The sequence below is a fragment of the Sciurus vulgaris genome (genome assembly GCF_902686455.1).
Source record: "Sciurus vulgaris genome assembly, contig: HiC_scaffold_182_arrow_ctg1, whole genome shotgun sequence".
In the NCBI taxonomy this organism is placed as follows: Eukaryota; Metazoa; Chordata; class Mammalia; order Rodentia; family Sciuridae; genus Sciurus; species Sciurus vulgaris.
Genome location: NW_027632871.1, coordinates 353803 through 425891, shown reverse-complemented (window position 1 = coordinate 425891; position 72089 = coordinate 353803). Strand labels below are relative to the sequence as shown.

General features: G+C 39.2%; 1 protein-coding gene and 1 pseudogene across 2 annotated transcripts; one reads left to right on the top strand and one right to left on the bottom strand.

Annotated features, from left to right (window-relative positions):
• Positions 1 to 28912: 28912 nt before the first annotated feature.
• Positions 28913 to 30290, top strand: LOC306652414 (upstream stimulatory factor 2-like; annotated as a pseudogene). The gene has a single exon. The product of its transcript is annotated as an upstream stimulatory factor 2-like (transcript).
• A 549-nt stretch (positions 30291 to 30839) lies between these two features.
• Positions 30840 to 31377, bottom strand: LOC306652395 (noelin-like; the record flags this gene model as incomplete). The annotated part of the gene is made up of 1 exon (XM_079125312.1): positions 30840 to 31377. The coding sequence occupies one exon, from the start codon at positions 31375 to 31377 to the stop codon at positions 30922 to 30924; it is 456 nt and encodes a 151-aa protein (XP_078981438.1). The 3' UTR covers positions 30840 to 30921.
• Positions 31378 to 72089: the final 40712 nt, after the last annotated feature.

Genomic DNA, 72089 nt, shown 5'->3' with positions numbered 1-72089 from the left:
ATTACCACCAAAATAAATAAATTAATTAATTAAATAAGATGAATTTTAATTGTAACAAGCAATAATAGCTTGTGTTATCATTTCATTAAAATAAATGAAGACAATCCAATTGTACTATTCTATACTTCCACCAATAATACATGAAAGTTCTTGTAGCTGTTGCTCCTCAGAAGAACTTGAATTTTCATTTTATTTTTATTTTTAGCTATTCAAAGAGTGTGGGCTGCTACTTATGGTTATAATTTGCATTTTTCTAATCACTAACAATATTGTGTATCTTTTCAAGTGCTTGTTTCTGTCCACATTTTCTTTGAAGTGTCTGTTCATTTCATTTGTTTGTAAACTGAACTGTTTGTTTTCTTATTATTGAATGGTGAGCATTTTATTTATTCTGGACAAGAGATCTTTGTCAGATACGTATTTTGTAAGACAAATGAGAACACATGTCTAAACAAAGGCCTCTACAGAATGTTTATAGCAGCTTCTGGCATAATCACCAAAATTTTTGAAAAATGTCTATCAACCAGGTGGTGGATAAACCAACTGCAGTGCTTAACACAACCTAACACTAGTCTGCAACAATAAGAATGAACTAGTAGTACATGCAACAGTATGCATGGTTCCCACAACACTACACACGTGAATAAAAAATGCACTACACAAAATATTCTCCTTTATAATTTGTATAACTCTCTGATTCTAAGTAATATTCTGGAAAAGGCAAACTGTTAACAATGAAAATCATAGCAGTGATTGACAGACTGAGATGAGGAAGAAATTTGATCATAAGGGGGCACAGGAAATAGTTGGGGCTTTTGAGTGTCTGGCAATATTCATTATCTTGATCATGGGCATGTAAATGACTATATATGTATATATTTGTTAAACTCTTAGCATTGGACATCTAAAAGTACATTTTCTCTGCATATTAAGTATATTTCAGTAATTGTAGTATACAAAAGTAATAATACAAAATATGGGAATGATAAAGTTTCTAGCAAGTAGAAAATATGCTTTTATATATGTAATTTATGCAGAAATATAATGTATATTAGAAAGTAATAAGTCATGAATATATAAATATATATATATACTCTCATATAAATGATAACAAATTTAAAAGTTTTTTTTAAGATGTAGAAGAATATAAATGAGAAAAATTAATTAATATCCAAATAAAAATATCCTTGCTCATGGGTTGGAAAACACAACATCATAAAATATACATTCTCTCCAAGTGATCTACAGTCAGCAACATTCCAATAATAATTCTCAGCAGGCTTTTTGTAGAAACTGATATGATTCTAAAAAAAAAATCAGAAATGCAAAAGATCAAGAATGAACCAAGAAATGCTAAGGAAAAAATATGGAGTTCTTACACATACAGCAAATAGACCTAAATATGAACAGTAAAACAATAAAGTTTCTAGAAGCTAAAAGGAACTCATCTTTACTACCTAAGAATAGGCAAAGAAATCTTTTTCTATGTGTATCTTATATTTTAGTAATAACAAATTTTCCAGAAAAGAAAATAATATGATTTTCTGGAAGACAAACTGTTGTAGTGTGGAGAAGCACCATCAGTCAAACCAGTTTACTAATGGGACACAATTAGGGTACTTGTTAAATCAATTAGGGTACAAATAGGGTACTTAATAAATCAACATTTCTTCCAAGGCAAATACTTTCCCCTACACAGGTGTAGCAACCTCAGAAGCTATCTGCTCACACCTAATGAGGAACTTTAATGAATATAACAACTTCACACAGTATTATTTCATGAAAGGACTAACAAATTTAAGAGGTATTTATTTCATTGGTGGAATTCCCAGCAGTAGACTACTGGTTTCATGGTAGTTCCTGAGGCCTATGTCACACATTTTCAAACCTGTCTCTTTTTCTCATTACACAATCCTTCCTATTTTACTAGAATTCCCTCCCAGGACTGTGTGCAAATGACAGAAAGATTTTCCCCTTCTCTTATTCAGCCTTTTTTTTTTTTTTTTTTTTTTTTTGAATGTGAAAATTTGGGGAATTAAAATTTTGCATTCAGAAATTGAATCACCTCCATTTTCCTGTGATGGGTGTCTGGATTGCCTGCCACCATACAGCACCATTGAAAAGTCTGCCACTATGAGACACAGAAGCCTCACCAATATGGCCACTTTCCCCCATCTGCCAGATGCCATCCTTTAGCAGGCAAGTGCATCATTCTAGAATACGTTCATCAACAGATAAATCCATCAATCATCAAGCCTTGTTTCACATGCATTTAATTCCAAAGCCAAAGGGAGATACAAGCTTCAAAACTTCCAGAATTTATCACTACTTCCAATTTTACAAAATTTCTAACTCCCTTTTCCTTTTTTAAAAGGAAAAAGCACAGGTTTTTTCTGCCTGTTGCACATTTGCCAGAATCATGAAATCATAAATACACACACACACACACACACACAACTTGGGGTAGGCCGGCTAATACACATAACACAAGATTATTGCCAGATACTTTCTGATGTGTTTCAACTAGGAAGAATAAAAATATACAGGTGATATTGGGTCCATTCGAAAGACAAGTAGAGGGATGAAAAAGCTAAGAAGAAATTTGTTTAGCAAGATCTTGGCAAGAAAACTTTATGTACTAAAGGGATGAACTCTATTGTAAGAAATTGGAACAGAGAAAGCTCAGCTATCCATCATCTTGGATATAAAGGGCTCTTACCCCCAACAAATGTTTATTAAGTATTATTCACCCATCCTAAGTGGACTGGAAAGCAAACACAGAGTATATAAATAACCAGAACCTATTTGAATCAACTAATGGAATCTATTTGAAACTTGTATGTCAGCACCTTACAAAACCTTAACAAAGCCCCAACAGCTTTGAGGTTGATACATTTGCTGGGTCACCAATGGTTTTTCTGGATTGTCATGTACATAACTTCTCTGCAGAGATTCCATGATTGCAGGTTAATGCAGGTATAAGTCACTCTTCATCAGTTGTAGTAGTTTCAGGCAGACCTGAGACTTAAAGATTAGGTAGATAAAACTCAGTCCTCCTTGAACTTTGGCATCCCCTTAGGTGAGTTAGAAGTAACGTTGAACAGCCCTACAAGGCTATTGAAAATTAAAGGTGATTAAGTGTGTATAACAATGAGCCCAGTGCCTGTAACACAGTAAGATTGGGTCCAGGTCTGTTAGTGTTGTTATTAATATCTCAAGTTAAGGCACAGGGCCAGGAGAGCAGGGGACAGGAGTGGAGAGGTAACCAATGCCTGATGGTGGGACCACTACAAAGCAAGTTGGCTGGACCTTACTTACCCCTTTTCTAACAATGGTTATGTACAAAAAGAACACATGGGAAGTTTTTGCCTAAGAGTTCTAATTAGTTGCAATATCAAAAGGGTCTCATTAGAAGGATTCTGTCCTAAGATACAGCTCTAGGGGTACTAATGAGACAAGACTCCAGGATCATCCTACCCCTCTGAGAATGATTTTCTTGTTTTCTTCAGGGTTCACTCTGTGGATCCTGCACACAGGTAAGACTCAATTGTTTGTCCAGCATTTGAGAAGAAAAAGGCAAACACTTAAGACTGAAGAAGAGGAGAATCCATTCTTTGCTTTAACATCAATTTATTTTTAACCAATACATTCAAAACATAAAAATTATGCATACTTAATCGGTTGCCTTGCAATGTTTCTGTACACATTTACACTGTGCAAGGTTTGAATCAAGTTGAACATATCTATGACCCCAGGCATTTATCATTACTTTGTGTTGAGAACTTTCAAAATCATTTCTTCTAGCTTTTTTGGAGTGTACGTTATTCCTACCTACTGTCACCCTGCTGTGCACTTGCACACCAGAACTTCCTGCCCTTGTCTAACCACAACTTAGTACTCATTAATCAACCTTTCCCTACCCGTCCCTACTCCCCACTCTCCCCAGTCCCTGGCAACCACCATTCTACTCTCAACTTTTATGGCACTGAACTTTTTGTATTTGTGATTTGTGCAAAATCACATGGAATATGAAATCATGAGTGAGATCATGTGGGACTCGTCTTTCTGTGCCTGAATCCCCATAATGTTTTCCATGATGGCTATGCTAATTTGCATTCCCACGTACAGTGTGCAAGGGCTTCCTCTTCTGTACATTATCACCAGCATTTGTTAATCTCTTGCCTTTTTTGATGAGAGTCATTCTTACTGGAGTGAGGTGAGATCTTACTGTGGTTTTCATTCTCATTTCCCTGATGGTTAGTGATGTTGAGCATTTTTTTTCCCACTTATCTATTGGCAATCTGTATGTCTTCATTTGAGAGAAGTCTGTCTAGATCTATTGCTTTTTTTATATTAACTTGAACTCTTTTTTCTGCTATTACATTTTGGGTTCCTTATATTTTAGGCATGTTAACTCATTATCAGAAATATGGCTTGCAAATATTTTTTCCCATTTCCGTAGGCTGTCTCTTCACTCTTTGATGCTTCCTTAGCTGTGCAGAAGCTTTTCAGTTTGGTGTTATCCTATTTTTCTGGTTTTGATTTTGTTTTCTATGCTTTTGGGGTCTTGTCCCCCAAAAGCCTTGTGCAAAGTCATGAAGCATCTTCCCTAGGTTTCCCTCTAGTAGTTTCATAGTTTTAGGTCTTAAATTTAAGTCCCCAATCAATTCAATTTTGATTTAATTTTTGTAACTGATTAGAGGTGGGGGTCTAACTCATTCTTTTTTTTTTTTCCTTAGCCTAAATTTAGGTCTTTATTAGATTGGTGATAAATTATAATATCTTCATTACAAAAGTAAATGCTTAATCTAAAAAACAACTTTGTACAAAAGCATATGAAATAAATGATGCCCTATGCTTTCCCCCAGAAGTAATCACAAGTAATGTTTTTCCACGGATTCTTCCAGATCTTTTTTCCTGTTTTTATTCAATATAATGTACACCAGTGATTATTTTGTATTTTACAAAATATGGGACTAAACATTTTGTGGGGGTTCTATAGTATATTATAGACATCCATCCAGGTTATGTCAATACATACAAGTCTGCCTCTCTTTTTAAAAACTACATAACATTCCAAAGCGTAGAGGCATCAAAACTTATGGATATTTTTCCTCATTATAAATGATGCTGCAATAGACTTCATTCATATTATCTCATCTACTCCTACAAGAATATCATGGATTCCCTGCAAGTGTTGTCCATTTATTTAGATTAACCTTCAAATCATTTAAGTAAGATTTTAATGTTCTTCATAAAGTTTTAGTTCATTCATGCTTTGTTCTTAAATATCTTCTAGTTTTGTGGCTATTAAGAATAGAATCATAAGAGAAATGCAGATCAAAACTACCCTAAGATTCCATCACCCCAATTAGAATGGCGATTGTCAAGAGACAAGCAACAATAGGTGATGGCGAGGATGTGGGGAGAAAGGTACACTCATACATTGCTGGTGGGGTTGCAAATTAGTGCAGCCACTCTGGAAAGCAGTGTGAAGATTCCTTAGGAAGCTTGGAATGGAACCACCATTTGACCCAGCTATCCCACTCCTTGGCCTATACCCAAAGGACTTAAAATCAGCATACTACCGAGATACAGCCACATCAATGTTCATAGCTGCTCAATTCACCATAGCCAGATTGTGGAACTAAACTAGATGCCCTTCAGTTGATGAATGGATAAAGAAACTGTGGCATATATATACAATCGAATATTACTCAGCCATGAAGAATGATAAAATTATGGCATTTGCAGGCAAATGGATGAAATTGGAGGATATCATGCTAAGTGAGATAAGCCAATCTCAAAAAACTAAAGGACGAATGATCTCGCTGATAAGCGTATGAGGACATATAATGGGGGGTACAGGGGTTAGCGTTAGGGTTAGGGTTAGGTTTAGGGTTAGGGATAAGGAGGGTGGTAAGAATGGAGGAAGGAAGGACTGTATAGAGGGAAAAGAGGGGTGGCAGGGGTGGGGGGGAAGGGAAAAAATAACAGAATGAATCAAACAACATTGCCCTATGTAAATTTATGATTTTTAATAAAAAGAAAAAAAAACAAAAGAATAGAATCTAGGGCTGGGGAGATAGCTCAGTTGGTAGAGTGCTTGCCTCACAAGCACAAGGCCCTGGGTTCAATCCCCAGCACCGCAAAAAAAAAAAAAAAAAAAGTAGAATCCAGCTCTTCTGAACAGTAATTACCAATTATTTGATAATTAGTGCAATGTTATAAGAGTTTACATATTAAAGATATCATTTGTTCATTGTCACAAGTACTTTTTGTCACAAGTAATTTTGTGATATGACTTTCAGATATAAGGTTTTGTTTCCCTTTTCTTCTTAAGTTTTACTTTTTTATGTAGTGGGATACAATGATTTTCTTTTGGGTTTTTTTTTTTTTGGTTATTATTTTCTCCACTGCTTCCAATAGACTTTAGGAACCAACTAATAACAGATCTGAGTGACCTGTAGTACAAGGACCTTTATTCCTTACTCTCATGACATCTGTAAAGTAGGGATTTGTTTCCTTATTTAAGTTTCCAGTTGTACAACTGACCACAATGTCTGTGCTCAGCATGCAGATCTCCTCTTTCCAAATGTTTGATATTGACTTCCATTTTCTTTAGATTTGGGGGGTGCCGCATTCTAACACATGACTCATCATGTGTTGTATTTCCATATAAAATAGTTTATTTCTGGGGTGAACAGTTTCCAGCAACCTGTATAAAATCAGGATGACCTTGATGTGGTGAATGTGGCCCTGTGATGTTTAAGTACATCTGTCCCACCTCAGTACTCATAATTATTGTCAAGTTCACCCCAAAAGAGCCATCTCCATGATATTTAAATATCACCTCCAGGAATGTGGCTCTTTTTAGGTCATAGACATACCTTCAGGTCATTCAGGATATTTTACCTCTGCCTCTGGGTTTGGCATTTGCCTCGATGGACTGTTTCTACACTGCCTACAAGTTTTATGTTTCTGCTGTAATATGGTCAGAGTCCGTTTTCTATTTCTTTTGTTTTATTCTCTGTTGGGTTATTTTTGATACTCAGCTATGAATTTTATACATGCACTGCATACCCAGGCATGTTTCCCTAGTCAACAGCATCTACAAATATTTCTCCTTTACATTTTAGATCTTCACTTCACTCTGGTGTTATGGCTTTGTCAAAACTTACTAAAAAAAACATGTTAATGTCCTCATTTTTAACTTCTTTCTGATAGTTTTCTATTCAAGTGTGGACAACTGATTTAATGCTAATGTGTACTTTTCCAGTACATTTAAAAAGCACCTGTTTATTCCTACATTTACTTAGTGCTATCTTTTTAAAATAATAAATGAGAATTTTTTATTTTTAACCAAACATCTATTTTGACTTTACCACAGGAGGTAGTGTGACTTCACTGTGGGGTCCAAGGAATAGGACCCAGCTTCACTAGACGGTCCTGCGAGGCAAGCAGTCTGCATATTCTTCCCACTTCCACTCTCCCCCCCACCACCCCACATTCTGCATGTGGTAACTGGAGTGGTTGTTTAAAAATGCAAATCTGATTATGTCACTCCCCTGCTTAAAACCCAACCTTTCTAATGGTTTCTCATTACATTCCAGATAAAACAGAACATCCCTAACCTGTCCTACAAGACCCTACATGATCTGGCCCCATGCCTAGCCTCTCTTCCCCCTCACTGACTAGAATCTATCCACAGTCGTTCCTTCAGTTCCTGGAATGGGCAAAGCTTTTTCCCCCTCTGGGCCTTCCCACATGCTGTTCCTCTGCCTGGAAAATTATCCCCTACTTCACTTGACACTAACCGCCTACTCGCCCTTCAAATCTCAACTTCATTTTATTTTTGCAGAAGTCTTTCCTGGACCCCCTCTCCAACCTAAAATGTGGTCCCCATTTTCATTGTCTTTCACAGCTGGTACTACTTAATTTTCCCAGAAGATACCAGTTTGCGACTAGAAGTGCCCTACCTTGATCATAAGCTCCAAAAGGACAGGTACTCATATATATCTGAACGAAAGGAAAATATCTACAAAGCCATTAATTGTGTAGCTATCACATCATTTCATCAAAATTTAAACTGGTAAAACTCTCTCTGATATGCTTACAAACTGATTCAGTAAGAATCCATTTCCCCGAAGAAGCACAAAAGCTAATCTGAATCTGCTGCTGCCCTAGGAAAATGTGTATAATCTAAATCACCAAAAAATGTTCTGTTTTAAATATCACATCAGGAGATTTATCTAGCATTTAAATAGCTAATACATTGATTCAGTCAACTAGTTGACATGCCTTATTTTTTAAGGCATGTAAAAGCACTAGGATAAATGTGATGTGTCAACTATTATTTAGGAAGTCTTCAGTATCACCAGTATTTAACAAAAATTAGTTATAGCAAAATCAGAAATTAAAAATCAATCAAAGTTGTCATCTCTAGTATTGAGACAAACATCTGACTAAAAAAAAAAAAACATATTGCAATTTGACAATTTTTGGATTGCAAAAGCTAATAAAACCAATCTTTGTTTACCACTTCAGGGTCTACCAAGCACTTTCCCTTGGTATCACTGAACTCTGTGGAGCAGAGGGGGCAGTATTAATAAGGTTTATAGATAACTGAGCCTTGGAGTGAGTGGCCTCCCCAAGGTCACAGGACCTGTAAGTAGTACAGCCTGACTATCACAGGGAGGGCTGGAGGCTCCTCATGTAAATTTTTAATCCAGGAACTTCCATCATAAACGCCTATTCTCTGTAACTAGCACAGATTTGTGATCCCTTCACTGAAACTGCATCTCACTAGAGAACCACTGCCACCAAATAAAGCTATTTTCAAGCTAAAATTTATAATCTGCCAAAATCTGGGAAATGGCTGAATAAACTATGGTGTACTCAAACTATAGAACATGATGCAGCAGTTCTTAAAAATAAGTTGAAATATATAATACTGAAGTTGAAAGAATGTTAGCTAGCCAGTACTTATTCAAACAGTCAAAGATGACTCCAAGTATTTTTACAAAGCTAGAAGGACACACAGCACGAATACCTAGTCCTTAGCTGGAAAGGCTGGGGTGATAGTCAAAAGTCCTGCCATCTTTGAGATGCATTCGTGTTTACAAAGCAAATACACTACTAATCCAAAATTAATTTTTATATTTTAAATTAACACGTAGGTTGAACAAGGTCATCTTCCTGCTCTGAAAAGCTTTGCGTCTTTTTAAAAAAGGAATCTGGGATCCCCCTCTAAAAGAGAAGACAAAATGCATAAAAACGGTTCAATCCCCTTAAAAACAATAAACCGTTTTAAGTATCACACAACGTTCCTTTGGAAAGCGATGGCTTGGGAATTTTTTTTCCCAACATCTGGCCTCCTTTGTTGCAATAAAACAGCCAATTAGCAAACTAGCAACTCGCCCGTGCGAGCGGGCTCCTCCCGGAAAGGTCCGATTTAGTTGGTGGAGTTGGGCACCGAGGGTCTCACAAAGGGGCCGAGTTCTCAGCGGGCGAGAGGTGACCCCGCCGGGAGGCACGGGCAGACGGATCTGGAAGGGAGACGTCCTGAGGCGCCCGGCGGGTGCCCGGGGGCAGGGGCAGGCGGGGCTGCGGCGGGTCCCGCGGGGAGGCCGGCCTGCAGGCCGCGAGCAGGGGCTGTGGCGGCCGCTCACCTGGGCAGGGCTGGCATGGCGCGGTCAAACAATGGAGGCGTCAGGTGGCGGCTGGCTTTGGCGCCCGGCGCGCTAAGCGCGCCGCATCACCAGGGAGCCATGCTCCGCGGCCTCCGCGTCCAAGTGCGGGCTGTGAGCGCCCCAGGCCGCGGGCTCCGCGCGCCCACCCGCCGCTCCTCCTGGAACACCTCACAGGTGCGCCTCTAATTCATTCTCATACAAGAAACAAGCAGAAGGTGGAGGGGCTTTCTCTGAGAGATTTTGGTTTTCATTCATGAACATTGTTTTTGGTTTCAAGATCATTTATTTTTCCTTTTGTAGTAGATGTCAGTCTTACTAATAATAGCCCATGCCGATGTTTTTAATAGAAGAGACTTGATAAGCACCTAATTCTCCTCCTATTAAGAAATAAAACAAGCATTATAATTCTTCCATGTGGAATGGGAGAATTGTATTCTGCCTTTTCCTGCTCACCTTTGTGCTTCAAGAAATCAACAGTGGCTGAGCTTAAATGCCTGACTCTAGTGGCCTCCCCAGAGGCCAATTTCACTTCTGGTCGCTCAATGCTCCAGTGGTATTCCAGATGAGGAAACAAACTCTCTAACTTTCTGCAGATTGGGCTACAAAATTTCACTTCACATATAAGCAAAAGACATCTTGCTTCCTACCTTGAGATTGAGGCTCAAGTCACTTCAAACAACCTGTTTACAAATGTGATTCCTTCCTTGAAAAGTACCTCAGCATGTTCTCCATCCAGGCTGTTTGGGTTCATTTCCAGGGCAAGGCCCAGGAAGTGGACTCTCACCGAGTCCCTGCAAGCACAGCAAAGAAGCTGATTTTTCTAGGAGCTGGCATCCTGCAATACCTGCACAATGGCATCCCCAGATGCCCAGTCCCAGCTCTGCTGGAGCAAAGCACCCATCCAGATCAATAGGCAGCAAAACAATGTCACATTTCCAACCCCAATGAGCTACTGTCATCAGTTGTCATCAACCTTCCTTGGTTACAAGCCACTTCTTGGCTTGTAAAAACGTATTAGGTTGTCCTCACCTTTAAAAAAAATGAGTTTCTTGATAAATTTTAAAACTTTTAAATTTCACCTATATTCTGCAAGTCCCACAAGCTACACCTACATGCTCTTCCTCCTTTCTTTGAAAAAACAATTATCTATCTGCAAAGAACTATACTTTGAATTTCAGGAAACTGCCAATATTCAACTAGTTTTGATCAGAAAATTGTTCACATGTGTCAACCTAATACCCCAATATATTAACAGAGTTTATTTAGAAGGAATGACCATTGGGATGGAGAGATCTTCAGGGGTCATTATATTCTATTTAAAATAACATTCTTCTACTTTTCCAAATTTTTTCAGGAAGCTTACATTCATTTTGAAATGATAATTTTTTAAAAACAAGTAGTTGAATTCTCCATCTTCATTTCTTTGAGACTCAAGAATTTCTTTGAGACTCAAGTCTGTTGCCATCAGCTCTTTGCACCTGCTCATCTTACTTACTGCCCTCACCAAACCAGTAAAGTTGCCCACTGGCCAAGGTCAGTCAATGCCCCAGAGGAATCTACTATGACCTTCAGCACTTTTGCATTTTTATGGACCCCAGGTTTTCCTAGTTCTCAGGCCTTCTGTTCACTCTCTCTCAGTCTCTTCTTCTGATTCTGTCACCAGAAGATGTTTACTGCCTGGAAACCCTGGGATCTAACAAAATTGCAATGAAAACAATAGTTTTTGTCTCTGCCTACCCCTAAGATATTGGCCTTCTCCCCGGCCCCAGCTACCTCTCCTCTCACTTAGCATGCTCCTTGGACCACCCCCTCACTTGGCCTTCCTGTTAATGGCTCACAAAGTCCCCACTTTTCCCCATCCTACCTCTTCCATAGGATATTCCAAAGACACATCAAATTCCATTGTTCCGGGGAAAATCTAACTGCCATCTCCTACCATTCCCCTACTTTGTTCTTCTGCCAGCATTTCCTATGTAGTCCCTGTCCTCCTTATTTACCCAACCATGAACCCTAAGGTTATTCTTTAATCTTTTATCTTTGAGAGGTCCCTCCAAAGTAGAATCTAAAACCAAGAAACAACTAAAGAGAGTTTAACTGGAAGGCAAACCTAGGAAGCATGAGTGAGAGGGTAGGGACCACAAGGCAGGGAAAAAGAAAGGACCAATAAAGAGATTGTGATTGAGTGGGTTCCACCTGTGGGCAACTGTAGTGAAATTTCATTCAGGACATTTTGAGAAACCATATGGAATAAGTTTCCAGATGTTCCCCTATTAAGGAATGAGAGGCTGCAGCATCTTTACAGATTCTCATTTCCTAATGGCTTAGATTTACTGGGAGTGGGGCATGAATTGAGCATTCCCTACACTTCCAGTGTGCTGGGAACCATCCATCACAGTTCCAGCTGAAATCATAAGCAAAGCAAGAAAACTTCCAAAGTGGCCTTTACCTATCTGCTACCCCCCACGTGCCCCACATACCTCATCTCTAACTCCTTATAGTTCAGCCCCTTCAAAATTGTGTAAATTTGTCTCTTTCTCTCATCTCCTGTTAATTAAGACTCTCATATCTTATCTGAACAATTGCAAAAACTATGTGAATACTGCCAAATATATCTACCTTGAAAAGATGTCTTTTGGTGTAGATATTTTATTTAGAGGTTTAAGTTGGCCACCACGGCCTACATACCAAGTGCCTACCCAAATGGAATCCAAACTTTTTTGATGGCTGACTCTTCCTATTTTGTCTCCAGGATTCTTGTTTCCTGTTCATATCTTACTGTGTGCATGCTAAATGCCAGCTATGCTAACTTCTCTTCCTCGAATTTGTCAGGATATTCCACCATTCTTTTCCTGTGCATGTGTTATTTCTACTATTCAGAGATTTTATTCTTCCCTTCTGTAGCTGGTAAAGTTCTGCTTGTACTTTAGGGTACAATTCAATTTAATCTCCTAAGAAAGTCATCTCCAATTTTCTGAGAAGTCTCCTAGCTCTGTTCTCTCATGTACTTTGTAGTTTTTACTGATCATTCATAGTATTTAACTATCAGGGTATGTCTCTCTCCTTGGTTAAAATATACATTCCCTGGGTCAAAATCCATTTCAATTACTTTGCTCAAGTCTAGTCCAATATCTATGATAGATGTTCAATAATCATTAGCTGAATGAATAAATAAAATGCACATTTCCCCTTACATAATCTCAGAAAAAAAAAGTGATGATCCTCTTCTGATCACCTTGGAAACCTACCAGATGTTTGAGCATCCATAACTTGAGTTTTCTCAAATGCTCAAATAACAAGCATTCCAATATGAGCCCTCAGAATTTGCATGATGTTTTAAAATACAGAATTAAATAGCAGATAATATAGTAAAAAAGAAGGAAAAAATCTTCTCAGCCATCTAAAACAGGAAGCAAAGATAGATTTGATAGTGTTTCAAAATTGGGCTTTCAGAATTCAAATATTATTTTACTATTAACATGTATATTTAGATCAAACCACATCACTTGATCTATTTAGGTCAAGATGATTCCAATAGTTTTATTATTTCTAAGAAAAATTTTAACATATCTAAAATCAGCAAGCTTCATATTAATCACTAAAAATTCTCTAACTACTAGGACCTGCTTTTTATTCTTTTAGTAACCAGTTCAATGAGTTACAACCTCAGGTGTGCAGGAAGGCAGAAATGTGCTGTTTTGTATTGTTATACGGACAGACATTAAGGAGAAAGGCTAAAAGGAAAATACTACATTGTATTGTTTCAAAAATATTTATTTTGAACTGAGGGTAAATTGTAAATTATAATGCAAGATCCCAGTTTTCAAGAAACTCAATTTCAGGACTCATATGCAACTTCAAAGATACTGTGTTTAGCAAAAAGAAAATTTAACCAAAGAAAAAATGCTAAACAATTCCATTTATATTAAGGTTAAGCCTGAATAAAACTTCCTATGGTGAAGGAAGTCAGAATATAAGCTATGCCTGGTACATATTTTTTCCTTCTTTCAGGCTCAGTGAGTAGTTACAAAACATCTGAAGTGAGCGCTAAGACAGTAATCAAACAACCAAAATGCACAGTGCAGGCAAGGGTACCTCAGAGGTCACAGGGATTCTCCAATTTTTTTTCCATATCAACAGATCTTTGAGTTAGAATCCTAACATTGTATACAGAGATTTCAGGGTAGGTCTACACCCATATAAGAGAACATTGAATTATATTGTGCATTCCTGAATTAAAGCTGTATTTCAGCTTCCTTCTCATAAGTATTCATAACATTATCAGCATATCAGGTGCTTGGTCCAGAGTTTTCAGAGAAACTGCATCGCCTGCCCTCATCTTTCCAAATGTGTAGTGAAAAGTTGACTCATAATTTTTAAAAGGAGGAAATATTTATTTTGTGCATGTTTTTTTTTTTTACTTTTAGAGAATGCATTTTGATTCATTGTACACAAATGGGATACAACTTTTCATTTCTATGGTTGTACAAAAGTAGTCACACCATTTGTGTGATCATACATGTATATAGGATAATGGTGATTGTCTCATTCTACTATCTTTCCTTTTCCCCCCACCCCTCCTCTCTCCTCATGTTGAACACTTTTTCATATATTTGTTCACCACCTGTATATCTTCTTCTGTGAAGTGTCTACCCAGTTCCTTAGCTCATTTGTTGATAGGGTTCTTTGTAGTTTTGGTGTAAAATTTTTTAAGTTCTTTATAAATTTTGGAGATTAGTGCTCTGAAGTGTATGTAGAAAAGATTTTCTCCCATTCTGTAGGCTCTCTTTTCACATTATTGATTGTTTCCTTTGCTGAGAAAAAGCTTTTTAGTTTGAATTCATCCCATTATTGATTTTGCTCTCGTTTCTCATGCTCTAGGAGTCTTGCTAAGGAAGTCTGGTCCTAAACTCACATGATGAAGATTTGGGCCTACTTTGTCTTCTATTAGGTATGGGGTCTCTGGTCTAATCCTACGTCCTTGATCCATTTTGAGTTGAGTTTTGTGCAGGGTGAGATATAGGGAACTTAATTTCATTTTACTGCGTATGGATTTCCAGTTTTCCCAGAAAAAAGGTGGCTTTTTACAAAGTGATTTAGTAGATGGCCATAGTGATAGACAAACACACTCTAATGTAAACCACTTGTTTCAGTAAGTTAGCCAAAACTGTGCTACTATTGTTGTTGTTTAAATATACTGTTTTATGGCCCAAAGGCATGCAGAAAATGCTCAGAAACCTGACTCTGGTTCTCTTCCCCCAAATTTAAATTAGAACACACCCAAATCTGCAATCAACATATTGTTCATATATCCTCTTGGATCTAACCCAATTCTCCCTAGTCTAGTAGTTTCAAAGTGCATTTATGAATAATGTTTGTTTGCATATTTTATTTATATATTAATATATATATATATAAAGTACTTAAACTTATTTATATATATTTATATATTAGAGAAAGCAAGTGGCTTTTATTTATATGTATTTATTTATATATATATTGATATATGTATATATATAATATTAGAGAAAGCAAGTGGCATTTTCTTAAGTGCAAAAAGTTGTTCTCACTTCCACTTTCACTTTATGAGCAATCCAAGAAGTGAAGAAATTCACTCAATAGGGTTTTCACCAGTACTCTGGAAGGTAACCTGGGCTCACTCCAGATGAGGTTTAAACACCACACACACACACACACATCCATGTGTGATCTGGTGGTGTTTTCTATTTCTTCTATTGAGGTTCTTTATGGAACTCAGAAACCAATGAAAGAAGGCAGAAGAGATCTTGTTATGAGGGGCACTGTTAGTTTTCTGATGGGATTGATTTTAGAGGTAGAGAAAAGAACCTCAATCTACAAAAAGATCTCTCTCCAAATATTCAGATGAAGTCTGAATTATTCTTCCTAAGGTTTAAACCCTTAAATTCAAAAACTCTCCATCTTTCTCCATCCCCTGTGCAGAACGTTGTGGTCTATCTTTCTTACCTCAGTATGAATAAAGGATTAGTACAGCCAGGTAATAAAAGATGGAGGCAGTAAAGACTGCCTAAAGTGGAATGCAAAACCTTAAGAACACCAGGAATATTGTATTTCCTACTTAGTTTTGTCTACAATGGTTGTAAGGAAAGAAGGCAAAAAGCAGGAAAATATAAGAATAGATTTCAACTGTGTTGCTTCATGCCACTTCCAGTGCTTTGAATTGGTTTGTCATAACCTCAACTTAAAAGTAAGCTTGTGATAAGAGTTTAGAATAGAAAAATTCTGGGACCTTTTTGTAGTTAAAACAATCTGGCATATGGTATCTGCTTTTTGGAAGTTCCAGGCCCAAGCTTGCTTGGAAGCAATCTTTTGATTGGAAATCTCTCAATCTCAAGGACAGCTTGCAGTGTGGTTTAGCAGGACCAGAGACTCCTCTTCCCAGGGTTGGTTTGCATAAAGTGCCTCTCAGGGGAATCAGCTACTGATGTTGAATTGATCATTCAGATTCAGAGTATTCTAAATCAGCTCCCACAATGGCCACTGGGTGCTTGTTAATCTCAAAACTCAGTGACTAAATTCCCCCAGATCCATTCCAACCAGAGATGCTACAAGTTATTCTCTTGCCTAAGAATCATAACTGAGGTATGGTATATCAGCCAGGGTTTAATCAAAGCAGCTGATCCCCAGGAGATGGCCAATAAGGGATTTATCACAAGGATTTAATTTTTTCACAGTGGTGGGAGCTGGTTAAATGACCCACATGAGGCTGTGCCTTCAAATCTGGTGCTGAGGTCTGAAGCCAGAAGAGTCAACTCTCAGAAGGGAAACATGGCTGTGAGGTGAGGTGGGGAAAGCAAGGACACAGGGGACCTGCAAGGACAGGCTGTAATCCTCCAAGACAGACTGGAAGCTGTATTGTTTTCTCATTTCTCCCAAGCTTCCACTTTCAATGACAGGGTATTCTTCTGGGGTTCTTCATCACAGAACCAGACACACCTGGCCCAGGAAGTGGTGGAGCAGCTGAAGGAGGATGCAGCAGGAACTACAAGATCACCTGTAAGAATAAGCACCACCATGCCCAGACCTCCCAACTATGATATCTACATAGCTCTTGGTTCACCTTCAACTTCTAAATCTTTCATTGGCCCATTGAATCCCACAACTATATTAGTGTGCTAATTCTGAACTAGATCATGAAGCACAGACTCTTTTTTTCTGTGGGGGAAGAAAACCACTGGTAGTTCCAGCCAAGCTAAGTTGATATAATACAAACCTACCCCAACTTGACTGGATATCTAGCCCCCACCTAGTCCCTCTAAGCAGACTTCTCTCAATTGTCCTCATGTGACATGCAAGCAAGAGAGAAGAACAGAGAAAGGAAAGGAGAGTGAGAAGTAAGAAGGAAGAAAGTATAGCATACTACCCAGGGAGTTAGAAAACAGAAAAAGAGGAAAAACCTCCTGTAACACAAAGAGAGTAATCACAGGTGAAAAATTGTAGAGGCTTGGAACAAAAGTAGATGCACAGGACACTAACTAAAGGGTTGCAGTGATGCCTAACAATCTTGAGCTCTCAATCTTCTGTGGCATTCTGATTAAACCAAGGTTAACTAGTGGGAAATAGAGGTTCTGGAGGTCCCACCTTAGCATATCTACTAAAACCAATGACCTTATGATGTCACCCAAAACCCATGTGAGTATATGACAAACATTTCATTGTGGGCTAGAAAAGAACAATAAAAACCATTAACTGGATAATGAAATCCTCTGATATTTTGAGTATTTTTTCTCATTTCAAGTATGGTCACCAGCTGCATCTAATCCAGTCCTCCACACCCACCATACCCATAATGGATCCCACAGTTCAGGGCTTGCTGGATTCCTTGGGGAGCCAAGCCAGCTCCTCAGGAAGCCTGAAAGATAATAAAAAGCAGAGAGCATCAGTGACTGCATTTAGGCTGTGCACACCAACCACTTGATCCTCATTAGTCTAATTACTCTCCGGACATGGGTCACAGCTTATTTTCATATATCCATGACACTGTGACTCATGCTTTTGTTAAACTTCTAGGCAGGAATTCTCTATTGGTCGTAAATTACAACAAACTGTCTTTCACTTTATTACCTCATGACAAAAATAGGCAGAAGAAGAGCACCATTGTTCACATTTACTGGGCACTTGATATGGTGGAAAAATGAAATCACAGGTAATGTGAAGAAAAAAGAACCTTGAGTCCTCTCCTCCAAAAGAAATAATGCTTTCTATAAAAATTAATAAACTGTGAAAACAAGTTTGAGATTTATCCCTCAGGGAGCATGTTTGTATGTGGAAGGAGTGGCAGAGGTTAAAAAAAAAAAAAAAAAGAAGATGGGCCATAAGTGTGTGACTGAAGGGTTTAAGAATACTGACACTCATAGAAACATGGGTGGCCTGGGAGTCATTTCAGAGATACAGATCCAAAGTTTTAATTTTAAAGTAGTCTAGAGAAACTGATTCATCCATTATATTGACGCTTATGGAGAGATTTGGAGAAAGGCAGTGAAATTACTAGTTAGTAAGTCTTAGATTACATAAGAAAAAGTCCAAAGTTAACAGTGTCCATCAGAAATATCTAACGGAAAGGGTGTGTGTGTGTGTGCATGTGTGTATACACACCACTATGGTTTCTTTTTAATAATTTAGAGTGGTGGTTCTCTAAGTGTGATCCCAGATCACCAACACCAGCATTATCTGGAAATGTCTTAGAAATACTAATTCCTATTCCTTATATATACACACACACACACACACACAATTAACTCTAGGACTGGGACCCAAATCAAGGTGAATCTGAGGCATAATAAAGTTTGAGAACTACCAGTTTAGAGTGTAGAGATTTACTTTGTCTCTGAAACATTGCTAGTTCCAAATGACATCCAGGTCTGTTTCCATGATCCTCCTAGCCCATAGGCAAAAGCTCGATTTTCCAGGTAACTAGGCGTGCTTTCAGGAAGCAAGTGCCCTAACCAGGGTGGCTAAGGCTTTCCAGTCTTCAGTGCTATATTTCCCACGCAAAATTAATAAATTAGCTTCCTGAATTTTATACATCAATCACCTGCAGGGTGTTTCTGGCCTGGGCCAACACCCCAGTTTGAAACCTGAAGCTCTGAGCCCCATAGACAACACCATCCCTAGTGCTTACACACTATAAAGATGGAAAACATGAAAATTTTTGCAAATAAAGTTATTATCCACCTAACAGAAATTTTAAAAATCCTGGTTGCTCTACTATCTGCTGGAGTAAAGATCAAGGATTCCCTCCCTTCACATCTCCTTCATGGTTTCTGGGAAACATTCTCCAGAGGCTTCAAACTCCAGTGCCATTGTTTGGAAAATCAAGTATCTAAGAGCATCACTGGTAGGGCCTATGAAAATAAACTGCGACCCATGTTCAAGACCAACAAGACTTACATTGAATCCCTAAGGATGAAGAAGATACAAGTAGACAGAGAAGAGAAAAGCCCCATGGAAAAGGGTCCATAGGAGAAGTGGGAATTACACCTGCAACCATTGCAGAGTGATCAGAAACAGAGTTCAAATTCAATTCAGGTATCTGTAGGAGCCAGAGTAAATGTCCTAGTGAACAAGTGAGGGGATAGGCAGGCAGGCCTTGTCATTTAGTGATCCTCTTGAAGTCTGAGGAGGCCATGCCATTGGTGAGCAAAGGGATTTCCCTAAGAGATTGCAGGAGGTTCCTCTTGGGAAATCATGAACTTTGAACATTCTCCCACCCCAAATCTGCTCAAAACTTATGCTCCTAACTTTATCATGGCCTTGAGTTTAAATGAGCCACCAAAAGAAAGTTGACTTTTTAAATCTAAACAAGACAAAAACACTTTGAATGAGTGACAACTAGCCTTCAGCATGCCTCATTCACAAGTTGTATGGAAATTAGGGAAAGGAACAAATAGATATGATTTTATGTCCCTCACTCTATCACAGGCTGTGTGGTGTTAGGTAAATTCTATGACTTAAATATGTTCCCTAAATTTCATTTGATGGAATCTTAATCCTCCATGTAACAGTGTTGGGATGTGGGACATAACGTCAGGTGTTTAGGAAAGGTCATCTCAATGCCGTTATGAAAGGGCTTAAACCTGCAAGCTCAATCTCTTGCTTTCTCAGACATGCAATTCTCTCTTGCCATTCTTCCTTCTACCACAGGATGATACAGCAAAAAGGCCCTGGCCAGGCATAGGTACTTGACCATGAACTTCTCTGCCTACAGAACTGTACTAATTTAATCTCTGTTCTTTATAATTTGCCTGGTCTCAGGTATCCTGTTATGGCAGTACCAATGGAAATAAGAAAATTATAGACCCTCTTTAGTTTGTTTATGTGTCAATGAAATAGAAAAAAATATTTTATCACAGTTATAAAGATTGAGGAAGCAAACAAAACATCTAGCACACATCCTGATACCCAGTTGGATTCATTGAAAGACATAGAAATCTGAATGTGAATATTCTGGTGGCAAAATACTACATGAATCATACCTGGAATTTTCAAAAACAAATGTTAGAATTTAATGGTATGACAAAGATTTTGTGAAAAAAATTTTAAACAACTTAAAGGAATACATTTCCTAATACCTCCCATAGTATCACATATGCATCTATTGATGGTCACTTTACTAATCACAAATGGGGAATATCAAATTTTTGAAGAAAAGAGAAAAAATATTCAGCATGCACTGCCTAAATTTACATCACATAGAAACTATGTCACACTTAACCATACACATGGAAAGTATCTGGAGATCCCAATCACTCTAAAAGTTATCACTTTATGGGCCTATTTGGCTACCAAAAGCACAGTGACATCAATGGCAGAGCAATGGCGACTTTTCCACGTGAGCATCTGCAGTGTATGGACACTGTTCAGTGCCAGCTCAGTACAAAGGTCAGTCCCACAGGAGCAGGTATGTTGCCTTCAGGTTCCCATGGAAATTATCTGTGATTGACTCTCTTAGATGGCAAACTCTGTACTGTCAGAATGAACTCATGGAAGAGACAGGTAATTTGAATGCACCTATCACCCCTAGGTAATTAAAATCCCAGAGCAGATGAGACAGCTCCATTCCACAGACACTAGTCAGAAAGCTGTGGCTTCATCAAAGAGTTCCTCATTCTTTCTGGAAACATTTTCTGGGATGCCAGTGGAACTGGGCAGCCCTCCCTAAGCATCCAAAGATACGTGTACTCAGGTGAGGCACAGAGGAAATGCATGCACATGACAAAATCCAAAAGAAGTGATATCAAAGGGAGCCTAGTGAGCCACCTGAAATGGAATTGTAACCTTACTATGCAAAAATTCAGAAGGGGCTGTCAGTGTTAGGGGCACATTTGTTTAATACAAACACCATTCCTCCAAGGTGAGAGGCTGGCATGGCTACGTAGTGCCAGTCAACACTTTCTTCATCACTGTTCATCTTCTCTGCATGCTTTTTACTGTCCCCACACCTTTCTTCTGTTTTAAATACCAAAATATCAAAACCTTAAATTGCCAAAAATGCCCCTCAAATCATTCTTCTAGGGACTAAGATGTATGTTATATGTATTTTCAGAAACTCCTTTTATAAGGACCAAAACCAGAATTTTTTTTAAATTCGATCTTCTCACAGTGACCTTCATTTTCTTTGCTTCTTTTACTCTTCCTGCAGTGATTCCAGGCCAGTATGATTTGCCCAGATGGAATATCTATTTCTTTCTTTTCCACTAGATTCTCCCATCTGTCAATGTCCAATAAAGTTCCACCCTCAACCTGAAGACTATGCTGCCTGCTCATTCTGGAGAGATGATGTTTCTTGTCCAGTGCCAGCTCTGCAAAGCTCAGTCCTTGCTACCACATTTCCCAAAGTGTGTCCCGTAGGTCACATTAACTTGATTATCTAGCTTAATTTCTCTATTTAATCCTCAATAACAGTCCCATGAACAAGTTTGATTAATACTTCCCATTACATCTACACTTTAGAAAGTCATGATTCACAGTTGAATGCTAAAGGCTCTGAAACATCCTGAAGCACAGTCTCCTTTTCTTATTTTCTCCTCCTTATTTGACTACGGATTCTGTTTCCTTAAATTTTCTTATTTGCAAATATGCACACCATTTTATTTCCATGTAAGGAATAAATCTACAGAACACTTCTAGAGAATACTTTTCCACAACAATGCACTTGAAACTCATTTCTCTAATGAATACACTTTGAAAAATACATAGAGGGAAGGATGGGTAAATTCTGATCAATGGGTGTTCAGTCATAAATAGGAGAAGGAGCTCTGGAGTACCACTGCACAGTATGGTGACTATAGGTAACAATTATGTAGTGTATAGTTCAAGAACTTAGAGGAGAGAATTTTAAAGTTTTTTTCAAAATCAATTGATAAGCATTTGAGGACATCAATATGTTAAACCTGATTTAAACTTCATGTAATATATACTTGTATCAAGTATATATTAATATGTACAACATTTATGTTTTAGTATATCTGTTAAAAATTTTACAAAGATAAGAAAGATATAAAAACATTTGTCAGAATTAGCTGATCTTCTTCAGCTAATCAGAAGATTAGCTCTCTTTGACCTACTGAAAAATTTAGTATGAGAAAGAGGCTGTTAGAGCACAATAAAAATCTACAGACAATTATAGATTCTTTTAGTTTTCACACTACACACTCCAAGAACTCCAGATGATGTTATATAAAGACAAACTTACACCGCCCCCTTTTTGAGCATAAGCACTTATCTACCTTCTATTGTTTTTTTTTTCCATAAAGACAAAAATATTTATTACCTGATCCTTTACAGAAAATGTTTGCCAATGTCTGTACTGGAGGAGACCAACAAAGTTAGTTTGATTTTCCATCTACTCAGACAGTCAGAAAGAGCAGACAAGCAAGGTTGGAAAATGAGTCATAAAAGACTGGAACCCCAGGGGAGCAAAGCTTTTACAAAAAAAAAAAAAAAGCAGGAAAAGAAAGAAAAAAGAAAAAGAGAGAAAAGAAAGAAAGAAAAAGAGAGGAACAATAGAAATGGAATGAATAGAGACTGAACTTTGTGACTTACAGATGCAGCCTCCCTTACAAGACAGTGGTAAGCAAAGACTTCATCAAAAAATTAGAATTAAGGGGAGGACTGGTAGTATAGTTGAGTGGCAGAATGCTTGCTTCACATACATAAGGTCCAGAGTTTCATCCCCAGAACTGCCCAAAGGAAAAAGAAAAGAAAGAAAAGGTAGAATTCAGGCGAGAGAGTCAAGTGGAAAATGCTCAGTAAATAGATTAAAGATGTAAAGGAGGCTGGGTGCATGGCACTCATGCCTAATCCCAGTGGCTCCACTTGGGAGGTTGAGGCAGGAGGCTCATGAGTTCAAAGCCAGCCTCAGCAACTTAGCAAGGCTTAAAGCAATTCAGTGAGACCCTGTCTTTAAATAAAACGTAAAAATTGGACTGGGGATGTGTGGTGAAGTGCCCTTCCCCCGGGTTCATTTCCTGGTAACAAAAGGAAAAGGTAAAAAAATAAAAAAGATATAAATGAGAAAATCTATCCCTTGTGGGAAATCTCAGGAGGCAGAGTAAACTATCTGAAAGGGAAGATTAGGAGCAGGGGCAACTTTAAAATGATAGAGCAGGTGCACTGTGGTACATGCCAGTAATCCCAGCAACTCAGAGGCTAATGCAGAGGATCCCAAGTTTGAGGTCTGCCTCAGCAATTTAGCAAGACCCTGTCTCAATATTAAAATAAAAAATAAGTAAAAGTAATTTTAAAAGACCTGGGGGGTGTATCTCAGTGGTAGAGCACCTCTGCTAAATCCCCAATATTGCAAAAAAAATTAATCAATTTATTTATTTTGAGTTAGAGTCTCGCTAAACTGCTTAGGGCCTCGCTAAATTGCTGAGGCTGGAAGATTACAAGTTACAGTTGGGAATGTAGCTAAGTGGTAGAGTGTTCGCTTGACTAGCATGCATGAAGCCCTGGGTTCAATTCCCAGTACAACAAAAAAGAAACAGTCAAAGAGGTCCTTTGTAAGTTTCAGGACAGCCTCAGCAAAAAGATCTCTTTTAATATTTGTGTGAATCTCAATATGCATAAACATACGTGCAGAAAAAAAAACCTACAAAGTGTACTGAGGTCATGGATAATTCATTTTCTTCAGTTTCCTTAACTGTATTTCCAATTAACACATTTATACTCATTGAACAAAAATGAAAAAAATGCTTAAACTAAGAGTAAGTTTTGGTATAAGTTAAAAAAATAAGAGCTATCGAGAAGTAGACTGAAAGAAACAAAAGCAAACATATACAGCTAAATTTATATTGGTGAGAAAGGTTTACTCTTTTAAAGTGAATAGCAAAAGACTACCTGCAGGTTCAGGACTTACTCTGTCAACATAAGCATGTGTTTTTGTAACTATCATTTCTTTATACTTATGCCAAGTGGAAAGAGAACAAAGCAAGCAGAAGAAACCAATAAGGACTTTGGCTGATGGGGGTGAAGGTGGGGCTAAGAAAAGGAAACCTGAATTCATTCTTAAAGTCATTTTGTGTAGCAAGAGAATACTCTGGGCTTAATTAAGTTGAGGAAAAACTTCATTGAGCTCATGTTACCAGAACAATTTTGAGACTACATTTGTCTGAAGTGTGGTTATCTTCTTGACAGGAGAACCCTTATAAAAATTATATCCAGGGTCAAATAGAAAGAGGCTTTCCTATTCTGACTGTACATAAATCCAAGATGGGTTTATTTTGAAATATTTAAAAGTATCATGTTTGCTGTTGTGTGTTATCAGTAAGACTTGCCTGATAAAAGCATGATTCAAACATGGTATTTAGTAACAGCCTTATAGATATTTTCATATTAGTTCTCTCTCTCCTTTCTCTTTTTAAATTGTAATACTGGAGAATGAACCTGGAATGCTCTACTACTGAGCTATACCTCCAGCCGTTTTTGAAATTTTATTTTAGACAAGGTTGTGCTAAGTTGCCAAGGCTGACCTGAAATGTGAGCTCCTCCTCCCTCAGCCTCCAGAGTAGCTGAGATTTGTATTTTTGTATTAGAGGAAGAAGGTTAAAATGTTAAGCTACCTTTTGGTTAACCATTTTTATTCCCAAAGTCCAGCTGTTGGGACCATGCAGCTCTTACTCAAACATAATGTATAGCTATAGAATCCAAAGGAATAACCAATCATCAGAATGTTCAACTTGAAACCTAAAGCTCTATCCAAAACAAAACCATCAAAACTTTAAGGGGTCTGGGTTTGTGGCTCAGTTGTAGAGCACTTGCCTAGCACATGTGAGGCACTGGTTTTGATTCCACCTTCTATTGTTAAACATATTTTAGAAAAGGACATTTCTGACCCATCTGTGCATTTTTGCCTTCACTGGCCAAAGAGGAACTCACATTTGTAGAAATATGGGGCAGGGGTAATCTCTTCCGTTTATCCCTGCTTACTCCTCTCCCAGTGGAAACAGTGACCCATCTCACCAGTGAGATTGAAAGGTCTTTGATTCCTTCTGAACTCTCCCTTCTGGGATCACCCTGCTCGCATCCTATGTCCCCCCACATGGACAGTAAGCTTGCTGGGACAGGGTTTCTGCACCTGCAACTGTGAGGGGCTGTGTCCCCATGGGTAAGAGGATGAGGATAATTAGAAAGCTAGGTTGTCATTACATGTTGCCCATTCCACATGCAGACTGACCAGCAATCAAACAGCTCTATTTTATCCTACACGGAATTCTGCATCTTTTTCTCAATTAGTGCAGAATCTCAAGGAAGAGTATGTAGAATTGTAATTTATAAATTAATCAGTCCCAGAAAACATGAGCACACTTACCCCCTTGTATCTCTATGTCCCCTACAGTATACAACCCAGTCCCTTCCACAATGATGGCAATTACTAAATATCAGTCAATGAGTAAGCAGTTAGAACTTAGTTTTTCTGATTAATTCCCATCCCTCACTACCTCTGCCAAATGGTACCTGCCTTTTCAAAAATTTTTTTAGTTGTCAATCAACCCTTGTTTTACTTATTTTTACATAGTGCTGAGAATTGAACCCAGTGCATCACACGTGCTAGGCAAGCATTCTACCACTGAGCTACAACCCCAGCCCTGGTAACTGCTTTTGAGTGGTTCCAAAATGTCACAAAGCAGCAAATAATGGGACAAAGTCACATTTCCATGTGTTTAGAAATATAACAAGTCCAAGGGAGATTCACAGTGAGAAGTAAACAATTTCCAATTTTCTATAGATTTTATTTATTTTCTGAGTCCGTATCTGGCCAAATTTCTAAATAAGTCAGAAATTTGCTAATAAATATACATGGCAGACAAACTGGAGGATTTGGGAATCTTCAACCCTAACCCTATTCCTAAGAGCATTACAGGTATTTGACCCAGGACAAGCTGAAACTTGGAGATACCGAAGGGACATTTTTTTCCTAAAACACCTAATCCACTAGAAACATGTAGTCCACTGGCGCCTAAAATTCTCACTACTATAAACACCGTACAAGGTTAAAGCTCCATCAGTGTGTCCATGTACATTACAGATAAATTAGTCAAAACTTAAGTGCAAATAGACTCAGAAAAAAATAAAAGAAATGAAATTGAAACCAGGAAATGTTTTCAAGGCATAGACTCAGAATTACATGTAGGATAAAGCTGGAGTCTGTGGGTCTGGATCTAGACTATTTGAATCACATCCCAACTCTACTACCTACTAGCTCTGTGACACTGGGCAACACACCAATCTCTACTTTCTTTATTCACCTGTAAAATGGGATTTTGTGAGGAATAAATGTAACAAAGCAGACCCAGGACAGAAAAGAATATGCAAGTGCTTGTTTTGTGTTGTTGTTGTTTTCTTTTGTATTGTTTTCCTTTTTCATGGTTCTGGGGATCCAACCCAGGGCCTCACACATGCTAGGAGGTGCTCTTCCTCTGAGCCACATTCCCAGCTCACAATTGGTAATTATTATCAGAGAGGAAGAAATGCTGCAAATGACTTAAATTGGGTATGAACAGATCAAGGTAGCGTTCTACAACACTGAAAACTAGGAAAGAGGGACAGGTGGGTCTTGTAGAATTCACTAGGAAGAAAAAAACATGATAAAAAATAGTTGAAACTTCTGACATCTTCATATCAGTCCCAACCTGTTGGGGATTTTATAGTTTGTTGTCAGAAAATAAAAATGAATGGAGACCAATTCAATGGTTCTCTGAAATTTTATCCCATCTTAATTCATTCAAAAAGGTTTGGTTCTAAGCAATCATTATGAACCATTTTATAATGCAGTTCCTTTTAAAAAAATCTGAGCACCTTAAATGTGCAAGACAGTTTTCTGGAAATATTGTAAGAGACACAAGATACATGATTTATCAGTTTCAAGGAGATCATAAATGAGGTCAGGAAAAGAGTAAAGAAATTGTATTTAGAAATAGAAAAAGAAAAAAAACTGGTAATAAGAACAAAAGGTGGACTGCTGTTGTTGCTCAGTGGTAGAGTGCTTGCCTAGCATATTTGGGGTACAGGGTTCGATTCTCATCATCACATAAAAATCAATTAATAAAATAAAGGTATTGTGTCCACTACAACTAAGAAATAAACAAATAAAACATAACAAAATGTAAGCTAAACAGCTGAGTAAATGAGGTGAATTTTGACTTGTTTTCTTGCAAACACATGTCCAGCTCTCAAATAGCACAATTAATGAATCCCTTCTATAAGGCTGAACAAACAAAAAGTGAATCCCAGCAACAAACACAATGCCTGATATTAAGAAGGTATTCAGTGGAAGGAGGGAGCACACACGGTTCCAAGCTTCAAACCTGACATGAGCTCCAGCTGACATGAGCTCCAGCTGACGTGAGTCTCTGGATGGACAAATACTGTTCATGCTCGTTGGGGCAGCTAGACTATCACAAGGACCAGGCGACCCAGCTACACAACCTGGTTCAGTGTCTGACTTTCCTCATCTGTGAGTGTATGGACCATCAGGCGCTGGAAAAAAGACAAGGCCTTTTACCTTCACAGTATGTTCTGGCAAACTCAGGGACTGTGGATCAAATATCCATGTGGCCTGCAAACTCCATCATCAAGTTTTTTAGGTCCTTTAAATCAATAAGTTTTCCTTAAACCAATAGTTTTTAGCCTCCAAACTGCTGGAGATTGACAAATATTGGGCTAATACATATCTTGTAAATTTTGTTTTCAAAGTTGGACTTATAGCAGAATAGCCATGCATGTAGAAATGAATGTCACATACTAAGTACGTCATGAAAACTTCACATAGTCTTGTTGATTAACATTCTATCTTGTTTGTGCTTTGTGTCTTCATGAACCTTCCTTCTGAAGCCCCAGCTGGGTGAGGTGCTCCTGTTAGGTGTTTATGGCATCAGCTCTCTGCTCAAGCTTGTCATTCATCATGTCCTGTTCTACTGCTTCTCATTAACTCTGGACTGAAAACTCCTTGAGGACAGAGTTTATGTCTCAATTATGCAGTAATCCCATTAACTGGTGCAGTGCCTAGCATGGTGAAATAACCATTGGAAGAATGAATAATAACATTATTTTGGACACCGTTAATTAAGGGACCATGACACTAACAATGCTCATTCTTCTAACAAATATTATTTACAGGACAGACAACGCGCGCGCTCCCCGGGGGCTGCACTCCCCCCGCTCGAGTCAGCCCCAGGCTCGCGCCACCCCACGCGCGCGCAGCTCAAGTAAAGGAGAGGAAAAAAGGGGAAAAAATTAGAAAGCGGCGGCAGCTGCAGCAGCGATGCGCCGCCGAACGGGTCTAGGCTGGAAGGCGGGCACGCGAACCGGTGATCCAGGGTAGAGGCGGCGGCCATCCAGAGCGGGCCTTGTTAAAATAAGTTGCGGCGGCGGCGGCGGCGGCTGCTCAGGGAAGGAGGCCTGAGGGCCGCGTGCGGCGGGCGGGGGGCGCCCGCGCTTTGTCCAGAAGCTTCTGGCAGCCTGGAGTCTGCGGGTGGGCAGAGGCGGAGGCGGCAGGAGGAGGCGGCGGCAGCAGCATCTCCTCATCACATGACCCCACTGTTTGTCCCTGTGATCAGCGCGAGCAGCTCCCTTGTCTCCTCAATCCCCTCCTGCCCCGTGGCGTGAGCGCCAGGCTCGCCCCCTTCCCCAACCCCCCAAACCGTCCCATCCCCTACCTCCCTGGGCCTCGCCCCCTTCCCCACGGACATGCTGGACCGGGATCTGGATCCAGCTGCCTCGGCCGCCGCTGCTGCCGCCGCCAGCCACGACCAGGGACCTGAGGCCAAGGAGGGCATCAAGCTGCAAGAAGGCGGGGACTGCCCTGGGGCGGAGGAACAGACGGCGGTGGCCATCGCAAGCGTCCAGCAGGCGGCGTTTGGTGACCACAACATCGAATACCAGTTCCGCACAGAGAATAATGGAGGACAGGTGACATACCTCGTAGTCTAGGTGACTGATGGTCAGCTGGACGACCAGAGCGACACAGCTGGCTCCTTCAGGGTCATGTCCACGGCTGCCTTCGCGGGGGGGCAGCAGGCTGTGACCCAGGTGGGTGTGGACGGGGCAGCCCAGCGCCCTGGCCGCGCCGCTGCCTCTGTGTCCCCAGGTCCCGCAGCACCCTTCTCGCTGGCTGTAATCCAAAATCCCAGCAGCGGAGGCTATCAGTGGAGAGGCCCGGTTTGCCTGTTTCCCCACATCCAGTGTGGGAGATACCACTGCTGTGTCTGTGCAAACCACCCAACGGAGCTTGCAGGCTGGAGGCAGTTCTATGTCATGATGACACCCCAGGATGTGCTGCAGACAGGAACACAGAGGACAATCGCACCCCAAGCACACCCCTATTCTCCAAAAATCCACGGAACCAGAACACCATGGGATGAGAGAAGGAGAGCTCAGCACAATGAAGTGGAACGGTGGCGGAGAGACAAGATCAACAACTGGATCGTCCAACTTTCAAAAATCATTCCAGATTGTAACGCAGACAACAGCAAGACAGGAGCGAGTAAAGGGGGGATCCTGTCGAAGGCCTGCGATTACATCCGGGAGGTATGCCAGTCCAAACAGCGCATGCAGGAGACATTCAAGATGAACAACAAGTTCCTCGGGCAACAGATCGAGGAGCTGAAGAATGAGAATGTCCTGCTTCAAGCCCAGCTGCAGCAGCACAACCAGGAGATAGTGGGCAAGAGCACTTGGCAGTGACGCCCGCTCCCACCATGCAGCCACTGCCCGCCTCAGCTGCCCCCTCCCCCAGTCCTTAGCGCAGAGAGGGACAGATGCCCCTCCCCCAGCTGCACTTTTTATAGTAGATTTTTAACAAAAACGGGGATAAATAATGCATTTCTGTGGATACATTGCCCACTGCCCTCCTCAACTTGGGAACCATACCCCTCCCCACCTGTCTGTTGGTCTCCCCTCCCCTGGCCCTCACCAAGCCAGCACTTCTAGTAGTCTCACCTGGAGGTGAGAGGGAGGACAGAGGCCCTGCTGCTTCCCGCTGCTTCCTTGGTCTCTAGACGTGCTGAGACAGGGTGCTTATGGGAAGGAGGGAGCCTTGGTGGCAGTCCCTGGGGCCTGGACCTAAGCAGGAAGGCCATGTCCCACTCCATCTGTTGTTTCTAGATCCCTGCTTCCTCTGGGCATGTGTGTTAATTTTCTTTATGGAAAAAGGGACAAAAAATATAGAGAGAGGTACTTAACTGCAATAAACTGGCCCCTGTGGCCCCCACCTTGTCAAAAAAATATTATTTACATGTCAACTCTATGCCAGGCAATGCAGGTAATTAAGGTACCATAGTGAGCTAAACAGACGTGTTCCCTGCTCTCACAGTTCTTAGAACTCAGTGATAGAGGTGGCAGATGGTGGAAGGAAGCAGGTCTAGTCTTCTGTGAAGAAACCTTTTTTTTGGGGGAGGGGGGAGGAGGTCTTTATTTTCAGTTTAGAATGCAACATCTTAAGGTTACATGCTTTAAGTCACACACACAAAGTTCTTTTTTTTCTTTCCTTTTCAAAAAATGCATTGACAAGGATTCAAACTATCCATGAAATGCATCTAGAGTTGCATGCAAAGGAGGATCCTGGTTGAATTCAAGGTTCCTTAGGGATATGGTGCTAAGATGGGAAAGAAACAGTAAAAATGCAGGGTGCCAGGTGCTCTCCGGGAGTAGACTGCTTCTTCAGTCACTGAGGCATTGAAAACACTCTTTTAAGTTAGCCCTTGAACTGCCTAGTCAGGCTCTGCTTGTGACTCTCTTCCACCTGCTTGTACTTGGACTCCAGGCCTTTCATTTGATTCTCCATCTTCTCCACGTACTGCAAGTATCTCCGAGTCCTCCTGTCCAAGACTTTGAGGGATTGAGACATGTTCTGCACCTTCTCCAGTAGCTGCCTCGGTTGTTTCGTGTGGGCATCGTGTGAACATATGGTCTGCTGGGGGGTGGCCACTGTGCAGATACATCTGCCCTCACTGTCCGGGGCAGAGCTGTACACCTGCCAGCTTTCCTCAGGGTTGGTGGGCATCACGCCGGTGCTGCGGTCCACCGTTCTGCCGCAGGCTGCCGAGAGCTTAGTGGTATTGAGGCCTACCAGCGAGGGCAGCTTCTGGGACTTCCAGTTGGTGATCATGGTCATAGTGCTCAGAACAATCCCGATCTTGAGCAGCGGCATTGACTTCGCGCCTCAAGTTGTCTCCTGCTCCCGAGCCCCGCTGGCGCCCGCTCGGGCTCTTGTGCCCCCGGCAGTATCAGGTGGAGGCACTGTGGCGGGCAGGGCCGCCTGCCCATGTCCCTGCGGCCCATCTGCCCGCCCACCTGCCAGCCCGCCGCCGCCACCACCGCTGCCACCACCGCCGCTGCCATCCAGCGTGCCCAGGCCATCCCCGTGCCAACGCTGGCGCTGCCCGCACACTGCCTGCCCACTGCCCGCTGCAGGCGCATCCTCCGTGCTCCGCCACCAACAAGGGCCCAAGAAGCCTTCTTGTGTTAAAGAATCATCCCTTTTCCTTCCTGGGTTAGTGTTGAGAATAGCAGAGGTGTATATATTTTGTACTCTAAGACTTCTGCAGATTTCAGTTTTAGTGTGTCTTTTTGATTGTGATGTAGTCTTCCCTAAATAGTAGTTAATTCCCCAGTTACCTAAGCTGAAGTGCATCAGGCAGCTCATTATTCAGAGGTTTTGAATTTTTTGTTCTTTCCAAGCAGGTTCCTTATAGCAAGGCCTGAGGTAGGGGGATGGATGCAATGACCTTTTAAGTTTGAAGCCTTTCTCAATTATACAAATTAGATGGAAATTTTGTCCTGGTTAAAGAACTCAGCAGAAGGTGATGATGAAAAGGATGAACAGACCTATTTTGGAAGTTCTCACTACAAAAGATGAGAGAGTGCTGATTTTTATGGTAGAGGAAGGCACCAATGTTTGGCAAAAGTCTGAAGTGAATAGTGAAGTCCCACAGATATAGGGAAATGTGAACTTATGCTGCTCACGGGAAGGAGATCACAGGCATCATTGAAAGAGGCATGTGAAAGTCTGCAGTTTGTGTTGGCATGTAAAGTCAGGTCATGATATGATCCACGAAAGTGAATTCAGGTTGAGAAGAAAAATAAGCCCTGAACCCAGGAGTTCTCTGTCTCTAAGAGGTATGAGAAATAAGGAGGAACCAGTGGAGGAGATTAGAGGAGCAGCAGCATGGGAGGAAGCAAAGTATCAGGGAATGTCCTGATGCCCAGGGGGAAAATGGCACAGAGTGATGCTCAAAGGATCACAAAGAAAATAATGGAAAGTTGACAGTTGGCTTCTAGCTTAGTGGTGTTGCTCTTGGTAACTTTTCTTGTCACTTGTGATCTTGACAAGAGCAGTTTTTATGGACCAGTGAAATCGAAACCCTGACTGCAGTACGTTGAAGAAAAATGAGGAGGAGAGTCACTGCAGATTTCAAATTCAGACAGATCTTTAAACAAAAATTTCTGTAAAGAGAAACAAAGGAAGTACTTGGTGGGGAAAAGTAAGAGACAAGAGAAGGGTTTTTCTTAGGATGGAAAAAATGATAGCATAATTATATGATGATTGAAATGATGTAAACTAATGAGTCAGGATGGAGGCGGGAAACTGTTTATAGCATTGGGCTGGTATTTGGTGTTTCAAGTGAAGCACTGGCCTCAGATAGGAGCTTGGATAATTAAGTGATGTGCAGAAAGAAATAGAGTAAAGTAGGTGGTAGGTAGATGGGGTGGTGGTGGGCTACGGAAATTCTCTTTTAATTGTGTCTTGAAACAGTCCAGTTATCATGACAAAGTTTTTCACTCTTCCTCACCAACACCAGACATCCCACCTTATGCCACCCCTAAGATTCCTGTCCTTTGTTGTCTGTTCCCATGAAGGACTCCCTTCCTCCTTTCGTCCCCAGCTCTCTTCTTCCTCTCGTTCATCTGAAATGGTACCATTAGTCTTCCAGGTTTCCTGACTGCATCTCTCTTTTTTCTTTGCCTTGTGTCTGGCCACCTCTGCTCCCTGTGCAGTCCTCATTACCCAGACATGGATGCCCTCTCCTACAACGAAAATCTCCCTCTCCACAATTACTGTGGTTGTTTATCTTGGCAGATACAATACTGACAAAGGTGATCCCTTCAGAGTTCTGCCCCCTCAATTCCTTGACCTCTTTTATGCAATGTTGTTTTTTTCTTTCCCTTCATCCCACCTTAGCCACCCCATCGTGGTCATTACCCAGATCTTGTCATCGAGAGCAACCATAGCCCTTTCTGAACTATGTTTCACATCTTCCAGAATCAGCTTCTTACTCTCCATCATCTTCCTTTAGGGCCTCCATTCATCTGCCATTTCTACCGTCTCTTGGCCCCTTCAGTGTCTTAATTCTCTCTAATTTAGATCTGATGATATGGAATCATAATCACACACACGAAAACACCTTGATGCTCTTGTTATCTCTCCTCTGTCATACTCCTCTGCAAAACTCCACCCTAGATAAGCCCAAGAATCTATTCCTTCCCATCTTACACTCAAGCAGCTGAACATAAGTAATGAAAATCAAAACTTACTGTCATCTTGGACTCACTTCAGTTTCTGGCCACAAATCTCAAATGTGCATGCAACTCTTCCAGACAATTCTACTATAGTACATTCTAAGTAAATTGGATTTCCAAGTCCCAGAAATGACAGTATCTTCTTTTCAACATCACTTCCTCTCTGCATCTTAGCTTTTGCTCTAACCTCATATTTTAAGAGAAATTAGATACACTCAGATGAGAATGACATTGTCTAAAAATGAAATTTATAAATCCATTTCATTCTGTACTTGTGTACTCTGATGGAAAGATACTCCTATCCTTATATCAAACCAATTTTTGGTTCCATTCTCTTGATTCTCAAGCAGCTTGCTCCTAAAATTACTCTCTTTCACTATGAACTTCTCTCATTCCAGTACTGATAGTCATTTAGATTATTTCCAGATTTTTCTTTCCTTCTTCATCAGAAGCAATAACACTATGAAATATATATATATACATATATATATATACACACACACATATATATATACATACATACATATATGTGTGTGTGTGTGTGTGTGTGTGTGTGTGTATATAGTGTTCAGTTTGTTTAGAATGTGATCCTCAAGGCCTGGCGGCGTACCTGATATTACAACCCACTTAGTGTGTGCAGGGGAGGGAGAGGGAAGTCTGAAGGATCCAGCTCCTTTAATAGCATGCCTTAAATTAATGGTTCTATTGAATAATGCAGGGCCTCTTTAATGATTTTTCCTATGTATGATCTGAGCTGTGGTTTTCCTTTCTTGTGTTTCTTTCTATATCTAATCCCTTTTATTCTGTTTTAGCAATTCTCCAAAAACATCTGACTTGCTATTTACTGCCTTGTGATGGCTAATTTTATGTACTAACTTGGAGGGTGTTCTTGCATGTGATCAGTGGTTAAGTTGGTGCACTTTGAGTAAGTAGATTGCTTTCTCTAAAGTAGGTGACTTCCATCTAATCAGTCAAATGCCTGAATAAATAAAGACTGGCTTTCTTGGGCAAGAATAAACTCTCCAGCAGAGTGCTTTTCAATGGAACTGTGGTGGCTTCCCTGAATCTCCAACCACTGGCCCACTCTGCAGAGTTTGGACTCCTACCTCCATGATCGTGTGATCCAGTTCTTTATAATGGATCTCTTTCTTTCTATCTGTCCCTTATTACCTGTGGGGGATGTATTCTAAGATCTCCAACTGAAGCCTGAAACCTCTGATGATGCTGAATGCTATAGACACTCTGCTTTTCCAAACACATCTACGATCAAGTTGAATGTACAAGTTAGGCATAGGGAGATGAACAAGAACTAATGATAAAATGGAACAGTGATAAAAATATGCTATAAAAGTGTTCCCTCAAATATCTTATTGTACTACACTGTAGTTTCTTACCACAGTTTACCATGGGTACCTAAGCAGTGGAAGTGGAATCTCAGATAAGGCAGGACTGCCACACACACACACACACACACATACACACACACATTACTGGTTCTGTTTGTGTGAACAACCCTTGGTACTACACTTTTATACCATTTTTGGTTTATTTCTGATGTTACTGACTAACCTTATTTAAATTCTCCTTTTTGTCACCCTATCAGGGAAGGTAAATAAGCGCCCTCTGTTCAACGATGATCTACTTCATCAGACCTTATTTTTTGCTTTTATTACCAGTATCAATATGTTTTATTATATCCATGTCTTGGTCTGTACTAACTCTGTTAATACTACTTTGCATATTTCTCATCTAATTATTTTTGCTTCTGACTTTATATCAAATTCTCAGGTGATTGCTCTGTATTCTTCTAGGAGGGATCTCAGAATTGTGCTCACTTGGCTTCAAATTTTATGATTATTTGAAAGAATGGAAGAAAGTTCCAGGGTCAACTTTGTAATTTATTGTTTTAAAAATCTGATCAATTCATTCAAATTCTCTAAGCTCTAATTATTGAATAGTCTTACTATTTCAGTGCTATAATTTCTATAACATAAATTTTGAAGTTAAATAGTCCTGAATTCAAGTGTTACATGTGCCATTTTTCAGGAAGTTGTTTCATCACTTTGAACTGCAATTTTCTCATCTTTAAAGTGGACTAGCTAATAGTTATTTCACAGGATTGAAAAAAGAATCAAATGAAATAGTTTTTTAAGCACATAGAGGTGCTTAGGATGTAACAGGGTCTACATAAGCTGCATCTTTTGTTGCTTTTATTATTACCAGTATCATTTATTTATTGATTTCTAAATTCAATAAATGATTATCAAAAGCTTACTATGTATCAGCACTCTCTGTATCTCCTATCTGACACATAGTAGGTACTTAAGAAACATCAATGACCATAATGTAAAATAATATGCCCTTGCAAAATTTAAGATGCTTTGAAAGCTACAGTGTCAGTAACAAGCCTAAAACTTGTGCCCCACGTGGGATACATTCAGTCAGCACACTGACTGGTTGGCTCTTTGGGTCTTGACTGGTTTGTCTGAGGATTCGTGTCCAAACTAGATAACTCAGGCCCTCTCTATGTGTCTCAGCCTCTGGTGGGTTATCCCAGGAATGTTCTCCTGACAATGATATACAGGGATAAGAGTGAGTAGAAACATTCAGGTGCTTTTCCAAGAAGTTGAAGCAAGTCTGGTAATATCTCCTTGGCCACATAAAGACAATACATGATTTATATCCTCAAAGGACACAGAGAAAGGGGTAAAGTAGTAGAACCATTAATGAAATCATTCCATCCCACCAATAAAATACAATTGAGTGTAATGACATTTGCAAGTGTGGATACATACATAGAATGTTACTCAACAAGACTACTCTGTAAAGTTGTAATGATGTACATAGTATGTGACATTTATTTCTACATGCATGGCTATTCTGCTAGAAGTCAAACTTTGAAAACAAAATTTACAAGATATGTACTAGCTCAATATTAGTCAATCTCCAGCAGTATGGCTAGGGTCTAAAAACTATTGGTTTAAGGAAAACTTCTTGATTTAAAGGACCTAAAAACCTTGATGATGGAGTTTGCAGGCCACATAGATATTTGATCCACAGTCCCTGAGTTTGCAAGTACATACTGTGAAGATAAAAGGCTTAAGTTACCCCAGGCAGCAGTAGGCTGGGAAGGCAAGTGGGAATGAGGTGTGTGCTGTTTCCAGAGGTCAGGGCCAAATGTTGGGTCAGAAAGCTCAAGACAGAAAGGAGAAGTTATAGGTGGCCTGAATGCCAGGAGTCGGTGACACCACCTTGATGCTGAAGCAACTCTTTGGCACAGATGGTAGCATGGGATGTTTAGAACCTAAACATAGGGTCAAGAAAACACATGCCTGGAGAGAGAGACCATGAGAAGGCTGCAGAGAGTAGACACAGACAACATTTTTAGTGGGGCCACTTCATCTTTTTCATTTATGCATATCACTCATGTCCTGTTTTTAATGACTTCATGGGCACACATTGCTCCTTGACTACTCACAAATTATCCACTCTCCTAGGAGTTTTTTTGGCAAACCTCCCTAGCATTGCTTTACAGAATGTAAGTTTTAATGGTGCACCTCTTCATAGGTGTGCTTCCAGTGACTTCATTTGACTTTTTGATGAGTAACTAGGAACAATTATGATTCATGTCTCTACTCCCTTTCTCTCAATATCCAGCACATTGGAATAAGGACCTACTCCCTGTATTGGCTCTCCAAACTCAAAAATTTTCTTAACAACAATATTAGGTATTTCATAGCCAATATTAAAACATGTATTTTATCACCAAAATGTTATATATTTTTTTATTAAAAAATTTTAGCTATAGATGGACAGAATACCTTTATTTTGTTTATTTTTATGTGGTGCTGAGGATTGAATCCAGTGCCTCACTTGTGCTAGGCAACTGCTGTACCATTGAGCCACAACCCCAGCCCATACATCTCATTCTTTCTGCTTCCCCACCTCCAATAATGAAATGGTCTTCATCCTCATAAACATGGTTTCTTTCCTCAGTGTTTGACCAGATGATGGCCAAACCAAGATGAAAGCTCCACATGAGAGGAGTCATTTATTGCACTGTGTCCATGCTGAGGTTAGGTCTGCAGTCACCCAGAAGAGTGGATGATGTGGGTACTTCCTTAGAATTTCCAAGTCTAAGTTGATTATAATTAAGGCTGCCTTACCACAGTCTGCTTCTGTGAACAGTTCCCATTCCAGACCCATAATTGTGTCTAATTATGTACTGGTTTAGATTAGAAAATCTATGACACTAGAGAGCCTATAAGTGTCATGAAAAGTTGGTCAGGGGTGGTCTGAATTTTGGAGTGCTGATCTCCTCCGGGTCCAGCGGTGTGAAATAATCTGGTTTCTCCTATTCTCCAGGAAAGTATTAGCAAGGATAGAACCTTAAAATCATTAGCTGTTAGCACAGAGCAACTGTGTGATGGGAGGATTGGCTCCAAGGTGTTGATCCACAGCAATGAGAATGCATACCTTCACAAAGGTCAGAGCCAATGCCAGGGAAGCATGAGTGCTGGGTCGGGCAGTAAGTGGTTGACCTGGCTTCTTTTGAGCAATTGGCACTTCCCATCTTGAGGAATATTGCTGTCAGATTCCTATCATCTGCCATTTGCCTGCCTCTCGCCTGTCCATCTCCTGCCTTATACCTATCCATCACCCAACCCACGAGGTTCACCTCCCTATTGTCCGACAACAGTCAGCAAACTGATTGCCGACTGCCAGTGGAGCACCAGCTGCCTGTTGTTGCCAGGAAGTTCACTGTTACAGTACCTGCAGTTTTGATTACATGTGGCTGCTGCCATTTTGAGACAACAGCCAGGCCCCATAGGACCCCTGACCAGACTGACTGAGCCCTGTCTCCAGAAGCACTCAGCCCGACCGATCACTCCCTGCCTCTGGGACCCTCACATCAACTGACTGCTCCCTGCCTCCAGGACCCCTGGACTAATTGACTGCACCAGGACCCCAGACTGACTGCACCTGGCCTCCAGGACCCCTGCCTGACAAACCACACCCTGCCTCCAGGACATCCTGCTAACCATGTCCACACCCTGAGATGTAGCTCCCCATTTGCCAACATATTTGGAAGCCAGAGCAGCCAGCTTGGATAATCCTGGAAGCCAGAACTCCGATCTTTAGGTGGGGCAAATCCCATCCTGAGACACCTGCTGGAGATGTGAAGCTCATTGTCAGGTACCTTTCATGCATCAGGCTACTGGACACTGGGAGGTTTCATTACTATATGACCATTATACTGTAGATTTTCTTTTTTCTCCTAACTGAAAATTCTTAAGTTTTTATTTCTTTACTTTCTTTGCTCTTTTCCTTTTGTTTACCAGTTCCCTCAGAGTCTCTTTCTCCCTTTTTTGCATGCTAACATCCAAATTCTTTTGATTACACTCTCTCCCTTTCTATTATAAAACTTCTGTATATTCTTTTCTTATCCCATTAAAATCCACATTATACACCCCTCTGAATACTCATTGTCCTCCATTAGAAACTGCAGACCTCATAGCAAATCTGTTTGTTTTATTGAAGATAATATTTGAACTCATTCCGTTTATTATGAAAATTTATTAATTGTCTTCATAGGGGCTATTTGGTCTAGGATTGCATAGTGTCTGAATTGGGCACTGCTAATATTGATCTCCCCTTAAATAAAAGGTTTTGGAAACCTATAAGGCCACTATAAGCCTATAGGGGGAAATCTGCAATATCCTAGATCTGCACTGCTAGAGGGGAAGATACATGAACAACATGAAAAAACAAGGGAAGAAAATGATCCAAACAAATCTAGATTCTATGTTCATAGAATCTAATGACAGTATGTTAGAAGAAATATCAGAAAAGGACTTCAGATTATACATGATTAAGATGATTCGTGAAGCAAAGGATGAGATAAGAGAGCAAATACAGGCAATGAATGATAATACCAATAAGCTGACAGAGCAACTGCAGGAAACAAAAGATCATTTCAAGTAAGAAATAGAGATTCTCATAAAAAACCAAATGGAAATCCTTGAAATGAAGGAGACAATAAACCAAATAAAAAACTCAATGGAAAGCATCACCAAAAGACTAGACCACTTGGAAGACAGAACCTTAGACAATGAAGACAAAATATTTAATCATGAAAATAAAGTTGTCCAAACAGAGAATATGGTAAGAAATCATGAACAGAATCTCCAAGAACTATGAAAAGACCAAATTTAAGAATTATTGAGATTGAGGAAAGCACAGAGATACAAACCAAAGGAATGGCAACCTATTCAATGAAATAATATCAGAAAATTCCCCAAACCTTAAGAATGAAATGGAAAATCAAGTACAAGAAGCTTACAAAACATGAAATGCACAAAATTACAACAGATCCACACCAAGGCACATTGTAAAGAAAATGCCTAACATTCAAAATAAAGATAGGATTTTGAAGGCTGCAAGAGAAGAGCATCAGATTACATATAGGGGAGACCAATATGGATAACAGCTGACTTCCAACCCAGACTCTAAAAGATAGAAGGGCCTGAGACAACATATTTCAAGTTCTGAAAAAACATGGTTACCAACCAAGAATCCGATACCCAGCAAAACTAACCTTCAGATTAGAAGATGAAATAAAATCCTTCCATGATAAACAAAAGTTAAAAGAATTTAAAAATAGAAAGCCTGAGCTACAGAATGTTCTCAACAAAATATTTCATGAGGAGGAAATGAAAAACAACAATGGAGGTCAACAAAGGGAGGGACTACCTTAGAGAAAGACCACAAAGGAGAAACAAAGCCAAATTAAAAACCAAAAATTAAAACCAAAAATAAGCCCAAATGACTGGGAATACAAATCATATCTCAATAATAACCCTGAACATTAATGGCCTAAACTCACCAAACAAAAGACATAGACTGGCAGAAGGGATAAAAAGAAATGCTGCCTGCAAAAGACTCATCTCTTAGAAAAAGACATCCACAGATTAAAGGTGAAAGGATGAGAAAAAAACCTACCACACACATGGACTCAGTAAAAAAGCGGGGTTTTCTATCCTTACGTAAGATAAAGTGGACTCCAAACCAAAGTTAGTAAGAAGTGATAAAGAAGGACATTTCATACTGCTTAAGGGAACCATAAATCAGTAAGACATAACGATAGTAAATATTTATGCCCCAAGCAATGGTGCATCCCTGTACATCAAACAAAGCCTTCTCAATTTCAAAAATCACATACACCACAACACAATAATTCAGGTGACTTTAATGCACCACTGTCACCACTAGAAAAATCTTCCAAACAAAAACCAACCATAGAAACCATAGAACTCAATAACACAATCAATAACCTAAACTTAATGGACATATATAGAATATCATCAATCAATGAGCAGATTCACTTTCTTCTCAGCAGCACATGGAACCTTCTCAAAACTGGACCATATGTTATGCCACAAAGAAGCCCTTAGGAAATGCAAAAAAAAAAATAGAGATACTGCATTGTGTTCTATCAGATCATAATGGACTGAGAGTAGAAATCAATGACAAAATAAAAAAGAGAAATTACTACAACACCTGGAGACTAAATAATATGCTATTGATTGAAACATGGATAACAAGAAACATCAGGGAGGAGATAAAAAAATTCTTAGAGGTCAATGAGAACAATGATATAACATATCAAAATCTCTGGGACACTATGAAAGCGGTACTAAGAGGAAAATTCATTACATGGAGCACATTCCAGAAAAGAATGAAAAGTCAACAAGTAAATGACATAACATTACAGCTCAAAGCCCTAGAAAAAGAACAGAAAAACAGCAAAAGTAGTAGAAGACAGGAAATAATTAAAATCATAACTGAAATCAATGAAATTGAAACAAAAGAAACAATTTAAAACATTGACAAAACAAAAAGTTGGTTCTTTGAAAAAGTAAACAAAATAGACAAACCCTTAGCCACACTAACAAAGAGAAGGAGACAGAAGACTCAAATTAATAAATTCGTGATGAAAAAGGAAATATCATGACAGACACCACTGAGATACAGAACATAATGAGAAGCTACTTTGAAAATCTTTATTCCAACAAAATTGGAACTATTGAAGACACTGAAAAATTTCTAGAGACATATGCTCCTCCCAAACTGAACCAGGAAGACATACACAATTTAAACAGATCAATATCAAGCAATGAAATAGAAGAAGCCATTCAAAACCTACCATCCAAGAAAAGTCCAGGACCAGACGGATTCTTACTCAAGTTCTACAAGACCTTCAAAGAAGAACTCATTCCAATACTTCTCAAAGTATTCCAGGAAATAGAAAAGAAGGGTACCCGACCAAACTCATTCTATGAAGCTAATATAACCCTCATACAAAAATCAGGCAAAAACTCATCAAGGAAAGTAATTTTAGACCAATATCCTTGATGAATATAGATGCAAAGGTCCTTAACAAAATATTGGCAAAACATATCCAAAAACATATTAAGAAAACGGTGCACCACGAACACGTGGGGTTCATCCCTGGAATGCAAGGATGGTTTAACATCCATAAATCAATAAACATAATCCATCATGTCAACAGACTTAAGGATAAGAATCATATGTTTATTTCAATTGATGCAGAAATAGCATTTGACAAAATACAACAGCCCTTCATGCTCAATACACTAGAAAAAATAGGGATAGGAGGAACATACCTAAACATTGTAAAGGTTACTTATGCTAAGCCCATGGCCAACATAATTATTACTGGAGAAAAACTGAAATCATTCCCTTTAAAAATGAGAACAAGACAGGGATGTCCTCTTTCACCAGTTCTATTCAACATTGTCCTTGAAATCTAGCCAGAGCAATTAGATAGACTAAAGAAATTAAAGGGATACAAATAGGAAAAGAGGAACTTAAGGTGTCACTATTTGCTGATGATATGCTTCTTTATTTAGAGGATCCAAAAACCTCCTCCAGAAAACTTCTAGACCTCATCAATGAATTCAGCAAAATAGCAGGATATAAAATCAACACGTGTAAATCTAAAGCATTTTTATATGCAAGCAATGAAACTTCTGAAAGGGAAACGAGGAAAACAACTCCACTTGCAATAGCCTCAAAAAAAATAAAATACCTGGGGATCAATCTAACCAAAGAGGTAAATGGTCTCTACAATGAAAACTACAAAACACTGAAGAAAAAAATTGAGGAAGACCTTAGAAGATGGAAAGATCTCCCATGTTCTTGGATAGGCAGAATTAATATTGTCAAAATGGCCATACTACAAAAAAGTGCTATACAGATTCAATGCAATTCCAAATAAAATACCAATGATGTACCTTACAGAAATAGAGCAAGCAATTATAAAATTCACTGGGAAGAATAAGAAACTCAGAATAGCTAAAGCAATCCTTAGCAGGAAGAATGAAACAGGAGGTATCACAATACTTCCACTCTACTACAAAGCAATAATAACAAAAATGGCATGGTATTTGCACCAAAATAGACAGGGAGATCAATGGTACAGAATAGAGAACACAGACACAAACCCAAATAAATACAATTTTCTCATACTAGAAAAAGGTGCCAAAAATATGCATAGGAGAAAAGGTAGCCTCTTCATCCAGTGGTTCTGGGAAAACTGGAAATCCATAAGCAACAGAATGAAATGAAACCCCTATCTCTCACCCGGCACAAAAATCAACTCAAAATGGATCAAGGACCTTGAAATCAGACCAGAGACCCTGCATCTTATAGAAGAAAAAGTAGGTCCAAATCTTCACCGTGTTGGCTTAGGATCAGACTTCCTTAACAGGACTCCCATAGCACAAGAAATAAATGCAAGAACCAATAACTGGGATAGACTCAAACTAAATAGTTTTCTCTCAGCAAAGGAAACTATCAGCAATGTGAAGAGAGAGCCTACAGAGTGGGAGAATATCTTTGCCACTCATAACTCAGATAGAGCACTCATTTCCAGAATATATAAAGAACACAAAAAAACACCAAGAATACAAATAACCCAATCAACAAATGGGCTAAGGATATGAACAGATGCTTCACAGAAGAAGATCTACAAGCAATCAACAAACATATGAAAAAATGTTCAACATCTTTAGTAACAAGAGAAATGCAAATCAAAATTACACTAAGATTCCATCTCACCCCAATTAGAATGGCGATTATCAAGAATACAAGCAACAATAGGTGTTGGAGAGGATGTGGGGAAAAAGGTACACTCATACATTGCTGGTGGGGCTGCAAATTAGTGCAGCCACTCTGGAAAGCAGTGTGGAGATTCCTTAGAAAATTTGGAATGGACCCCCCATTTGACCAAGCTATCCCACTCCTCAGCCTATACCCAAAGGACTTAAAGTCAGCATACTACAGAGATATAGCCACATCAATGTTTATAGCTGCTCAATTCACAATGTCCGGATTGTGGAACCAACCTAGATGTCCTTCAATTGATGAATGGATAAAGAAACAACGTATTCCAATATACATTGGAATATTACTCAGCTATAAAGAATAATAAAATTATGGCATTTGCAGACAAATGGATGAAATTGGAGAATATCATGCTAAGTGAGATCAGCCAATCTCAAAAAACCAAAGAACGAATGATCTCGCTGATAAGTGGATGATGACACATATGGGGGTGTGCGGGCAAGAATGGAGGAAGGAAGGACTGTATAGAGGGAAAGGAGGGGTGGTAGGGTTAGAGGGGAAGGAAAAATAACAAAATGAATCAAACATCATTACCCTATATAAATGTATGATTATGCAATTGGTATGCTGTTACTCTATGTACAAACAGAAACAACATGTATATCATTTGTTTACAAAAAAATAAATTAAAAAAATAATTAAGGCTAAACATGGGGTTATAATCAAATGGTGGGTCTCACAAAACTGGATTGTTGAACTTGAAGTGTGATATAGTAGGAATAGCTCTAGATTGGAAGCCAATAACTTTAGGTAAAAATGCTAGTGTGATCCCTTTGTTACCTGTTATGGGTGGAATTAGGTCTCTTTCTCCCTCAAATTCACATTTTGAAGTCCTAACCCTAATACCTCAGAATGTGACCTAATTTGTAAATAGAGTTATTGCAGATATAATTAATTAAGATGAAGTTATGCTGGAGTAGTCTGGATCTAATATGAAAGATACAAGGAAGGATATTTCCCCTACAGGTTCATAAGGAGCATGGCTCTGCTGACACCTTGGCCTGGAACTTCTTCCTACAAGAGCTGCAAGACAATACCCTGCTATTGTTTAAGCCAATTGGTTTGTAGTACCTTGTCATGGCAGCCCTAGAAAACTATTGAATTATCCACAGGTTGCTGATATTTGGCTCAAGAATGCTATAGCATTGACCAAACAGAGGAATATTTATCATCTGAGGGACAGACTGGATGGTGGGGCCATGACTTGCCCTTGGATACTCACTTTAGAGACAGCAGCTATCCTCTGCTATTCAGGGCTTCCTCAGTAATGTGAAGGTATACAGTATGGGATGGATGCTGTTAGGGCCCCACCCAAACTGGGGAACTTATTCCCTAGATATTGATTTTCCACAGGATTTTCCTCAGCTAAATTAGAGTTCCTTTCCCAGGGAGACTCCTCCTTCTCCTTCCCCTTTTAGTCTGAAGCCATGAATTGATTCAACTCTGTGATGTAATTTGTGCTCCAGAGCCCCATCAGATCGGGCTGCAGCTAGACTCCAGCCCAGGTGACATCTCTCTCAGTTCCTTCCCCTGCCCTCTCTCTTCTTCTGAGAGTTCACCCTTGATAAATCCCTGTCTCAGTCTGTGTTGCTGGGGTACTTTACACTTTTGAGTTCTTGGTCTTTTTTTTTTTTTTCCTTAAGCTGGAAAGAGTGGAGAAGGAGGCAAGGAGAAAGGAAGAAGCGGCTCAGGGTAAGGACATGGTTCAATGAAGGCAGGCACTAAGGTGTGGAAACCTGAATCTTTGAGGTGGTGGAATTCACCTGGGCACTCTCTCCTTCATTTGCTGTCCTTACAGAGTCATCATCCAACAATCCCACTTGTCTCTGTGGTCATTATGGGTGTATGGACCTTGTTCCCATAACCGTCTTCTCATTGATTCCATCCTGAACTTTCCAAACAAGGGTGAGGAGACTTCCAAAAGATGCCCTTTCCTAATCAGGTGAGTGTTGGGAGCTTGTCTGGCCACTGTTTGCTCCTCCAGACCTGGCCTTGTCTGCCCTGTGTTCTTGGCATTGGCATTTGCCAGCAAGACCCACTCAGCTTGACAAAGAAACCCTTGGTTACCACTTTACCTCAGGTAAGCCATTAGTGGAGAAAGAGCACAGGAGGCAAGGATGGGTAACTCAGACATACTCGGTGCATAGGTTCAAAGAGAAATATAACATTTGGATCTTAAAGGCAGCAAGAGGTCCTAAAGACCAAAGGTAAAAGAACAAGATCCTAGGAAAAAAAAAAAAAAAAAAAAAAAGTCGGGGTCCCAACAATCTGGAATGTGAGTTTCTTGGGTATATTTTCTTGTCAGAGATTCCTTTGCACCATGTGTCTTGCTTATCTAATGTTAGAATGGCCTGATAGAAAGTTCATTTATATTTAATGCTTATGTAAATAATGTGTGAACCATGGCTACTCTTGTCACCTAAAAGTAACTGTGACATGATAGACAACATGATTTGCTTTATCATAGTAGCTATTTTACTGTCTGTATGTGTTATGTATTGTAAACCTCAAATAAATGCAATAAAACTTATTTAAAGAAGGATAAAAGTTTGCTGATCCCTGATCTATATCCTTTCAACATAGAATAATATCAAACTTTCTTGCTTTTCTTTTTTTGTGATCAAACTCAGGGCTTTGCACATGATAGACAAGTGTTTTACCATTGAGTTACACCCCCAGTTCAATATCAAACATTTTAATGCTTGCTAATTGGATGTATATAAAAGATATTTTATTTTAGATTTATATTTCACTTTTTGTGTGTTAGGTTGAAAATTCCTTTTGTCATTTCTTTTCTATAAATTCTAAATTTGGTTCATATTTTTGCCTGCTTTCCTTTTGAGGAAATCAGTTTTTTTTCTGATGAGTTGAATAACAAATACGTTCTCCTATTTGTTGCATTTTTCTTTTAACTTTGATTATAGTGTTAATTTTTGGCATGTAGAAATGTTTCTTTTCTATATAATTGTATATATCTATCATTTCTTTTGTGATTTCGGATTTTCTGTCATACTTATAAAAATCTTCCCCACTGTTCTTTTCTTCTTTACCTTTTAATATTCACTTCATGCATTCAGAATTTTATCCTAGGTCACGACCTAGCAATGACTGCCTACTGCTTTTTTCCAGAAGGCTGGTCAGTTGCCTGAAGTCGTCATTTACTAACTAGTCAAAATTGATCAAAAACACTGTCTCTATCATGAGCTAAATTCCACTTTTATTTAACTCTGTTTTGTTCGCCATAATCATTATTCTATCTTCATAATATATTTTAATTCCAGAGAGGGCTCATTTCCCCTCATCATTTTTTCTTTCTTTCTATTTAAATTTTGTACCAGGGAATGAACCCAGATGTGCTTAACCACTGAGACACAGCTCCAGTCCTTTTTTATTTTTTTTATTTTGAGAAGGGTCTCTCTAAGTTGCTTAGAGAGGAAAGCACTAAGTTGCTGAGGCTGGTTTGATCTTGCTATCCTTCTGCCTCAGCCTCTGAGCCTCTGGGATTACAACCAAGTCTGGCATCGCTTTTCTTTTTTAGATGAATTTTCCTGGTTATCTTGTCTTTTTCCCCTTTTCTATGTGAATATTAGAATTAGCTTGTGGTTTTAAAAGAGGCTTTGTTACTTACTCTTTCTCAAACTCCTGTGAAGAACTAACTCAAACCTAAGCTAGCCTACTGGACCAAGAGAGCAAGTGGAACAGAGCTGAGTCCTTCCAGCTGAGACCATTCCAGACCAGATGCTCCCAGTTGACTTTGCAGTTGACTGTAGATACAGGAGAAAGTCTAGCAGGTAATAATTAGCTCTGATCCAGATGGGCAGAATTGCCCAGACAACTATATTAATAGGGAAATATGAGTACCTATTGTTGTATGCCATTGAGCTCACATAGTAATTCTTACACAGCATTATCTTGGCAATAGACAACTGATTAATGAATAGAGATCACCTAGAGAGGGAGTAAATACAGAGACAAAAAGATAGAGATGGTCTATGCTGGAATCCTAGGCCACACCATTATTTAGAGGCCAAACACAGGGACTCAGAATGCAATCTTACCTTCAATTATACTCTTATTTCCAAATGTTAATACCTATATGACAATGTCTTACTTAGAAAAAGTGACATTTAGTACATATGGGCAATATCCTATGTGAATAACTGGAAAGTGACATATCAAAATTTTTCATTCAGTTACTCAAAAACTTTTAGTAAATATGTTGTCATATCTGGCATGATCAAACATTCTAAAATAAAAATAATATAGAAGTCAATAAAGGGCTCACATTCCATTGAGCAGTCACACATACAGACCATTACCAAGTGTGAAAAACATTGTAAGGGGTTTTAGCCAGTTTCCTTAATCCTTCACTTTATTCAGAAGTGTCTTGAGAAACATGATTCCAGCCTCAAGGAATTACATTCAAATTAAGCAAAACCAAGTGTTATGATTTGGATGTGAGGTATCCCCCCAAAACTCATGTGTGAGACAGTGCAAGAAGGTTGGAGGAAAAATGATCGGGTGATCGGGTCATAGACTTAACCTAATCAGTGAATTAGTCCCTGATGGGATTAACTGAGTAGTAACTGGTGGCAAGTGTGACGTAGCTATGGGATATGTAGTGGTTCATTGGGGGTGTGACTATAGGATATGTATTTGAATCTGGAAAGTGGTGTCTTTCTCTGCTTTCTGATCACTATGATGTGAGCTGCTTTCCTCTACCACACCCTCCCACCATGATGGAGCCAGCCTTCTATGGACTAAGACTTCTGAAACCATGAGCCCTCAAATAAAACTTTTCTCCTCTACAGTGGTGCTGGTCAGGTCCTTTAATCACAACAGCCAAAAATCTGACTGAAACACCTAGTACACCAAGAAAGTATACACTGAATTGTGATAAAAAGTAAAAAAACTGCCTTTTAATACTGATTGTGGTCAAGACTGATCACAACTCATTAGTGACCAAATCCATTTTCATTACATTTCTCACCTTTCTTTGTAGTTTGGTGTGCCTTGTGACTGAGTTTTTAAGCCAATGGAATGAGCAGATCCATTGAAACCTCTTCCAAGTGATCCTGTTGAGTTCTTTTGTGTGTGTGTGTGTGTTGCTGGAGATTGAACCCAGGGCCTTGTGCTTGCCTTGCAACTGAGCTATATCCCCAGCCCAAATTATTTTGCCTTCCACTGGCTTCATGCAGAGTAGCCCACTGACCTTGGAAACCAGTGGTGAAGATGGCAAAGCAACACTATAAAAGAAGCCTAATCACTGATTGGTCAGAATTTAGAATGTGTTAGAATCATACTGCCTTCTGATTAGGGACAGCAATTTTACAGTCAATGTCGGCAAGAAGAAACTTCTGTTTACACCATTAAATATGTTTATATTTGTTTGTAACAGCAGCTAATGCGACCCTCATACATCCTTAGTAAGGAAATTGTACTAAAATCTGCTATGCTATCTGACATTGCTGGAACAAGGTTGTGTAGTGGGTAATTGTTTTAATGGACAGATTTTGGCCTCCCCCTCAGTTCAAACCAAGTAACAACAACCCCTGTCACTTAAATAAACTACAACATAAAAACAGTAGATGGAGACAGTTTAGGAGGAGAGGGGTTGTGTGATAAACTCAGTTTGGAAAGCACCTTAGGAAACATGAATCATATAAAACATATTGAAGGAGAGAAGGGACTGTTATAGTAATGAGGATGCACAAAGAGGAAAAGTTTTGTTGTTATTTTTTTAATAAATAAATGATGAGTTCAATATCCAATGATCTTTGATTACCATGTATGGAATAACCTAGGTTACTACTAAAGCTATGTAGCAAAGGTTCTGTAGGAGACCACCCTGTGTGCTTGTATTACATGCCTTTAGCTTACTTTAACTTTTATCTGCAGCAGTGATGGATGGTGCCTCCAGCTCCAATGCCCCCCTTCCAGTGAGTTACTGATTTCTGTCTTAGTAGCTTCTCCCAAACCAAGAAGCCCCATCATGTGGCACTAATGCTCTTGTATAAAACCTTCACCAGTAGGGAGAATAGCAGGATGATTGATGCCTCAGTTTCCCTTCTCTTAGGTTAATAGTCCTAGGAAGCATTCAGAATGCTCCTTGGGAGGTCCTGGTGGGGTCTCTCCACTTACATACAACAGCCACTTTGTGGTAATGTCTCCTAAATCAGCATTCCTTCCTTTTTCCTTCTCTCTTTTCTTACTCCTTCTTGGGATCAACTCCAAAGGAAAGTACCTGAATCCAAGTCTTGACTCAAGGTCTGCTTTTAGGAGAAAAAAAAGTATTGCCCCGGCCCGCAGGACATCAACGGGTACCTGGAGGGGGGTGCTGGGATTGAGTGAGACAAGAGACAGGAGAAATGGAGACAAGACAAAAGCCTGATCAAGTCTCGTTTATTAGAGGAATAAACACAGTTAATATAAAGTACAGAAACCAATCAGAGTAAAGCACGCGAAGGCAAGACTAGTCTCGCGCCAGAACTCCAATAAGGAAGTGTAGTTGTCCAATCATGAAGCACCACACAATCTAGTCTGATGCACCTGGTATAGTCTGACAGGTGTGTAAACAGGTAATGGCACGCCTCGCCAGCATCCGGCAGGCGCCATCTTAGCTCAGCATGAGGTGAGGCAGGGGGCGTGACCATGAGTCAAAGCGCCTGACCATGAGCCAAGGCACGTGACCATGAGGCAAGGCAGGGCGCGCGACCTGCCGGCTCTGGACAGGTCCCCCTTTTTTATTTTATAGAGCTGGAGTGACAATCCCTCGGGAACTGTGCCTGTCTTAGGTTGTCCGTGCCAGAGCAGCATCCTTACCCGTCATTGGGTAATGAGGCTCTTGCCCTCATTTCCTGTCTTAGGTTGGTATGCACTCCCACGAATCTTATCCGTCATTGGCTGACCAGTTCAGCGCACAGGGGTGATGGTCTATTACGATCTAATATTGATCAAATGTTGCACCATCACAATCCATCATCTCCAGCCAATGGTAATGAACCTGAATAGGTTTTGCCTGTATAGCCTCAATTTGAGCTTTGATGAAAGCCATAATCTTGTTGAATATCATAGGACCTATAGATATGACTAGCAGCAAGCAAAGGGGGGGACCTAAGAAAGGAAGGAGATAGGGAAGGAGTCCACTGAATCCAGTCCATAGTGGATTATCAGCCAGTGCTCGTCGGCATTTTTCTAGGTCTTCTTGCAGCTGTTTGATCTTGTCCTTAACGATTCCTGACTTGTTGGCATAGAAGCAGCACTTTTCCTGCAAAGCCAAACAAATGCCTCCCTGTTCGGCAGTTAGAAGGTCTAAACCTCTTCTATTTTGTAGGACCACTTCTGCCAAGGAATCTACTTGATCTTGAAGATCTTGTATGGTGCTTGAGAGTATCTGTACATCAGAAATCAATTGTCTGGATAATTTAGTATATTGAGTAAGAGAGACCCCCAAACCAGCAGTACCTGAGGCCACTGCTGTAGTTATTCCAAGTCCTGCAAATAGAGGAATGAAAGTGACAGCGCACTTATTTCTCCCTGTAATGTAGTCAATTGTTGGTATAGGGACAGGCTCATCCCCTGGAATAATGTCTATGTCTGGGAGCAAGGCAGCTAAGACACATAGTTCAGTCCAGTTGATAGGCAGTTGAGTAAAAGCCTTATTACCTCCACAAACGAACACAGTGCCATTAGGGGGGGCACAATGGCTGTGAAAGATTGAATGTCTCAGAACAACCACTAAAGGTTATAGTCCCTACGTCTAAGTCCCAGATATTATTATAGCCAGGTGAAAAAAAGCAAGTAGTATTGGAGTACATGAATGGCTGTACTAGAAATGGTGGAGTCAGTAAGCAATTTCTACCAGCAAAGCTGGACCAAGACGCATCAAGATTGGTCATAGTCTTATAAATTATCACTGTGAGGTCGGTAGCAGAGTTATTTCTATAATCAATTGGGATAGCTAGTGGAACAGGATATCCTTGCTGAAGGCAAAGCCAACAATCTACAGTCAAGGGAGAGTTGGACTGATTAAGCAAGGTGTGAGTGGCCTCAAGGATATCATATGTGGCAGGGTCTATCTCAGAAGGTCTGTGGTTGGGTAATGCTAGTGGGTGATATAACAGACTGGGATGCAGTTCCTCGTACATCCGTTGAATTTTTTCATGGACTTGCTTGGCTCTATTAGAATCTTGGGGGCCTCCTCCATCTGACACATGTAGGGGTGCCATAGTAGACCAGCAAACTGTTTTTCCCACTAGGTCTGCAGGACATGAGGCAACACTTAATTTTCCAGGGTTATTAGACCAATCCCCTCCAGTTGATCCTGGATGGGACTTTATTAAGGTAGTAGTAAAATAGGTTTTGTTCCCTGAAGAACAGGTCTGAGCTGAGGAATAACAAGAGCTATGGAAGGAGGTGTGAAAGGTCGTGCATGAACAAGGTGCATATTTGCCATTAACTGAGGGAATAATCTGTGGTTTTTCGATACAGTACCACAGTGTATGTGTCGTCCAAAATGCGATGTGACTGCCACAATCTATCTCTATGCGTTGTTTCGGGAGATTACCGATGTATGACGGCTTGTAACTTGCCTCATCAGTACTCATTATAAATCACACTTACATGGTTTGTTTTTGAGCTCCAGTAAATACTCACGAGCCTTAGCAGGGTCCTCAAACCCTGCATGGCTGAAGGAGAGCAGTGAACAGGCGGCCATCATCCAGAGAAGAAATGTTTTGTTCATTCCTGTGGAAGGAAAAGAAAAGACTCTCAGGGACGATTTTTATCCCTGGAGGAGGTAACTTCATTAACTTGGCATACAAGGCACTCTGGCAGCCATCTGGCTGCATCAGCTTTTTGAGAGAAGATGCAGACTGAACCTCAACCCCAGATTAAGACTGGGTCTGGACCATGCCATGAACCATCCAATGGATCTTTCCATTTTACCATGGCAAAATGCTTTTGAGATTCCGGGTGCCAGAAATGATCAGCAGCAGATTTCCCATGATCATCCATTTTTAAAAAATTGAGAATGAGTAAAGCATGATTGAGTATATTATGGGGAGAACCCTTGATTGGGTACCATTCCCCCTTTTTTATTTTATCAATAGTAGTTTTAAGAGAGAGATGTGCTCTCTCGACCATTCCTTGGCCTTGAGGATTATAAGGAATTCCGGTGACATGTTGAATTTATAATTTTTCACAAAATTTTTGGAGGGTTTTTGCTGTATATCCAGGTCCGTTATCTGTTTTACTTTGTTTAGGCATGCCCCAGACTGAGAAGCAATGTAATAGATGGGCAATTACATGTTTTGTTGCTTCTCCAGCCTGAAGTGTAGCCAATATAAATCCACTAAATGTATCTATGCAAACATGAATATATTTTAGATTACCAAACTCTAAAAAATGGGTAACGTCCATTTGCCACACCATGTTAGGAACAAGGCCTTTAAGATTAACTCCTAGATGTGGAACCAGTAGATGAGTAGCACATGTGGTACAGCCTTTTACTATTTGCATTGCTTGTTCCCTAGTGATTTTATAGAGTAACCTAAGAGAGTGGGCATTTAAATGATGTAGGTTATGAGTGTCTTGAGCTTGCTTAATATTATCTGAAAAAGCTACTGCAACCATTTTGGTGGCTGTGTCAGCAATTCTGTTGCCCTTAACTAATGGCCCCGGAAGGCCAGAGTGAGCTCTGATGTGTCCAATAAACAAAGGCTCCCCTCTATTATGGATGAGTGTCTGACATTGAAGGAACAGTGATGCTGTTTTAGAAACATGTCTGATCTGAGAGACAGTTTCAAGGAGTGGCACCAAGTGAGCTAAGTAGGCACTGTCTGTGTAGATATTAAGGGGTTGATTGGGAAAGGCAGATAAAACTGCAATAAGAGCCTGTAATTCAACAAGTTGGGCAGATGTACATTTTGTCTGGAAAGTGACAGTTCTATCAAGGAAGGTGTAAGCAGTTGTTCCTGTGGATGACCCATCAGTAAAGACAACAAGAGCGTTGTGTAAGGGCTCCCTTCTAATAATACGAGGGAACACAAAAGGATGTAGTTTGCAAAACTGAACCAATTTATTTGGTGGATAATGATTATCTATATCACCTGTGAATGAGGCACAAGCTATAGGCCAGGTGTCAGTATTTTATAACAGCCAATTGACCTGAGATCGGGTATAGGGTTGAATAATCTTACATGGCTCTATTCCAAAATATTTTCTAGAATCTTCTCTCCCCATGATAATTAGATCAACTACTGCATCATAAGGCAATAGCACATTTTTGGGTGAGGAAGGAAGATGAATCCACATAATAGGATTATCTTGCCAGAAAAGACCCATTGGAGTGACGGAAGTATTAAAAATAATGAGCGTTAAGGGACGAGAATAATCAATATTGGTAACAAGTTGACCTGCAATAGCATCCTCCACCTTTTTAAGAGCAGCTAATGCATCAGGAGATATAGTCCTGGATGATTGTGGATTAGGGTCTCCTTTTAATATCTCAAACAATGTTTTTAACTCCCCTGTGGTTAATTTAAGATATGGTCGAAGCCAATTTATATCACCTAGAAGCTTCTGGAAGTCATTAAGTGTATTTAAACGATCTCTCCTGATTGTTGCCTTTTGATTAATAATCCTAGGCCCATTGAGCAGGTAACCTAGGTAAGTATAAGGGTCTTGTAGCTGAACTTTTTCTGGAGCAATTTGTAGTCCTACTGCAGTCAGCTGCTGTTTAAGTTGTGTGAGACATAGTAATACCTGTTCTCCTGATTGTCCTGCTATGAGTATATCATCCATATAATGAATAATATACATTTGTTTCCAAGAATCTCTAATAGGCTGTAAGGCACAAGCAACAAATTTTTGGCACAAGGTTGGACTATTAGCCATTCCTTCTGGCAATACTTTCCACTGATATCTTTTCATAGGTTCTCTAAAATTTATTGATGGTAGACTAAAAGCAAATGTTTTTTGATCATCTACATGTAGAGGGATAGTAAAAAAACAGTCTTTGAGGTCAATAATTACCTTAAAATATCCTTGAGGGATGGCTACAGGAGATGGCAGTCCTGGTTGCAGGGCTCCCATGAGCACCATAGTGACATTGACAGCCCTTAAGTCCTGTAGTAATCTCCATTTACCAGATTTTTTTCTTAATTACAAATATAGGAGTATTCCAAGGAGAATTACTCTCTATGATATGTCCGGCTGTTAGCTGTTCCTGCACTAACATTCGAGCAGCTTCAAGTTTTTCAGAAGTTAGCGGCCATTGATCAACCCAAACTGGTTCATCTGATTTCCAAGTTATTGGATCTGCACACAGTTGGGGTGCAGGCATGTCAATGGCCGAAATCAAAAATTTCCCAAGCCTTTTCTGTCAATCTGTCCTACTTTGGGAATGGATGTAAAATACCATTTTCGGCCTTTCCTAGCCCTTTTCCTGGAGTATATCCCTGAGATAGCATTTGGGCAGCAATCGTTTCATTGGGGCTGCACATGATTACTTTCATCTGAGATAATAGGTCTCTTTCCCACAAATTAACAGGCAAATGAGGTATAATATAAGGCTTAATGAGACCTGTGTTTTTTTCTTTATCTCTCCAAGTGAGGTATTTAGAACTCTGCTTTGGATTTGTACTTTGACCAATACCCCTAAGATTAGTCATAGTTTTTGTGGTAGGCCAAGAAGAAGGCCAATCCTCTTGTTTAATTATGGTCACATCTGCTCCTGTATCTATTAGACCTGTAAAGGACTTGCCATGTAGCCATAAGGTCAAAGAAGGTTTTTGATCAGTTATGTGTTGTACCCAATATACATTAGAGGATCCAAAACTTCCATTTCCTCTCCTAGGATTTTGAACTGGGTGTTTGGTTGCAACTAATGGTAACAGTATCAGCTGTGCTAGTCTTTCTCCCTGAGTAACAGTAATAATGTTGTTATCTGTTTTAGCCATGATCTTAATTTCTCCCAAGAAATCTTGATCTACAACTCCTGGGAGTACTTGTAAACCTTTCATGGTAGAACTACTTCTTCCTAAAATTAAGCCAAAATAACCTGAGGGCAATGGGCCAAAAATTCCAGTATTCAAGGCTTGAGGGCCCATGTCAGGAGTTAATACGACATGGGAGGTGGAACTGAGGTCCAATCCTGCGCTCCCTGGGGTTGCTCTACTGAGGTCTGAAATGGATTGTTGTTGCTGCTGTTGGCTGGAATGAAACTGATTGCCCCATATGCTTGTTTTGGGGCCTGAGGCTGGCCCCTCCTCCCATTTCCCTGATGTGGCGGAAGGGGATTTCCCTGACTGTCTCTTTTGGACTTGCATTCATTAGCCCAATGTTTTCCTCTCTTGCACCTAGGGCAGAGACCAGGTATTTTGGCCTCAAGAGTTTTTTGTTAATCTGATCTGCAGTCTTTGGCAAAGTGTCCGCCCTTGCCACATTTAAAACTGGCCCTTTTGTTTTTGTCTTCATTATTAAGAAAATCCCTCACTGTCTGTCCACTAAAAGCAGCTGCCATTGCTAAGCCCTGTTGATAAGAAGGTCCTTTATCTGAGCACAGACGAATATATCCTGTTAAATCTGTCTTCTTTCTGTATGGTCTTATAGCGGCTTGGCATGCAGGATTGGCATTTTCATAAGCAAGTTGCTTGACATAGTCAAGACCTGCATCAGAACTGCCAAAAATACGACCAGCCGTTGTTATAAGTCTGTGAACAAAGTCAGCAAAGGGCTCATCAGGGCCTTGTTTGACTCCTGTAAGAGACATGCCGATGTCTCCCTTAACAGGCAATTTTCTCCAGGTCTTAGTGGCTGCCGCCTGTATCTGAGCATACACTCCAGGGTCATACTGCATCTGATTGTCTGTGGTTTCATAATCACCTACTCCAGTGAGCATATCAAAAGTCCACCCATTTCCTGCTTGTTGATTTCTTTTTGCTGTCTCTTTGCAATTTTCAAAATATTCAGACTTCCAAAGCAAGAAGTCACCTCCAGTCAGGGTGGCTGTAACTAAAGTATTCCAATCCTGTGGTGTTAACCAATTTTCTGCTATGGAGTCTAAAACAGCAAGGGTGTATGGCGCTGTAGCTCCATACTGAGAAATAGCAGTTTTTAATTCTTTTATGATAGTAAAATCAAAGCCAGTGTGGTGCCTCCAGGGTTGTCCCTGGTTATCCCTTGTCTCAGTAACAGGGAAAGCACTTAGCGAAGGGGGTTTTAAATCCCTGTTGATTAAGGGAACTCCTCCTCTTGGACACTGTTGTCCAGATAGAATTTGAGGGCGAATATCCCTTTTAAATCCATCAGGACTGGGCACTGATTCATTGCCTGTCTTTAATTTTTGTAACCTGGTAATCAGAGCTTGGTATTGTTCCTCTAGATTTATTTGTTCCTCCAAATGTTTAATTTTTTCTTTAAGGTCTTCCTTTGGATCTATCACCGCCATTGCCATAGGAGCAGAGTGTGTGCGATGGGGAGGTGGATATGAGAAAAAGGACTGTCCTTGTTTAAGCGGGCAGTCAGGATTAGAATATTTTGAGGCTTCCTCATTTATGAGGTCCAAATCAACTTCCTCATCTTCTATTTTATTCTCATTTGAAGGATTGTTAAAACGAGTCAATGAAGGATAAATTTTAGGTGGAGCTTTGTTCTGATGTTGAGTTTTCTTTTTAACATCTGTGCTGCCTGCATCTGGAAAAGGACTTGTAACTTCCTCATCTTCACTCTCAAGGGAAATAAGATCTACCTCTCCCTTTTCCTCGGAGGACAGTGTCATGGATATATGAAAATAAGATGTGACCCATGTCAAGAGAGTAATTAGATCCAGGCTAATGAGGAGCAAGTGGTTGGCATGCACAGCCTAAATGCAGTCACTGATGCTCTCTGCTTTTTCTTCTATTATCTTTCAGGCTTCCTGAGGATCTGGCATGGCTCCCCAAGGAATCCAGCAAGTCCTGAACTATGAGATCCATTATGGGTATGGTGGATGTGGAAGACTGGATTACATGCAGCTGGTGACTATACATGAAATGAGAAACAATACTCAAAATATCAGAGGATTTCATTTTCCAGTTAATGGATTTTATTGTCCTGTTCTAGCCCACAATGAAATGTTTGTCACATTTCATTGTTTGTCACATTTCAATGTATTCACATGGGTCTTGGGTGACATCACAAGGATCTCATTTTTGTAGATATGCTAAGGCGGGACCTCCAGAACCTCTGTTTCCCACTAGTTAACCTTGGTTTAATCACAATGCCACAGAAGATTGAGAGCTCTAGATTGTTAGGCATGATTGCAACCTTTTAGTTAAAGTGTCTTGTGCACTGACTTTTGTTTCAAACCTGTACAATTTGTCACCTGTGATTATTCTCTTTGTATTACAGGAGGTTTTTCCTCTTTTTCTGTTTTCTAACTCCCTGGGTAGTATGCTAAACATTCCTCCTTCTTACTTCTCACTCCCCATTCCTTTCTCTGTTCATCTCCTCTCTTGCTTACATGTCACATGAGGACAATTGAAAGAAGTCTGCTTAGAGGGAACAGGTGGGGCTAGACATCCAGTCAAGTTGGGGTGGATTTGTATTATGTCAACTTAGCTCAGCTGGAACTACCAGTGTTTTACTTCTCCCACAAAAAAGAGCCTGTGCTTCATGCTCTAGTTCAGAATTAGCTTCCTGATAGAGTTTTGGGTTTCAATGGGCCACAGGTGACATTTTACGAAAGATTTACAGGGTGGAGGTAAACCAAGAGCTATGTAGATATCATAGTTGGGAGGTCTGGGCATGGCAGTGCTTATTCTAACGGGTGATCTTGTAGTTCCTGTTGCGTGTTCCTTCAGCTGCTCCACCACTTCCTGGGCCAGGTGTGTCTGGTTCTGTGATGAAGAACCCCAGAAGAATACCCTATTGTTGAAAGTGGAAGCTTGGGAGAAAGAAAACAATACAGGTTCCAGTCTGTCTTGGAGGATTTCAGCCCAGCCTTGCAGGTCCCGTGTGTCCTTGCTTTCCCCACCTCACCTCATAGCCATGTTTCCCTTCTGAGAGTTGACTGTTCCACTTCAGACCTCAGCACCAAATTTGAAGGTACAGCCTCATGTGGGTCATTTAACCAGCTCCAACCACTGTGAAAAATTAAATCCTTGTGATAAATCCCTTATTGGCCATCTCCTGGGGATCAGCTGCTTTGATTAAACCCTGGCTGATATACCATACCTCAGTTATGATTCATAGGCAGGAGAATAACTTGTAGCATCTCTGGCTGGAATTTATCTGGGAGAATTTATCACTGAGTTTTGAGATTATCAAGCACCCAGTGGCCATTGTGAGAGCTGGTTTAGAATACTCTGTTTGAATCTGAATGATCAATTTGACATCAGTAGCTGATTCCCCTGAGAGGCACTTTATGCAAACCAACTCTGGGAAGAGGAGTCTCTGGTCCTGCTAAGCCACTCTGCAAACTGTCCTTGAGATTGAGGGCCTTCCAAGCAATAGATTGCTTCCAAGCAATCTTGGGCCTGGAACTTCCAAAAGGCAGATAACCTATGCCAAATTCTTTTAACTGATGCAAATGAAGATAGCAGGAAGAGAAAAGAAACTCTGTTACCTTCGTTTCTCTCCTCTTCCATCATTTCACAGTTCCAAAGCACCTGCATGTGATTATCAATGTGAATATTGTTTCATGCTAGGAAACTTGACAGTTTTGGGAAAAAAAAACACCACTTTTCATCTTTATGGAATTCCATCTTTTGCTTGGGAAGTTGCTTAGGGCAGTAATATTCCCTTTGGCCCTCCTCCTCTATCTAGTTACTTGCTTTAGGATCTTTCTAAAGAAGCAACCAAGAAAAGAACTTACCTGAATTCTTTTTTTTTTTTTTTTTTTTTTTTTTTGAAGGGAGAAAAGAATTTTTTGAACCATGGTTTAGAATTAAATTATAATCTACCTTTTGTAATTCAGAAAAGCACAATACAAAAAGGTCCAAGAATTTTTCTATTCTAACCTCTTAACACAACTTACTTTGAAGTTGAGGTTATGACAGACCACTTCAAGTCACTGGAAGTGGCATGAAGCAACACAGTTGAAATCTATACTTATATTTTCCTGCTTTTTGCCTTCTTTCCTTACAACCATTGCAGACAAAACCAAGTAGAAGTTACAATATTCCTGGTGTTCTCAAGCTTTTGCACTCTATTTTAGGCACTAAAGACCTTGGTGTCTCCATCTTTTATTACACAGCTGTAATAATCCTTAATTTAAACTGAGGTAAGAAAGGTAGACCACAATTTCTGCATAGAGGGATGGGGAGGGATGGGGAGTTTTTGAATTTAAGGTTTTTAAACCATAAGAAGAATAATTCAGACTTCACCTGAATATTTGGAGAGAGATCTTTTTGTAGATTGAGGTTCTTTTCTCTACCTCTAAAATCAATCCCATCAGATAAGTAACAGTTCCCCCTGTAACAAGATCTCTTCTGGCTTCTTTCATTAGTTTCTGAGTTGAATAAAGAGCCTCAACAGAATAAGTAGAAAACACCACCAGATCACACATGGATGTGAGCGTGTGGTATTTAAACCTCATCTGGAGTGAGCCCACGTCACCTTTGAGAGTACTGGTTAAAAACCCTGTTGAGTGAATTTCTTCACTTCTTGAATTGTTCATAAAATGAAGGTGGAATTGAGAACAAATTTGTGCACCTAAGAAAAAGCACTATATATATATATATATATAAATAAAAGCTATTTGCTTTCTCTAATGTATATAAATACATATAAATAAATTTAAGCACTTCATATATATTAATATATGAATAAAATACATAAACAAACATTATTTATAAATGTACTTTGAATCTACTAGACCAGTCAGAATTGGTTTAGATGTAAGAGGATATCTGAACAGTATGATGATTGCAGATTTGGGCTTGTTCTACTTTAATTTGGGGAAAGAGAACTAGAGGCAGGTTTCTAAGAATTTTCTACATGCCTTTGGGTCATAAAAATTATATTTAAGCAACAAAAGCAGTAGCACAGTTTTGGCTAACTTACTGAAACTAGAGGTATACATTAGAGTGTGTTTGGCTATCACTATAGCCATCAAATAAATCACTTTGTAAAAAAACCACCTTTTTTCTGGGAAAACTGGAAATTCATATGCAATAAAATGAAATTAAATCCCTATCCCTCACCCTGCACAAAACTCAACTTAAAATGGATCAAGGACCTAGGAATTAGACCAGAGACCCTGCACCTAATAGAAGACAAAGTAGGCCCAAATTCATCATGTGGGCTTAGGACCAGACTTCCTTATCAAGACTCCTAAAGCATAAGAAATGAGAGGAAAAATCAATAATGGGATGAATTCAAACTAAAAAGCTTTTTCTAAGCAAAGGAAACAATCAATAATGTGAAAAGAAAGCCTACAGAATGGGAGAAAATCTTTTCCACATACACTTCAGACAGAGCACTAATCTCCAAAATTTATAAAGATTTTTAAAAACTTTACACCAAAACTACAAAGAACTCAATCAACAAATGGGCTAAGGAACTGGGTAGACACTTCACAGAAGAAGATATACAGGTGGTGAACAAATATATGAAAAAGTGTTCAACGTGAGGAGAGGGTAGGGGTGGGGGGAAAAGGAAAGATAGTAGAACGAGACAATCATCATTACCCTATGTACATGTATGATCATACAAGCGGTGTGACTACATCATGTACAATCATAGAAATGAAAAGTTGTATCCCATTTGTGTACAATGAACCAAACTGCATTCTCTAAAAACAAAAAAAATAAAAACATGCACAATATTTCCTCCTTTTTCAAAAATAATAAGAACCACCTTTTCACTACACATTTGGAAAGATGAGGGCAAGTGATGCAGTTTCTCTGAACACTCTGGACCAAGCACCTGATATGCTGATAATGTTATGAATGCTTATGAGAAGGAAGCTGAAATACAGCTTTAATTCAGGAATGCACAATATAATTCAAGGTTCTCTTATAGTGTAGACCTACCGTGAAATCTCTATACAATGTTAGGATTCTAACTCAAAGGTCTGTTGATATGGAAAAAAAAATGGAGAATACCTGTGACCTCTGAGGTACACTTTCCTGCATTGTGCATTTTGGTCATAATGATTACTGTCTTAGCATTCACTTCAGATGTTCTGTAACTACTCACTGAGCCTGAAAGAAGGAAAGAATATGCATTAGGTGAAGCTTATATTCTGACTTCCTTCACCATAGATTAGTTTTATTCAGGCTTAACCTTAATGTAAATGGAATTGTTTAGCATGTTTTCTTTTGTTAAATTATGCTTTTGTTAAACATAGTATCTTTAAGGTTGCATATGAGTCCTGAAATTGAGTTTCTTGAAAATTGGGATCTTGCATTATATTTTATGATTTACCCTATGTTCAAAATAAATATTTTTAAATTAGTACAATGTATTTTCTTTTAACCTTTCTCCTTAATGTCTGTCCACATAACAATACAAAATAATAGCACATTTCTGCCTTCCTGCACACCTGAGGTAGTACCTCATTGAACTTGTTACTAAAAGAATAAAAGTAGTAGTCAGACAGTGACTAAGTAGGAAGCTTGCTGATTTTCGATCTGTTAAAATTTTTCATAGAAATAATAAAACTATTGGAATCATCTTGACCTAAATAGATCAAGTGATGTAGTTTGATCTAAATATATGTTAATAGTAAAATAATATTTGAATTCCAAAGGTCAATTTTGAGACACTGTCAAATCTATCTTTGCTTCCACTTTTAGGTATCTATTTTTTCCTAATCTTTTTAACTACTTTATCTGCTATTTAATGCTGTGTTTTAAAACATCATGCAATTCTGAGGGCTCATATGGGAATGCTTGTTATTTGAGCATTTGAGAAAACTCAAGTCATGGATGCTCAAACTTCGGGTAGGTTCACAAATGATCAGATTAGGATCATCACTTTTTATTCTGAGATTGGGAATATGTAAGAGGAAATGTGTGTTTTAATTATTCATTCACCTAATGATTATTGAACATCTATCATAGATACTCAACTAGACTTGATGCAAAAATAATTGAAATGGATTTTGACCCAGGGAATATACATTTTTTAAAAATTTATTTTTATTGTAAACAAATCGGATACGTCTTGTTTCTGTTTTTACATGAAGTAGAGACATACCATTTGTGTAATCATACATTTACCTTTTGTAATAGTTTTTGATTCATTCTGATATTTTTTTTTCTCCACACCAACTCTCCCACAACTCTTATCCTTCTATAGAGTCCCTCCTTCCTCCATTCTTGCCCTGTTCCCACCCCCATATGTGTCATTATACACTTATTAGTGAGATCATTCGTCCTTTGGTTTTTTGAGATTGGCTTATCTCACTTAGCATGTTATTCTCCAAGTCCATCCATTTACCTGCAAATGCCATAATTTTATTATTCTTTATGGCTGAGTAATATTCCATGGTGTGTGTGTGTGTGTGTGTGTGTGTGTGTGTGTGTGTGTGTGTATCACATTTTCTTTATCCATTCATCAATTGAGGGACATCTAGGTCGGTTCCATAATCTGGATATTGTGAATTGAGCAGCTATGAACATTGTTGTGGCTGTATCTGTAGTATGCTGACTTTAAGTCCTTTGGGTATAGGCCAAGGAGTGAGATAGCTGGGTCAAAAGGGGGGTCCATTCCAAGTTTTCTAAGGAATCTCCACACTGCTTTTCAGAGTGGCTGCACTAATTTGCAGCCCCACCAGCAATATATGAGTGTACCTTTTCCCCCACATCCTCTCCAACACCTATCTTTGCTTGTATTCCTGATAATTGCCATTCTAATTGGGGTGAGATGGAATTTTAGTGTAATTTTGATTTGCATTTCTCTTGTTACTAAAGATGTTGAACATTTTTTCATATGTTTGTTGATTGCTTGTAGATCTTCTTCTGTGAAGCGTCTGTTCATATCCTTAGCCCATTTGTTGATTGGGTTATTTGTATTCTTCATGTAGAGTTTTTTGGGTTCTTTATAGATTCTGGAAATGAGTGCTCTATCTGAAGTATGAGTGGCAAAGATATTCTCCCACTCTGTAGGCTCTCTCTGCACATTGCTGATGGTTTCCTTTGCTGAGAGAAAACTATTTAGTTTGAGTCTATCCCAGTTATTGGTTCTTGCATTTATTTCTTGTGCTATGGGAGTCCTGTTAAGGAAGTCTGATCCTAAGTCAACAAGTTGAAGATTTGGACCTACTTTTTCTTCTATAAGATGCAGGGTCTCTGGTCTGATTCCAAGGTCCTTGATCCATTTTGAGTTGATTTTTGTGCAGGGTGAGAGATAGGGGTTTTATTTCATTCTGTTGCTTATGGATTTCCAGTTTTCCCAGCACCATTTTTTGAAGCGGCTATCTTTTCTCCATTGCATATTTTTGGCACCTTTGTCTAGTATGAGAAAATTGTATTTATTTGGGTTTGTGTCCGTGTCCTCTATTCTGTACCACTGATCTACCTGTCTATTTTGGTACCAATACCATGCCGTTTTTGTTACTATTGCTTTGTAGTATAGTTGAAGTTCTGGTATTGCGATATCCCGTTTCATTTTTCCTGCTAAGGATTGCTTTAGCTATTCTGGGTTTCTTATTCTTCCCAATGAATTTCATGAATGCTTGCTCTATTTCTGTGAGGTACATCATTTGGATTTTAATTGGAATTGCATTGAATCTGTATAGCACTTTTGGTAGTATGGCCATTTTGACAATATTAATTCTGCCTATCCAAGAACATGGGAGATCTTTCCATCTTCTACGGTTTTCTTTATTTTCTTTCTTTAGTGATCTGTAGTTCTCATTGTAGAGGTCTTTCACCTCTTTTGATAGATTGATTCCCAAGTAGTTTACTTTTTTCAAAGCTATTATGAATGGGGTTGTTTTCCTAACTTCCCTTTTTGAAGATGCATCACTAATGTATAAAAATGAATTGGATTTATGAGCATTAATCTTATATCCTGCTACTTCACTGAATTCACTTATGAGTTCTAAAAGTTTTCTGGTGAACTTTTCTGGTTCCTCTAAATATATAATCATATCAGAAACAAATAGGGATAGTTTGAGTTCTTCTTTTCCTACCCTTTAATTTCCTTGGTCTTTCTAATTGCTATGGCTAGTTTCAAGAACAATGTTGAATAGAAGTGGTGAATGAGGGCATCACTGCTTTGTTCCAGTTTTTAGGGGGAATGCTTTCAGTTATTCACCAGGTAGAATGATATTAGCGATGGGCTAAGCATAGATGGCCTTTACAATATTAAGGAATGTTCCCACTATTCCTATTTTTTCCATTGTTTTGAGCATGAAGGGATGCTGTATTTTATCAAATGCTTTTTCTGCATCTATTGAAATAATCATGTGATTCTTGACTTTAAGTCTATTGATATGGTGAATTACATTTATTAATTTCCAGATGTTGAACTAACCTTGGATCCCTGGAATAAAACCCACTTGATTGTTGTGCACTATCTTTTTAATATATTTTTATAGGATTTGCTAAGATTTTGTTGAGAATTTTTGCATCAATGTTCATTAAGAATATTGGCCTGAAATTTTTTTTCCTCGATGTGTCTCTGTCTGGTTTAGGTATCAGGGTGATACTGGCTTCATAGAATGAGTTTGGGAGGGTTCCCTCCTCTCCTTTTTCATGAAATACTTTGAGAAGTATTGGAATGAGCTCTTCTTTAAAGGTTTTGTAGAATTCAGATGAGAACCCATCTGGTCCCAAACTTTTCTTTGTTGCTAGGCTTTTGATGACTTCTTCTATTTCATTACATGAAATTGATCTATTTAAATTGTGTATGTCTTTCTGGTTCAGTTTAGATAATTCATATGTCTCTAGAAAGCTGTTGATGTCTTCTAGATTTCCTATTTTTTTGGAGTTTAGATTTTCAAAATAGCTACTAATTATGCTTTGTGTATCAATCGTGTCTGTCGTGATATTTCCTTGTTCATTCTGAATTTTAGTAAATTGGATTTTCCCTCTTCTTCTTTTTGTTAGTGTGGCTAAGGATTTATCAATTTTGCTTATTTTTTCAAACCCAACTATTTATTTTGTCAATATTTTTGGTTGTTTCTTTTGTTTAATTGATTTCACCTCTGATTTTTGTTTTGTCAATTTTTTCTATTGTTTCTTTTGTTTCAATTTTGTTGACTTCAGCTCTGATTTTAAATACTTCCTGTCTTCTACTACTTTTGGTGTTGCTCTGTTCTTTTTCTAGGGCTTTGAGCTGTAGTGTTAGGTTGGTTTCTTGTTGGTTTTTTTCTTATTTTATTGAATTTGCTTCATGAAATAAATTTTCCTCTAAGAACTGCTTTCATACTGTCCCAGAGATTTTGATATGATGTATCTTTCTTCTTGTTTACCTCTAAGAATTTTTTTATTTCCCTCTTGATGTCTTACATTATCTATTCATCATTCAATAGCATATTATTTAATCTCCAGGTGTGGGAATAATTTCTGTTTTTTATTCTGTCATTTATTTCTAATTTCAATCCATTATGATTTGATAGAATACAAGGTATTATCTCTATCTTCTTGTATTTGCTAACAGTAGCTTTGTGGCATAATATATGGTCTATTTTAGAGAAGGATCCATGTGCTGCTGAGTGGAAAGTGTATTATTCTTTCTTTGTTGGATGGTATATTCTATAAATGTCTGTTTAGTCTGAATTATTGATTGTGTTTTTGAGATCTATGGTTTCTTTTTTCAATTTGTGTTTGGAGAATCTGTCCAGTGGTGAGAGAGGTGTGTTAAAATCACCTAGTATTATTGTGTTGTGGTCTATTTGATTTCTGGCATTGAGAAGGATTTGTTTGATGTATATGGATGAACCTTGTTTTGGGGTATACATATTTATGATTGTTATGTCTTGCTGATTTATGCTTCCCTTAAGCAGTATGAAATGTCCTTCTTTATCTCTTCTGCCTAACTTTGGCTTGAAGTCCACATTATCTGATATGAGAATGGATACTCCAACTTTTTTGCTGTGTCAATGTGCGTGGTATGTTTCTCCCCATCCTTTCACCTTTAGTCTGTGGGTATTTCTTTCTATGGGATGAGTCTCTTGCAGGCAGCATATTGTTGGATATTTCTTTTTAATCCAATCTGTCAGTCTATGTCTTTTGATTTTTCTGTTCAGGCCATTAACATTCTGGGTCATTATTGAGATATGATTTGTATTCCCAGTTATTTGGCTCTTTTTTTCACATGACTTGGTTTCTCCTTTTTTGGCTATCCCTTTAGGGTAGTTCCTCCCTTTGCTGATTTACGTCATAGTTTTTCATCTCTTTCTCATTGAATGTTTTGCTGAGAATGTTCGGTAGTGCCAACTTTCTTTTTGTAAATTCTTTTAGCTTTTATCAGGGAAGTATTTTACTTCATTGTCAAATCTGAAGGTAAGTTTTGCTGGGTATAAGATTCTTGGTTGGCATCCATTTTCTTTCAGAGCTTGAAAAATGTTGTTCCAGACCCTTCTAGGTTTTATGGTCTGGGTTGAAAAATCTGCTGATATCCATTTTGGTTTCCCCCTGAATGTAATTTGGTTCTTTTCTCTCACAGCCTTTAAAATTCTGTCTTAATTTTGTATGTTAGGTATTTTCATTATAATGTGCCTTGGTGTGGGTCTGATGTAATTTTGTGTATTTGGAGTCCTATAAGCCTCTTGTACTTGATTTTCCATTTCATTCTTCAGATTTGGGAAATTTTCTGATATTATTTTATTAAATAGATTGTTCATTCCTTTGGTTTGTTTCTCTAAGCCTTCCTCAATCCCAATAATTCTTAAATTTGGCCTTTTCATGATATCCCATAATTCTTGTAGATTCTGTTCATGATTTCTTATCATCTTCTCTGTTTGATCAATTTTGTTTTCAAGATTAAATATTTTGTCTTCAATGTCTGAGGTTCTGTCTTCCAGGTGTTCTATCTTATTGGTTATGCTTTCTATGGAGTTTTTAATTTGGTTTATTTTTTCCTTCATTTCAAGGATTTCTGTTTGTACTTTTTTCAGTATCTCTAACTCTTTATTGAAATGATCTTTTGCTTTCTGCATTTGCTCTTTTAACTATTGAGTGGTGTAATTATTCAGAGCCTACATTTGCTTTTTCATCTCATGGATTGCTTCTCTGATCATTTTAATTATGTACATTCTGAACTCCCTTTCTGTCATTTCTTCTGCCATGCTGTTATTAGATTTTATTGATGTAGCATCTAGGTTTGTTTGGGATATTCTTCCCTTGTTTTCTCATATTACTCAGGTATCTATCCCTCTAGTAGTGAATCTCAGAGTGCTGATTTCCTTTATTGACTTATAGTGTCCCTGTAGATTTCTAATAACTCACATCCTCGCCTTCAGTAGCCTGAAGTCTTGGAGGAACTTGATAATGCATTGGTCCACAAGGAAGCTGCTCCTCTCGGGATGGTGGCCTTCAGGTGGGATATATTTCCTGCTAGTGGGAAGAGGCACCTCCACTTGTTGACCAATGGTCAGTCAAAGGGGGCTAGACTTCGGTCTCGGGCATGTCTGGTCTGGGTCTGTGTCTCTGTTTCTATCGCCCTGGTGGGAAAGTCTCATCTGACAGGGAAGGCTCACCTGGTGCAGATGTCGCACTGGGCAGTTCTCCTCAGAGAAGTTTCCTTCAGGCCAGAACTACCACCTGGGCTGGGCAGCCCTCCTCTGCAATATTCCCTGGGGTCTGGACCTACCTCCTGGGCCAGGGAGAATCACTCTGTGCCAAAGTCTCTCACTGGGTGGCCCTCCTCTGAGAAGCTGCCTGTGGTCTGGTCTTGCCACTCAGGTCTTTAACCCTCACTCTGCTCCAAAGCCTCTCACAGTGCAGCCCTCCTCTATAATGTTCCTAGTTGTCCAGGTTCACCGCTCCAGCAGGAAAATCTCCCTGGGAAACTCTACTCCACAAAGTTCCCTGAGTTCTGGGACTACCGCTCTGTCTGGGGAGCCCTGCCCAGTGGGAGAGACTCACCCAATGGCTCTGAGTTGGTCCCGTATCTCTCAATACCTCCTCTTCTTGAATCCTCAGTGACATGAAATGCAGTCACTCTCTAATCCACCATCTTGAAAACCCGTGCTTTCTCTATTTCTATGAGGTATGTCACTGAGATCTTAATTGGATTTGTGTTGAATCTGTATAGTGCTTTTGGTAGTATGGCCATTTTGACAATGTTAATTCTGCCTATCCAAGAACATGGGAGATCTTTCCATCTTCTGAAGTTTTCTTCAAATTTTTTTTCTTTAGTGTTCTGTAGTTTTCATTGTAGAGGTCTTTCACCTCTAGTATTTGCTTCCTAGTTGAACAACTCTATAGTACTTTTAGTGAAAGGCTGCTGTTTGGTTTTGGATGTATGGAAATGAATTTATTTTGTGTTTGCTGTTATAGGATGTTTTATCTTGGTACATCAATCTAGACATGCAGTTATTTTCTTTTGGCACATCAAATAGTTTATTCCACTGTCCTCTGACTTCCATTATTTCCATTAAGAAGGTAGACATAGATCTCATTGTTTATGTAGGTTTTCTTTGCTATGGACTTCTGAGCTTCTTGAAAAAGAGATGTTTTATTCATGATTTAAATATTCCTCATATTTCTTCTTGTAAGGAAGTGGACTATGCGGAAATATGTTTCAGATATCTAAGAGAACATCTGGTGGGTTCATTTTTCCATGAGTCTCTGCTCAGCTTCATAGGACCTCAACCTTAGATTCATAACATTCTTTGAATATTATGCATGCTTGACTTTCTAAGTGAGAAAGACCCAGAGCAGGCCCAGCACCTGGGGCCACCCAGATGCTGTCGAGTTACCAGTATAACCCTGCAAGGAACCTCCATTCTAAGATCCTAAATGTTTTCTTCTTCTGGTACACAACAATGAATAAACCTTTATTTTTGCCATTAGTGTTGTAAAAATTAGTGCTTCATTTTTTGGGGTCTCCATGGAGAACCTTACAGATTTGGGTGAAATGTGGGCAGAATGCCACCACAAGTGTACAAGAACCAGGAGAGGGAAGTTGTAAAGCCTTTCACTGAGTGAAGTAGCTGTTGTCAACCTCAGTGATGTTTGTTTGTATCCTGAAGTCCTGGCATCAATCGTGTAAACTAACTTCAGTGAACTTCTTGTTCTAAGTTGTTTTTATTTGGGGAAAATGAAAGGGTGTGATAGAAACAGGGAGAGAGAGAAAAAAATAAAAATTAAACCTTGCTCATCTTGCTTAACAAAGCATGTTTATTTCTTGTGATGGCCCAGTATGTTCTGTATGAAAAGTTGGGGACCACTGGTTTTTGAATAATCTTTGTCATTTATTCTTTCCTAAGGGTTGGATCATTTATGAGTAAAATTAAATTTTTCAATAGTGAAAATGTCTTATTTCCTTGTCTTGTTATTTGGAGGTATTTGGTGGGAAACAAGGGAACAGGAAACAATAGAATGCTTGTTCAACTTGTTTCAACCAAGATTGTGCACTCATTTTCATGTCTGTGTGCCCTTTCTATTGGCACACTCACTGGTACCACTGACACTTCAGTAGTACCTTACATTTGATGGAAATCAGAACACCAGATCACCCAGAGACACTCCTTTAGGAAGGAACAAATGAAATTTTGTCAGACACACTTATTTGTAACATTGTTCCATAGATCCCAATTGTTTATTGTGGTTTAGTATTATTATTTCAGAGAATTTTCCCCCCTTTCTTTTCCTTGCCCCCCTTCTTCTTCCCCTTCATCTTCTTTTATTTAGCTTTTTAAAATTCTTTCCCTGTTTGGTTTTTGCTGTCAACTAAAATTCTTTCTCTCAGCTGCTTCAAATGAGGTGAATCTGGGACTTGGGACAGTTTCACTATGGGGAGCTGAGTATAGATAGTGTTTTAAATAGTCCATGATCTTTCTTGCAGTTTATCAGAGTTCATGATTGCTGCACAGAGGAATGTTGAAGGTATGATGCTTGTTTATGAAAAAGGGATCTTTTTTCTAAGAAGTAGTTTTCATATAGGTTCAAAAATTGCTTTGAGCAGAACATCACATTAAAACAGGAATTATTCATATAGAAAAAAAAATCTACACCCCAAATTGGGAAAGCTACTCAACAAAAAATATGACACATTTTATAGTTTTGTGGCCCAAAGAAATTGAGTGTGTGTATATATATATATATATATATATATATATATGAGAAAGAGAGAGAATACATACCCACATAATGTTATATATACATCTGCATGCATTTTACCATAAGATTTTGGAGATTTTACACACACACACACACACACACACACACACACACACACATATATATATATATATATATATATATATATATATTTCAGCCCAACCTCCTAATTGGGAATTTCCATAAATAGAAGATGCCTAATATCTCTGGGATTAGGCTTAAATTTATTTTTTCAAGGATGTATGGATTGTCTTCTATTCTTGGAGTAGTTCTCTTCACTTAGCCTAAACCATGGTAATTAAAATACTCAGGGCAGACTTGGAAATATCCTACGTAATTAAAGGGGGAAAGTTGTGACTCTGGACATGTAAGGGAAGAGGAGTTTCTGCAAATGTATGAAGTAAACTAAGTTTATAAATTTGCAGAGAATCAAGTGTATATGTGATTCTTCAAATTAATACTTAAGAAAAGATTGCAGACTGTGGATTAGAGAGACATGGGTTGGAAGTTACCCTTCCACCTGCCATGTGCACAATACTAGGCAAGGTTCACTTTTGTGAGTGCCAGAGTCTTTATTTCTGTCTCAGAGAACTGTGGATCATCATAGCTACAGGAAGAAGATAAAGATGAAAAAAAATGATAGGGAAAATAAATATGTAAAGTGAATCCATAGGAGAGGAAGAAAAAAGAGATAACAAGAATGATAAAAACTGGTAGATGAGAGAGATGAAGTAGTAGACCATGGTTTGCCATGTAACCATTAGAGACATTATATGAAAATCACTATCCCTGGCATGGAGCCAGTACTTAATAATTTGTTGCTGTTGTTATACTGCAATTCTAATTATCTTCCTGTATATAGTTATAGACTGCAAAACAGAATTTGACCTGAAAAATGACTGCAACTTTG